This window comes from Homo sapiens, chromosome 11 (assembly GCF_000001405.40).
Source record: "Homo sapiens chromosome 11, GRCh38.p14 Primary Assembly".
NCBI lineage: Eukaryota > Metazoa > Chordata > Mammalia > Primates > Hominidae > Homo > Homo sapiens.
In genome coordinates this window covers 80,200,147-80,272,235 of record NC_000011.10, presented here as the reverse complement: position 1 = coordinate 80,272,235, position 72,089 = coordinate 80,200,147, and the positions used below count along the sequence as shown (strand labels likewise).

At 37.4% G+C, this 72,089-nt stretch overlaps 1 long non-coding RNA gene across 2 annotated transcripts; it reads right to left on the bottom strand.

The window, feature by feature from the left end:
• Positions 1-47,244: 47,244 nt before the first annotated feature.
• LOC105369408 (uncharacterized) lies at positions 47,245-70,829 on the bottom strand. Of its 2 annotated transcripts, XR_950354.3 has the most exons (5): positions 70,653-70,829; positions 68,841-69,050; positions 66,485-66,698; positions 48,326-48,477; positions 47,245-47,330 (listed from the first exon to the last, which is right to left on the bottom strand). It is a non-coding gene; the product is annotated as an uncharacterized LOC105369408 (long non-coding RNA). The 2 variants fall into 2 exon arrangements; XR_007062799.1 differs by lacking the exons at positions 47,245-47,330; positions 48,326-48,477; positions 70,653-70,829 and adding an exon at positions 65,265-65,345 and having other exon boundaries at positions 68,841-69,010.
• Positions 70,830-72,089: the final 1,260 nt, after the last annotated feature.

The following is a 72,089-nucleotide window of genomic DNA, read 5'->3' as shown; positions in this document are numbered from 1 at the left end:
GTATTTTTGGTTGGCATGTTTTCAGCAATTAAATATATCATCTCAATCTTTCCTACTCTACAAGGTTGCTTCTGAGAAATCTGCTGATAATTTTATTGAGATTCTCTTCTATGTTACAGGTCATTTTTATCTTGCTGCTTTCATCATTCTCTTCTTTGTTGACTTTTGACAATTTAATTATAAAATGTTTCAGTGCATGTCTCTTTAGATTCAATCTATTTGTGGTGTTTGGCTTCATGAACCGGAGTATCTATTTCCCTCTCCAGATTTGGGAAGTTTTCAGCAATTATTTCTTTAAATAAATTTTCTCCCACTTTATCTTCTCCCTCTTAAACTTTCATAATGCTTAAATTGGCTTGTTTGATAGTATCTCATAGGTCTCAGGCTTTGTTTAGTCTTTTTATTTTTATTCCTTTGTTTTCCTTTGACTGGATATTTTCAATTGACCTGTCACTGAGATTGCTGCTTCTTTCTTCTACTTGATCCAATCTACTGATGAAGCTTTCTATTAAATTTTTCTATTCAAATATTGCATTCTTCTGCTTCAGAACTTTGTTGCTTTTTTACGGTCTCTATATTTCTTTTGATTTCTCATTTGTTTCCTGTATTGTTTTCCTGAGTTCATGCATTTTTCTGTTTATGTTCCTTGATCTTTTAAAAAAATTTTGAATTATTTGTAAGGCAGTTCATAGGATCACTTACTACATTTCTTTAGGATCAGTTATTAGAACTTCATTTTTTTCCTTTGGTGGTATCATATTTTCCTGATTTTTTTTTTTTATCCTTGTGGCCTTGCATTATTGTCTGCATATTTGAAGAAGAAATGGCTTCTTCTTGTCTTTGGAGATTGCTTTTGGCAGGAAAAGCCCTCCATCAGTCAGCCTAGTCAAGGATTCTAGACAGGCCAGCTAGTAAGATACTTGGGTGGGTCTGCTGCTGGGGTCTGTGGGATTGCTGTTGAGATCTGTGTGCTGGTTGTTGAGAGCCCCTGTACCCTTTATTTTTGTTCTTAGCTACCTCTAGATGATGTAGCCATGCAGATTTATTCAGTGTTCTAGATGAAGTACAACAGACACAGGTCTCTCAGATAGTGCCCTGAAAAGTTAGGCAGTCAAATACTCATTTCATTCTCTTTATTCGCCATTAGATAATTCACAAACCAAGCGGATCTCTCTCAGCACTGTGCCATGCCAGCTTGGGGAAGGGGCGTTATAGGTAAAGTGTTCTTACTCTTTTCAACGTATCTTTTCTTTTTCTGTGCTTTACTGTTATGCTGTGACTTTCACGTGGATTCTGGAGCTCTCATAAAGTTATTTTTGTCTGTGGCTGGCTGTTAAATTGGTGTTTCTGTGGGGAGAAGAGGGCTTGAAGTTTTTTATTTTACCATCTTTCTTGTCATTTATTCTGCCCTATTCACTTTTTAACTCTGTGATCTAACTTCTGGAGTCATTAAGGCCCTATGCAAAATGGGGATACCTATCTCCTGAGTTTTATGAAGATTAGCATTTTTAATGTATATAAAATAAATACAGCAGTAATGAACATGTATTTAATAATATTGTTATTGTTATTTTTAACGATAAACACTACTGTAAGTTTATTGAAATTTCATTTGCCCATTTCAGCTGGAATTGCATTTATTCAATATCTAGTTAGATTTTCAGGTAAATGTCAGAAAATTATGCTTGCACAAGAATTGGAGCAGATTTTTGTTTGAGAAGATTTAGCCTGGCAATGATAGGGAAAATAATGATCAAATAAATTGGCATGTACTATCTGGAATGTAGTAGCTTCAATGAAAAGCTGAATTTGCATTCTCTAGAAATAGAATTAACCTGGAAAAGCAGCTTGCTATTTCGTAGTGGAAAAATATCCCTCTTCAGTGACATTTTAAAATAGAGTAGGTAGTCCTACTTAGCATGTATCACCTCCTTAATTAAGTCCCTCACCTCCAGTCACATCAAAATTACTATGTTCATCCAGTTCTCTAACATACACAAAAAATGTGTATAGAGGAAGCATTTTTTAGTGGAATAAGATGATACTTGGAATCAAAAAACATGGAGTTTAATGTGGGCTCAATGGTGACCTTGAAAAGTTTCTGAACCCCTTGGAGCCAACATTTTTGCCTATGAAATGGTGAAAAAATAAATAACCACTCATAGATTTTAATTTAAAAATAAGCCAGTGTCTCTCAAAATATACGTGAGTTTTTGAAAGTGTAGCTTCTAAAGTCAAACTGCTAGGGTTTGACTGTAAGCTTTACTGCAAACTGATTGACCTTGACCAAGCTATTGAACCTTCTTGTATTCAGTTTTCTCATGAAGAAAAATTGGGCAAATTTTATGGCCCATAGGATAATAAGACGATCATAAGATAATTAAATAAGAGCGTGCATATTAGACACAATTGTAGATAAAGTGAAAAGTAAAAATAAAAATTATTATAATACTTATATGTGTTAAACTATAAAGCATTAGATAAACTATAAAATGTCCTGTTTCATTATTCCCCTTTTCACATTGTGTTCAATGATGACTATCCTCCATTTCTGTCATCCTCCCTAAGATGCAAGTTCCCTGAGGACAGATGCCATGGCATATTCATCTTTGCCATGCCAGTACCCAACATGATACCTTACATAAAATAGAGGCTCAGAAATACCTGATAGAAAAATTAATGATTTTTGGATCACTTTAGAAAGAATTCAAAGGAAGTGAACTACACATTCATTGCGCTTTCACATTCAGTGTCGGTGTTCTATGGCACATGCTATGAGAAACAGAAATAATAAGTGCAACTCTGTTGTTGCCTTGAAAATTCTTATGAATAGATATTTAAAATGTGATAAAGTTTAATAACATCTGAAGTTACTTGTCATACCTATCATGGCCATTTAGGAGCTTGTATGTATATGGTCTCAAGTAACACATGTATTTCTTCATCCTTATAAAAGTAAACCAGGCAGGGAGTCAAAAGTCATGGCTTCTCATCTCTGCTGGCCATATATTTTCAGCATAATTTTTAGCAAAGTAATCAGCCTACCTGGGATTAAATTCTGTATCTGTAAAACAGTCTGTGACTTTACATCTTTAATGTCTCTAAACTTCATTCCTCCAGGTGAATCATCTTAAAAGTCTCAGAATAGTTTTTCAATATCCTTTGTTATGATTAATAGTTAAGAAATAAATGTTAGGTTCTGTACAGGTATTCTTAAAACCCTTCAATCATTTTGGGTACACTCAGAATAAAACTCAAGTCTATTTTGGCCTACAAATTATTGTGTGATCTAAACCTGACTACTACCACTCTTCCCTCTGCTCAATGTTCTCCAGCTACACTAGCCTCCTTATCATTCCCTTGAACCTCAAAAACTCTGCCTAATTCTTTCTGCCTGAAAGGCTCTGTTCCTTAGTATCCACTTGGCTCATTTTTCCCTTTAAAGTCTTTTTGCTCAAATAATACCTTAAAGTTTTCTTCTCTTACTACCTTATCTAAAATTGTTCCCTATTTAACCCCTTTACACTGACTTGTTTTTATTTATGAATCATTTCTCTTCTGATTTGATTTTTTCATGTAGGCACACACTTGAAAAATCTGTGTTGCTATTTTTCCACATCCTCTCCAGCACTTGTTGTTTCCTGACTTTTTAATGATTGCCATTCTAACTGGTGTGAGATGGTATCTCACTGTGGTTTTGATTTGCATTTCTCTGATGGCCAGTGATGGTGAGCATTTTTTCATGTGTTTTTTGGCTGCATAAATGTCTCCTTTTGAGAAGTGTCTCTTCATGTCCTTTGCCCACTTTTTGATGGGGTTGTTTGTTTTTTTCTTGTAAATCTGTTTGAGTTCATTGTAGATTCTGGATATTAGCCTTTTGTCAGATGAGTAGGTTGCAAAAATTTTCTCCCATTTTGTAGGTTGCCTGTTCACTCTGATGGTAGTTTCTTTTGCTGTGCAGAAGCTCTTTAGTTTAGTTAGATCCCATTTGTCAATTTTGGCCTTTGTTGCCATTGCTTTTGGTGTTTTAGACATGAAGTCCTTGCCCATGCCTGTGTCCTGAATGGTAATGCCTAGGTTTTCTTCTAGGGTTTTTATGGTTTTAGGTCTAACGTTTAAGTCCTTAATCCATCTTGAATTAATTTGTTCAACCCTTGTGGAAGTCAGTGTGGTGATTCCTCAGGGATCTAGAACTAGAAATGCCATTTGACCCAGCCATCCCATTACTGGGTATATACCCAAAGGACTATAAATCATGCTGCTATAAAGACACATGCACACATATGTTTATTGTGGCACTATTCACGATAGCAAAGACTTGGAACCAACCCAAATGTCCAACAATGATAGACTGGATTAAGAAAATGTGGCACATATACACCATGGAATACTATGCAGCCATAAAAAATGATGAGTTCATGTCCTTTGTAGGGACATGGACGAAATTGGAAATCATCATTCTCAGTAAACTATCGCAAGAACAAAAAACCAAACACCGCATGTTCTCACTCATAGGTGGGAAGTGAACAATGAGAACCCATGGACACAGGAAGGGGAGCATCACACTCTGGGGCCTGTTGTGGGGTGGGGGGAGGGGGGAGGGATAGCTTTAGGAGATATACCTAATGCTAAATGACGAGTTAATGGGTGCAGCACTCCAGCATGGCACATGTATACATATGTAACTAACCTGCACATTGTGCACATGTACCCTAAAACTTAAAGTATAATTATAATAAAAAAAAAGAAAAATCTGTGTTGAACTTCTAATTTGTGCCTTGTTTTAAGATGGGTCCTAAGGATGCAATGACAAATTTATCAGACACAGGATGTGCCCTCAAAGAACTGAGTCTAGTAGGGAACACAAAAGGAAAGGTAATTATGATTTAGAGATTTGAGTGCTATAACGAGGGTAGACAAGGAGTCCTATGGAAGCAATAAAGGAGCCACATAATCTGGTTGAAGGTTTGCAGAAGGCTTCCTGGAGATTGTTGAATAAATGGACTATCTGAGGTTGAGTAGCCATTACCTAGGTAAAGAAAGATGAGGAGAAAACTTCCCTAGACAGAGGGAAGTTTAAAGATTCAGATGAGGAAAGAAAACTTTGGCACTGTTGAAGAAGTGAAGGAAGCTCATTGTGTGCTCATGTTATGTTTTAAGGGAGAAGCTCACGTTGTGTTTTAAGGGAGAAGTAAGTAAGGTAAAGAAAGAAGTTTCAGATGGTTTGAGATGTAGGAAAAGGGTAGACCATGTAACATATTAGAAAATTTGACATTATTACAGGGACAGAGGAATCACTGAAGATTTCAAAGAAGGAAATTGAATTGATAAGATGTGCTTATTTTAAAATTAAGATCCTATTAGTTATAGGATGTCAAATGGACTGGAAGGGGTAATGTTCAATACACATTCTGCTGCAGTAGTACATGTGGGAAAAAATGAAGGCCAAGACAAGGAGCATGATGGCAAGAATAAAGAAAAGTAAATAAATCTGAGGGAGGTCTGAGCTCATGAAAACTGTTTAGAAAGATGGCAACAGAGAGGTGGGAATCGAGTATGGCATCAACATTTTTGGTTGGAGCCACAGGAATCATTTACTGAAGTATAGAACATAAGAGGACAGGTGAGTTTGGGTAGGAAAATAATAAGCTCTGTTTCATGACTCATGAAAGACCTCCAAAAGGGGATAGATTAAATATCTTCAGTTCCTTCTGCTAGTTATACATTTTTACAATTTTTTTATGTTGATGATGTAGTTGCCTTGTGTCTTGAATAAATCATCCTCTATGCATAAACTTGCATCATCAATGTATTGAGTTTTTGGTAATTTTCTTACTTGCTGGGATCTCTAGTAAGTATTTAGGCTATCTTGGAATTTAGAGTGTTATAATTTAAACAGATTCACACACATTACTCTAAAAGGACATTTAAGTTTTTTAGGCTATAGGGATCTAATGAAAAATAAAATAAAACAGAGTTAACTGGACTTGGAGCTAGAATGACTGTAGGATACATTTTAGTTATGTACTATCACTATAGTTAAAAGTAGTAGGTTATGTACCCAAAAACTGTTTTGCATTGAAATAACTTTGGTATCATCAAGTAATGTAAGGAGCTATCACCATTTCAAATATTCTACTCCACTTTCCCAATAAATACATTTATCTTCACCATTATCTCTATCATCATTATAACCAGCAATTACTGCGCAATTATGCCAGGCACTAAGCATCATCTCAGTAAATCCTCAGAACAATCTTATGAGTTAGGTTCTATATCATGTCCATCTTGCAGGTGAGAAATTTGAATCTTGGAATATTTAAATATATTGTATAAGGTCAGAAGATAATAAGAAGTGGCAACTTAGCTGGGTGCAGTCGCTCATGCCTATAATCTTGGCACTTTGGGAGGCCGAGGCAGGCAGATGACAAGGTCAGGAGTTCAAGACCAGGCTGGCCAACATAGTGAAACCCCGTCTCTACTAAAAATACAAAAAATTAGCTGGGCATGGTGGTGGGCACCTGTAATCCCAGCTACTTGGGAGGCTGAGGCAGGAGAATCACTTGAACCCGAGAGGCGGTGGTTGCAGTGAGTGGAGATTGTGCCACGGTGCTCCAGCCTAGGCGACAGAGTGAGACTCCATCTCAGAAAAACAAAAACAAACAAAAAGAAGTGGCACCTTACTTTAAAACCAGGTCTGTCTATGTGATTTTGTATAAAAATTGTGATAGTCCATGGAAATGTGATGGAAAGAAGCTGTTGTAACTAACAATATATAGGACTTCACTGGTAGTACAGTCTTTTCCATATATACTTAATCATTTAATTCTACCTGTGAGCCAAACATCTGTAAATTGGAGAGGAAACAGTGTCCATTCAGAGGGTCATTGTTAATAATATATGAGTTTTTGTGAGCATTGCCTAATAGAGTTAGTACCATGAGCATGCTAGTTGATATTTATCATCATCATCATTATTCCAAATTTTCATATGAAAAAAGAAGATGAGCAAAGTAACGCTAAAGATCACACAACCCATGATGATGAGAGAGTCAGGACATGAACCTGTCTCTAGCTAGTCATAGTGTTAAATGATCTTTAAACAGAGCTTCATCATAAAGAACTCAGTACTTGAGTGGTAAATAAATGGTACTAAAATCCAAGTTTTATTACTGTTGTGCTGTTTTATTGATGATGACCATATTATAGAGTTATAAAATTGTGTTAAATATATTTGAATATGTATATATTTTCCTATCGACTCCAACTAAGTGCTATGTAACTCTCTGGGTGATTTAAATAGACACTTAGCACATGCTCACACACTTAGTAAAAATGTCCATTTATGAATATGAAATGCAACTAACAGTGAAAGTTCACAAAGCTTTGAGCTTTGTAGAAAAGGGCAGGCATCTGTCTTATAATAATTGGAATTCAAAACACAGTATAGTACAGTTGTCATGCATCTGTTAAAGGGCAAAAATTTATTAGAGCAAATTAGAAATTATAGACATTCTCTTTGGTAAAGTAATCCCTCAATAATATGAAATATCACACGGAGAAAACTGTCAGATGAAGAACAATGATGGCAGACTACAGACAGTGAGAGATCTTTGTGCTCATGCAGTATTTAATATTGTTTGAGGATAATTTTATTACTTTGGTTTTTTCACTCACTAAATATTTCTTACTGCTTACTACATGTCAGGCAGTGTTCTACCTAATGATGATACCCAAACACTCAAAGCTCTTGTCTTTACGGAGTTTACATCTCAATGGTTACTAACTAGCTTTGTCACTTCACCTGTTGTCAACATCCCTAAAATGGGAATAGTACAATTTACCACATGGGTCCTTTGGATAGTAACTAAGAACAACCAGATGTAAAGGCTGCCTATATACTTGCAAAGTGTTGTGCAAGTGTAATATTTGTGTTTTCTTATCTGTAATATGTAGATAAATTTGTTTTCCAAGCTACCTCATAGTTTAGGTTGGAGTAAAAAATACGTGACAATATTACCACTAAATTCTTTACATTTAATATCTAATAAGTTGCAGATGTTATCCCAAATACTTTAGAATGTGTCTTTTACATCTTACAACCTACATAGCAGTAGGTGCTGTGACCACTTTCATTTATTGGGTGAGGAAACTACAGTTTAGAGGGTAAGTACTTGAGATTCGTGAGAGAACCAGGCTTTGAATTCAAGGCTGTCTAATTCCATCTTGTGCTCTTGACCACTAGATTATGCTGACTTATAAAAGAGCTAGAATCATTTCAGAATAAGGGATATTAACATAACTGCACAAAAGTGACATGGTACTTTTGGGTCTTAGTGGTGAGAATTCTTTAAGCTGAATGTGTATAAGGGATCGAGAACAAAACTACAGTTAGGTAGAAGAAATCTTACCTAGTGTTCTCCTAGTGTTCTGTAGCACAATAGGGTGACTATAATTAACTAGAGTTAATTTTATAATTCAAAACAACTAGAATAATGGAATCGGGATGTTCCTAACACAAAGAAATAATAAATGCTTAAGGTGATGAATATCCCAGTTACCATGATTTGATCATTACACATTGTATCCATGTATCAAAATTTCACATGTACCCCATAAACATGTACAACTATTATGTATCTATAAAAATTTAAAATATTTAAAAGCAGAATTAGTATGCTAATGAGACCACACTGCAAAATCAAAGGCTACTGGGCACCATGAACCTTAATTTCTAGCACTAATCACAGCTAAGTTCCTGAATAACTTGGTTATGTCATTTTGTGAAATAAGACTCCCCTCCCTAACCCCACCAACCTGGTTTCCTTTCTGCAAAATGAAAGGGTTTTACTTCCAGAACTGATAGTCTATGATTTTATCAAAAAATCCAACAATAATATAAATACATGGTTTGAAATAGTTGGTATAAAGATATCTACTACAGTGGGATGAGGTCTGTAGTCCCTTTGGCCCCTATCTACAGGAATTTTGGAGGAAGAACCAGGATCAAATGGAGAGCAAGCTGAAGTACTCCAGGGGAACTGTGATAGGGGCAGCAGGCCAAATGCCTGTGTGCAAAGGCTTATTAAACAGGGACTTGAGCTAGGTCAGTCCCCATCCCCAAGAAAACCCCATCTTGATCTTCAATATGGTAGAATCAGTTGGAAATACTGAGTAACCTCTGGAAACTCTGTGGCTGGGGGCTGGATCACAGGCAGTTATAGGGCGATGGTTCAGTTAATGGGGTTTAATCCATGGAGAGTAAAAGCTTCCCAAAGTGAGCTATTAATAATTATAAGGAGTTCCTATGAAGTGCCAGTACTAGTAGAATAACAGAAAAGCCAATTAGAAACAAAGATGTAAGGCTAATTTCTAGAAAAGCCAGCATAGCACTAGTTGGTGGAAGCCGTGGACAGCCCTGTATAGCTTATAAACACAAAGAAGCAAGCAATCTCAGCCCCCATGGGCTGGTATGAATGAAAACCTATCTATCCCCCTACATGGATGAGTACTGTTTTACAGTCTTAATTAGATTGGGACAATTAGCTTCACCTATGCTTTCAATTGAAATTCTAAATCCAGACTCTGGCACTGGATGGCCTGAGTTCAAATTTTGATTCTACCACTGAATAACTGTCTGACCATGGACAAGGTACTCACCCATTCTATACCTTGGTTTCCTCATCTGTAAGATGGGATTAGTAATAAAAATAAGGCAGGGGGATTTCTGCTTCTAGGAAGATGGCATAGATGTACTTTACCTGATTCTTCCCACTAACAACAATTGAAAGTCCTGGCCATTATACTTACAACAAACATAAGGAGGCTCTGAAAGGTGGAGAGAAGGCAGACTGCCAAGGGAACTTGGGACCTGAATAAAACACAATGGTGAATTCCCAGGATTTTATTTTTGCCTCATATAGCTAAGACTTAGAACTGAAAGAGTTGGCAACCTCGAAATGCCAACAAGTGCAGACAAAAAAAAATAAAAAAAAATGAAGAAGCAGAAGAAGCCGCTCTCTCTAGGCAAAGGACAAGGAGAGGGGCAGCCTAGAAAGATAGAATGCTTTTAGGCAATAACTGCTCTACTCCAACCAAATGCCACAGAATAAACAGTGGCCTTCTTTACTTGCCAATGCCAGAAAAGGCCAAGTAGGGACTCAGCATTTTCATCCTCATGAGGTTGTGATGAGGCACAGCAACACTGCCGCTGAGATGATGCCAGAGAAGATTGAATAGGGAGCTGGACCTTTCATCCCGGCTGGCAAGTAACAAGCCTCCACTATTCTACATAGTGTCAGTAGAGGCCCTGAGAGCAGACTGGACTTCCACTACAACCGACATAAACGAAGCATTCTTCTCCCTCTCTGCTGGGAGGAAGCAGAAGCAGAGGGGCCTATTGAAGAGTCAGATCTTTCACTATTTCCCCACGGTTACAAGGCCACCCCCATTCCACCATGGTCTCTGAAAACCACATGATAAGGTAGAAACCCACCCCTGCCTCAGGTGACAATAGAGGCCAAGTAGGGAATTTAGACTTTTTTTTTCCACCTAGAAGTATTGAAGAATTGCCTCCACCTTCATCTACTGTAGCAGTGTCAGAAAAAGCCAGGTACAGCAGAAGGTTTAAATAAGATCCAGGGTTCCAGAAAATATTACAAAAATATCCAAGTTCTCATCAAAAATCACTTGTCATATCAAGAATCAGCAATATCTCATAACTGAATTAAAAATGGCAATCTATAGATGCCAATACCAAGATAACAAATATGTTAGAATTATCAGAGATTTTAAAGCAGCCATAATTAAAATGCTTCAAAGAGTAATTATGAATGCACTTGAAACAAATGAAGAAAATAGAAAAGAAATAGAAATTGAACAAATAAATCAAAGACATTAAAAAGAACCCACTGGGAACTGTAGAACTTAAAAATATAATAACTAAAATAAAAACAACAGAATAGAGGAGACAGAAGAAAGAATAAGTGACCAGGAAGACAGAACAGGAGAAATTTTACAATCAAAACAGAGAACAAACAAACTGAAAGGAAGAAACAGAACTCCAGAGCATGAGACGAAGAAGAGATCTAACATTTGTGTTATCAGAGTGCAGGAAGGAGAGGAAAAAGAAGGCAGGTATGAAAAATACTTAATGAAATAATTGCTGAAAAATTCCCAAATTTGAACTAGACATTAACCTACAGTTAAAAAAAAAAAAAACTCAGTAAAAATGACACAGGCTAAACCCAAAGAAATCTATGCTATGACATATCATAATTACATTTCAGGAAACTAAAAACAAAGAAAAAATTTTTTAAAGCAGGCGGAGAAAAAGGATAACTTACATACTGGGGGCAGCGGTTCAAGTGATAGGGAATTTCTCATCAGAAATCAAAGAGGCAAGAAGAAAAAAGCATAATGTTTTTCAAGTACTGAAAGGAGAGAACCGTCAAGCCAGAATCCTGTGCCCTTCAAAAATATCTTCCAGGAATGAAAAGGAAATCAAAACATTTTCAGATGAAGAAAAACTAAGAGAATTTTTTAGTTTTTAAAATAGTTCCTTTAGGTATTACATAATAGATACATTGATAGATATGAGACAGGGAGAGGGAGAGAGAGAGAGAGAGAGAGAAAGAACAGATAGAGATGAATGGGCAGACACCACACTCATCTGGTATCATCATTTCAGCAATTCAACTGAAGTAGAGAAACCTTCTCTCTCTGTAAGACCTTTTGCCATTCCTCATTTATAATACAATTATCTTAAGTATTTCTACTACATACATGTGGAACCACATCAGACAGTGTTGCAACTTCTGTTTCAGCACTCAACTGTGATTTAGAAAACTCAAGAGAAAAAGGAAAGCATATTGTATTTGTTTATATTTTTGCTCTACACTGTCCTTTGTTCATTTTTGATGTTCCAAAGTTTTCTTTCTATTTAGAGAACATCAGCCTAAGTCTCATCTCACATACAAAAATTTATTCGAAATGTAAAAAATAAAACTATAAAAACTATTAGAAAACAAAAAAGCAGAAGAAAATCTCTGAGGCCTAGGGCTAGTCAAAGTAGGTTTTAGACTTACCACCAAAACATGATCCATAAAAGGAGAAATTGATACATTAGATGTTATCAACATTAAAAACTTTTGCCCTGGAAAATACCATGTTAAGAGAATAATAACAAGCTACATAGTAGGAGAAAATATTTGTAAAGGACAATCCAACATATAACTACTTTCTAAAACTAATATGAAGAACTTTTTTTTTTTTTTTCTTTTTTGAGATGGTGTCTTGCTCAGTAGCCCAGGCTGGAGTGCAGTGGCGCGATCTCAGCTCACTGCAAGTTCTGCCTCCCGGGTTCATGCCATTCTCCTGCCTCAACCACCCGAGTAGTTGGTACTACAGGCGCCTGCCACCACGCCCGGCTAATTTTTTGCATTTTTAGTAGAGACGGGGTTTCACCATGTTAGCCAGTATGGTATCGATCTCCTGACCTCGTGATCCGCCCGCCTTGGCCTCCCAAAGTGCTGGGATTACAGGCGTGAACCACCGTGCCTGGCCCTAAAGCTAGTATGAAGAACTCTTAAAACCCAATAGTTAAAAACTAAACAATGCAATTATAAAATGGGCAAAATACATTAAGCAACATTTCACGAAGGAGGATATACAGATGAAAAATAAGCACATAAGAGGGTGTTCAGCATCATTAGCCATTAGGGAAATGCAAATTAAACCATAATGAATATTACTACACACCTATCAGAATGGCTAATTTTGTTTTTAAAGTGACAACTCCAAATTCTGAAGAAGATGTGAAGAAACTGGATTACTGACACATTACTGGTAGAAATGGGAAATGCACCGTCACTCAGGAAAACTATTAAAAAAAGAAACTCAACATGCTTCTATAATTTAGCCCAGCAATTACACCCTGGAGGCTTATCTGAGAGAAATAAAAACTTAAATTCACACAAAAACCTGTACATATAGCAGCATTGTTCCTAATAGTCAAAAACTGGATGTCCTTCAATGGGTAAATGGTTAAACAGACCGTGGAACATCTGTACCATGACATAATACTCAGCTATTAAAAAGAACAGACTGTGAGAGAGACACACAACAATCTGCATGAACCTCTAGAGAATGTACTCACTGAAAATAGCCAAACACAAGGGGTCACACACTCTACGATTCCATTCACATCACATTCTTGAGATGAAAAACAACAGAAATGAAGGAAAAGTTAATATTAGTGTTTCCCAGTGGCTAGGAAGAGGTTAGCAGGAAGGAATTTGGTGCGGTTATAAAAGGACAACATGAGAGATCCTTGTGATGATGGAGATGTCCTATATTTTGGCTGTATCAATGTCAATATCCTGGTTAAGACATCGTATTACAGTTTTGCAAAATGCTACTGTGTCCGGAATTGGTGGGTTCTTGGTCTCACTGACTTCAAGAATGAAGCCGCGGACCCTCCTGGTGAGTGTTACAGTTCTTAAAGGCAGCGTGTGCGGAGTTTGTTCCTTCTGATGTTCAGATGTGTTCGGAGTTTCTTCCTTCTCATGGGTTCGTGGTCTTGCTGGCTCAGGAGTGAAGCCGCGGACCCTGGCGGTGAGTGTTAGAGCTCTTAAGGCGGCGCATCTGGAGTTGTTCGTTCCTCCCGGTGGGTTCGTGGTCTCGCTGGCTTCAGGAGTGAAGCTGCAGACCTTTGCCGTGAGTGTTACAGCTCATAAAGGCAGTGTGGACCCAAAGAGTGAGCAGCAGCAAGATTTATTGAAAAGAGCAAAAGAACAAAGCTTCCACAGTGTGGAAGGGGACCCCAGCGGGTTGCCACTGCTGGCTCTGGCTGCCTGCTTTTATTCTTTTATCTGGCCCCACCCACATCCTGCTGATTGGTCCATTTTACAGAGAGCAGAGGGGTCTGTTTTGACAGGGCGCTGATTGGTGCGTTTACAATCCCTGAGCTAGACACGAAAGTTCTCCACGTCCATACTAGATTAGCTAGATACAGAGTGTGGACACAAAGGTTTTCCAAGTCCCCACCAGAGTAGCTAGATACAGAGTGTGGATTGGTGCATTCACAAACCCTGAGCTAGACACAGGGTGCTGATTGGTGTGTTTACAAACCTTGAGCTAGATACAGAGTGCCCAGTGGTGTATTTACATTCCCTTAGCTAGACATAAAGGTACTCCAAGTCCCCACCAGACTCAGGAGCCCAGCTGGCTTCACCCAGTGGATCTGCACCAGGGCCGCAGGTGGAGCTGCCTGCCAGTCCCGCGCCATGCGCCTGCACTCCCCAGCCCTTGGGTGGTCGATGGGACTGGGCGCCCTTGAGCAGGGGTCGGCGCTCGTCGGGGAGGCTCGGGGCGCATGGGAGCCCACGGATGGGGGGAGGGTCAGGCATGGCGGGCTGCAGGTCCCGAGCCCTGCCCCGCGGGGAAGCAGCTAAGGCCCGGCGAGAAATCGAGCGCAGCGCCGGTGGGCCGGCACTGCTGGGGGACCCAGCACACCCTCCGCAGCCGCTGGCCCGGGTGCTAAGCCCCTCACTGCCAGGGGCTGGCGGGGCCGGCGGGCTGCTCCGAGTGGGGGGCCCGCTGAGCCCACGCCCACCCGGAACTCACGCTGGCCTGCAAGCACAGCTTGCAGCCCCAGTTCCCTCCGGTGCCTCTCCCTCCGCACCTCCCCGCAAGCTGAGGGAGCCGGCTTTGGTCTTGGCCAGCCCAGAAAAGGGCTCCCACAGTGCAGCGGCGGGCTGAAGGGCTCTTCAACCACGGCCAGAGTGGGTGCCCAGGCAGAGGAGGTGCCCAGAGCGAGCGAGGGCTGTTAGGGCTGCCAGCACGCTGTCACCTCTCACTACCATTGAAGAAAATTGAATGACAGGTACAGGAATCTCTTATTAGACTTATGTCTTACAACTGAATATGAATATGTAATTATTTAAAAATAAAGTTAAATTTAACAAAATTACCCACCTCAAGGTTATGATTGTAAAGATTAAATTAATTATTCTTGGAAAGTCACAGTACTGATTACATAGGTCTAAATAACTATAAGCTATTTTAATTTTCATATAGTTTACTATATCAGTAAATGGAAAAGTGGAATAAAGCTAAGAGTATCCAGAAATATTTTCTAGAAATGTTTTAGTAAGATAGGGGATATGTATCATAAGAGTTAGTAAATGCTGTTATAGAATTGAGTCAGTTTGTTTATATTTGTTTCTTTCCATTCTGCACCATTCCATCAATAAAGAGTCATTCACTGAGCAGCTATTATATGTTAGGCCATCTGTTACGATTTTATATAAGATAACAGTCTTACTATGGGGGAACTTATTTATTTATCAAAGTGTGTGTGCATGTGACTGTCAGGGGCCTGGGGAAGAAAGGTGTGTGTGTTCTCAGTACTTAAGCAACATCAGTGAACACGACAGACAGAAATCGCTGCCCTAGAGAAATTTTCATTCCGGTGCCCCTGTTCACAGATTAATGGGGAAAATATACAAGTAAAACATAAATTACATTATAGCCTAGCAACAGGTGCATATAGAAGGGAATATGAAGGAATGATTTACCACCTCTGATGTTGGAAACTGGCCGGGACAGCATAGGTTCCTGATAGTGTCTTTGAAGGATGTATAGAACTTTACTAGGTAGTCTAAAGAAGGGACAGACTTTTGGAGTAGAACAGGTAACATGTGCAAAGCCACAGTTACGTAAGGGTCAACACAAAGTCAGAGCAGACAATCAAAGACAAAAGCCAGGAGAGATGCCAACAGGAGAAACAGAGAGAGGGGAGAGAAAAGCAAAGTAATAAACCAAATATTGGAGAGCCTTGAAGGTCAACTCAAAAGAAGACATTTTAAATTGATTTAGAAGGCAATGTAGAGGCAATGGAGCAAGTGTGGCAGGAATTGGCCAGCCACTATCAAAAAAGCTATCAAAATGTTTGGGCATGATTTGTTCTTAATAAACCTGTGGTACTCTAAGCCTGGGATTCCATTGTCCTCGGAACGGTCATAGATTTTGTTGGTTGGTAATTTTCCATTAGCTCCCTAATTACTGATGCACTCCAGGAGACATTCTCTTAGACAGACACCCACCTGATTATGAGAGACTTCAGCTGATTTATGGTGTTTGTGAATGTCCTCTGCCTCTGTTTCTACCCTGATACATAGGGGACTTTTATTTATTTATTTATTTATTTATTTATTTATTTATTTTTGCAAATCATAGAAAAAAATATTAGAAAAGCTGGCATTTGGAATAGGTTCATTTTAGAAATATTTCTTATTTTTCCTTGCATGTTAGGCTTTGTATTCATTTCAGGCTGCAGTGTTCTGCTTTTGTGGATGCCTTTCAGCAAAGTTTTCTGAATGTTGGAAATCCTCACTGTGTGTGTGTGTACGTGTGTGTGCATGTGTGTGTGCATGTGTGCACGTGCACATTTTAAGTGAATTACTCCAAATTCTAACATTTTTTCATAAGCTGCCAAATTCATTTGTTCATTCCTCATTCACAAGCAGTTTTTAAGCACCTACTAAGTGTTGGATACTATGTTACATACTCACAATACCCTAGTAGAGGGTGAAGTTTCTATTTTCAAAAAGTGCACAGTCCTGTGAAAAGAAAGACCAGGAAATCTGATATGGTATGTGCTATAATAGATCTTAATTCAATATGTTTCATGAAGGTAGACCTGGATACTTTCTTAAAACGAGGGCATTAGAGCGATTGCTTTGGAGGAGGTAAAATCTCAATTTGCCAGGCGATGAGGAAGAGGACAGGCATTCTGGGTCTTCTTGGCATGCTGCTGCAAAGACAGAGAGGCCTAAGAGAGCTTGGTCATTCACAAATCCATGAGAAGGATCTGGCTGATATGGCTGAATGTGGGTGTGAGGGAGGAAGTGATGAAAATAAGCTTAAGAAGGAGGTAAGGATTAGGTCCCCAAGAAAAGTATATTCTTCTCTAAGGAGTTTGGACTTTATCCAAGGAAATGAATAATGACTCTGGCAGGGAGTCATTCTGGTTAGTTAGGTGTTAGGGCAATCACCCTGCACCTCCACCTTTCCTCTGATCAACCTGCATTCTCCTATGCACACCTCTCATCAGCAACCAAAGCTAGATCTCCCAGGTAACAAGGTATCAGTCTCTTTGTATTCCACCAAACTTCAGCTTCCCTCCCAGTGAGCAGCTTCTGAGCTCCTGCTGATTGTAGAGCCGGGAGATTCTGAGCTGCTGATTGATTTGATTTCATTCCACTATAGTGCATGTAATTTCATGCTTCCAAGTGAAAGAAATTTTCTGGAAATTATTCAATCTCCCTAAATTACTTAGCTTTATATATTTATTCCCAGCTTCACTGGACTCTAAATAACCCAGTTTGGGAGAAAATGCTTGGCATGTGAAGCTCTGGTCATCAAGATTCAACAATTACTTTGATTAGCTCTCTCAAACTGTTAGAAACTGCCCCAGTGGAAAGAAAAAAGAGTAAAGCTGGGGGTTTGTTATCAGACCAAAAAGTGCTGCTTGCGGGAGATGTTTCTACAGCCTTCTGCAAGGAAAGTAGGGGCTTATTCTTATTAATAAGAAAGAAAAATACATTTTAGGAGTAAAGTGGCAGGCTGCCCCAAGGACATGGCCCTTCTTTTCATAGATAGATAGATGATAGATAGATAGATAGATAGATAGATAGATAGATAGATAGATAGCTTTTAAATAAAATAATACATGTATTAATAACACTTAAAAATAATAACTGGCTGGTGTGGTGGCTCACACCTGTAATATCAGCATTAGGGGGAGGCTAAGGGGGGAGGATTGCTTGAGCCCAGGAGTTCGAGACCAGCCTGGGCAACAAAGTAAGACCTCATTTCTATAAAATAAAAATAAAAGTAAAAATAAAAACAGAACAGAGAAATCATTTAAGGAAACACTTTACCAATTCACATCATTGTTAATATTTTCAAGAACATCTTTTAAGATATCTATGTATGTATAAACAATGATAGAGAATTTTAGCAAGTAAAACCACTTTTACATGCTGTTTTTTTTAAAATAAAACTTTGTTATTTTATAATAGTTTTGTATTTACTGAATAGTACAGAGAGTTCCTATATATCCCACACCTAGTTCCCTCTATTTTTAAAATCTGATTTTTAGTATGGTACATTTGTCACAATTAATGAACCAATATTGATATATTATTATTAAATAAAGTCCGTACTTTATTCAGGTTAACTTAGTGTGAGAGTGAGTTTGTTTACTTAATGTCCTTTTTCTGTTCTAAAATTTCATCCAGGATACAGCACATTTACTCATCATATTTCCTTAGTTTCCTTTTGGCTAAGACAGTTTCTCAAACTTGGGAAATCTTGACAGTTTTGAGAAATTCTGGTCAGATGTTTTGTAGAATGTCCCTCAGTCAGCATTTGTCTGATGTTTTCTCATAATTAGATTGAGGTTATGGGTTTGGAGAATGAAGCACAGAGGCAAAGTGCTATTTTCACCATATTATGCCCAGAGTATATAATATTGACATGACTTATTACTGTTGATGCTAACCTTGATCACCCAGGTAAAATAGAATTTGTTAGGTTTCTCTATCATCAAGTTATTCTTCCCCACCCCTTTTCATATTATACTCATTGGAGGGAAATTATTTACACAGCCCACACTAGGGAATCGGAGGTTTATCTCCCCCTCCTTTAGGGTCTAACATTTGCATAAATTATGTGAAGTTCTACATCTGAGAGGCGTATTTCTTCTTCCTTATGAATCGCTTATTTATAGTGTTATAGGGTTATGGATATTTATTTTATACTCTGGATCATTATCCAACACGACTTTATATTTGTTTTGTTGCTCAGATTGTTCTCACTTTGGCCATTGAGAGACCTGTGAGTTGGCTCTTGTGTCCTTTGACATATCTCGCCAGTGCAGAGTGCAGGTGGTGTGTGCATGTGTGTGTGTGTGTGTGTGTGTGTGTCTGTGTGTCTGTGTTTGAGCACTTCCCTTCTGGTTCTACAAGATGCCCTAAGCTCATTTTGTATAATTCCAGCCACAGGCATAGAGTTGGTTATTTCTCCAAAGGGTCCTGATTCCTTTTATTGGAGAAATAGTTTTATAAACTGGGATCTGAGCACTTGGTATGCTTGTTGCTGAGATGTCATTGCTTCTAGACTTTTCCAGCTAACAGAGCAAATATATAAATATATGTGTGTCTATTAATCTATGTATCTGTAAATATTTCCATATGTAACTACTTATATTATCCATAGCAAAACATAAGTTTATACTGATGCCTCAAACTCTAATTCATTGCCACATATATCATTATAGCTCCTACTTTTGCTTATTTGTGGCCCCCCACTCTAACAGTGAGAAACCCAGCTCCCATTCTTTGCAATCCATTTACTTAAATGTTCAGTTCCAGTATACAGGCACAGTGATTTCAGAACTGTGGATCCCCCCAAGTGAAATAACTTTATTAACTAGAATATAGCACTTATGTATAATTCATTTTATCTGTTATTTCCTAAATAAAAATAAGTATGTTGAAGATATTCTTTTAAGATAATGAATAGAGATGGAGACCTATCGTATTGTTTCAATATTTATTTGTAGGCTCTGTTTGAGTAGATTGTGTTACGTCTTGTAGGTCATTGTCATGATTTTGGCATTTTTTTCCTTAATGAGTTGATGTGATGGTTCATTTTAGATATCCACTTGATTGGATTAAGGAATACCTAGATAATCAATGAAGTATTATTTTCTGGTGTATTAGTGAGCGTATTTCCAGAGGAGATTGCTATGAGAGTCTGAGTGGACTAAGTGGGAAAGGTCTGCCCTCCATATTGTCAAGGACCATCAGATGGGCTGGGGGGCTTGGATAGAACAGAGGAAAGGTGAATTGCTTTCTCTCTTCTGAAGTTGAAACATACTCTTCTCCTCCACCCTTGAATATTAGGATCCCAGGCTCTCCAGTCTTGAGACTCCAAGATTTATGTCAGCAACCCCTTTCCCCTGGGTTTTTAGGCCTTTGGCCTTGGACTGAGAATTATACACATTGGCTTCCCTGATTCGGAGGCTTTTGGATTTGGAGTGACTCACACTACTGACATCCCAATATTTCTCACTTGAAGACAACCTATCATGGGATTTTTCAGCCTCTATAATCACGTAAGTCAATTCCCCTAATAAATCCCTTCCTATCTGTCTGTCTGTCTGTCTGTCATCTATCTAGTCTCCTTTCCTGTTAATTATCTCAGAAGAACTCTAATACAGAGGCAAAAATACTGTAAAAAGTGAGTGTCCAGTAAAGATTTTAAGGTCAATCTGGCTGTTATATTTGAAACAGACTGAAATGAGGTAAGGAAGAAGCCAAAAGACCAGTAGAAGTCTATTGCCTCCTCCAGCCAAAAGATGATAGCAACTTAGGCCAGGGTAGTAACGGTAAATTATTGAGAAGTGGTCATATTTTAAAGATTAAGCCAACAAAATGTGATGATAGATTGACAAAGTGTATTAGAGGAATAGAAACATCAAGGAAGACCTTGACTTTACTCACCAGAAAGATAAGGGTATCAGTGCTTACATGGGGAAGCCAGGAGGGAAGGTAGGATGTGTTGTTTTATCTTGTTTTGTTTTGGTGGAAAGTGGTAATGATCAAGAAATAAGTTTTTGGCATGCTAATTTTGAGATATTATTTTATACACTCAAGAAGATATAATCATTAACCAGTGGATGGCCACAAGATAGATGAAGTGAGGCCACAAGTACTCAAATAATTTACTTTATTTACATTGACTAAGAATACATTAATGAGCCACTGAAAGAGTCTTAAGAGCTAGAATGTTCCTCATTTCATAGGCTCAGCAACTCAGTTCCTCTCCTCTTTATCATAACATCATTTTACCTTTGTGTAAAATTTATCCCAGTTCGTTTCCAGACTGTCCCTCAAGGTGTACATACTGAGACCACATGTCACCCAGAGGCTCATCTTGTGATAGTGTCATGATGAGGTGGAGTCCCGTAACTGAGGCATCTGGGAGTGCTGCTGATACAACTTAGCTTCATTTGGAGATATTTTTCCTTATAGTTGAATGGCTTGTCTGTTATTTGCTCATCTCATACTGTAAGATCCTTGGCCATTTTATTTTGTCTGTTTTTTTTCAGTGTCATTGATAAATACATTCTGCTTTCATTAACTAATATAATATTTTTCCTCCTCTAAAATAGATTTTGCTTCAGGTCTATTTTGCATAAACCATACCTGATATATGAGGATATAGGGTTTTTTTTTCAATGATCTATTTAATATTTAACACTTGTTAACTTTGGGCATACCATATGACCACTCTGGCCTCAGGATTCTCATGTGTTAGATAGTGTTGATGGCAGTACCCTGCCCAACTACAAGAGTACTAATGGCAATTCATATTTTATTTTGATATTTTCTGATGACTTATACATCTGTCATCTAATTTTTGCTCTAATTCTGTGTGATAGGTATAAATATCCTAGTTCAAAGTAAGAAAACCATGACTCTGAGAGAAACTTACACAAGGGCAATCAGTTATTCAGTCAACAAACATGTGTTCATGCACATTAATATGCCAGGAGCTGTTCAAGGTGCCAGTGATAAATAAATAATAGCAGAGGCTCACCCACTGCCATGTTTGCATATGGTAAAGAACCCAGGTACATATAGAACAAATTTAAATGCAATATGCAAAGCACCTAGCAGTCTATTTAACAAAAATTTTGTAAAGATTTGAGTAATATGAAAGGGTCCTTGTACCAATCAAGTAGAATATACTCAATAAATTTCAGCCAGTACAAGCAAGTGTCATTTAAGTAGTAGCATTTGAGGTAAGTATACTTATACCAATTATCATTTATAGAGTACCTACTAGGTTCTGTCAGTATTTTCAAATATTATTTTAGTTGGAATTCTTTAATTACAGCAATAGACACTGAGAAGTTGACTTATGCAGGGAAGGGAAGAATTCATTATAAAGGATACAGAGCTATCTTGTGAAATCAGCTCAAGGGCACCAGGCAGTCAAGCCTCACAAAACCGGCAGAATCAGGAGAGGGGAAAGTATATGGAATGCAGAGTCTTTTTTCCTCCAATTCTGTCTCATTTTCTCTCTGCACATCTGTGCCATTGCATTTATTTATTTATTTATTTATTTATTTATTGCATGTTAACTTTATCTGCTACTTGGTCCAAATTCTTACATTTGACCAAAGAGTAGAAAATATCCACTGTTTACCTCTCTAATTTTCGTTTAGGTTTCTGTTGATGCTATTGTTGTGTCTGTGTGGGTTTTTGTTTTGTTTTGTTTTGCTTTTAGTTTTGTTTGTTTTGTATATCCCTCCATTCAAAGATGAGTCCAGAATAAATTGACATATAACAGGCTCAATTCAAAACTCCTGATGAATGGCTCCTGAGTGGCCCAGTTTAAGGTCCACTCAGCTGTATTCTCAGTACACATAAGCTACGAAAACTTTACCTCCATGAAAAACTATTTCCTAAAGAGAAAGAGAAAACAATTTTAAAAGAAGGATGCATCATTATGAACTAAACACACATCTGCTGTTATGGTTTGGATGCGTCCCCACCCCAAATCTCATCTTGAATTGTAATCCCCATAATCCCCATGTATCAAGGGCAGGACCCGGTGAAGGTAATTGGATCCTGGGGGCAGATTCCCCCATGCTGTTGTGGTGACAGTGAGTGAGTGTCATGAGATCTGATAGTTTTATAAATGTCTGGCATTTTCCCTGCTTGCACTCACTCCTTCCTATCACCCTGGGAAGAAGATGCCCGCTTCTCCTTTGCCTTTCGCTGTGGTTGTAAGTTTCCTGAGGTCTCCCCGGCAATGCAGAACTGTGAATCAATTAAACCTCTTTCCTTTATAAATTACCCAGTCTAAGGGCAATCTTTATAGCAGCATGAGAACAGATTAATATGCATGCAAAGGGTATATAGTATCTCTAGGCCCTAGAAGACCCCTGCAAGGTAGAAATATAGGAAGCACTTCCATTTCACAGATACAGAAAATGAAAAGTCTTGAATTTATTCATTAAATAATTATTGAGTGCCAACGATATACAAGACAGAGGGCTATGTGATGAGAAATGACAGTTTTTACCTTACAAAGATTGCTTTCTATTAGAGATTACAGTCATCAGATAAATTATTACATAGCAAATATTTAATTTCACTTTTAATGAGTTCTACAAAGAAGGACAGAGTATTTGAGAACACATCACAAGGGAAATGGACCTATTCTAGAGGGATTGTAGGAGCATGAAAAAATATTACCCTTTGGAAGTGAATTTGAGTTGAGTTCTACATAAAAGTTGAGTAGCAATTAATTAAAGGCTGAGTAATGTGTCAGGAAGCTCTCCAGATAGAACAAATGGCATGAAAAGCTGGAAAAGCCACATGGCCAGTATGGACAGAGTCCTAAAATGGAGATAGAGAGAATGGTGTATAATTAACAGCTGAAGTAGGCAGGGACTAGATCTGATGGGATTATGAGTAGTTTAAAGAATTTGTTCTTTGTCTTAAGTGCAATGAATACCTATCTTTGAAGTCTTTAAATGAGAAGAGTAACATGGTCAATTTTTGTGTTTTAAAAATGTCACTTGGACTTTAGTGTAGGAAATGAATTAAAGGAAGACAAGAATTGATGTGGAGAAAATAATTCAGAGACTGTTTCAGTGGCCTAGAAAAAAAGAGAATGGGATCTAGAATGATGGAAATGAGTAATAAGGGGTCAGAATACCATAGATCCTCTTCTCTATTCCAGTTTGTCTTTGTGAAGATAGTTCATTATGATAGACCAAGCAAAAGCCACTCAGATACAAGAGCAATGATTGAGCTGAAACTTAAATCTAGTTTGCCTAAATCCAAATGTCACCCCATCTTATGTGGTCAGGACATGTTTGAGATAATATCTATTTTATTATTTATTTTTATAGGATGATGTGGACCTAGTGGAAAGGCAAATAATATAGCAGCACAATGTTTAATAATAGTGAATCAGGAAGGAAAGAAAAATTGTCTCCTGGGACAGAAAATGTTGAATTCAAATTTAAAAGACAAAGTATTTTGCATTGCTTCAATATTCTCTTCCTTGCTGCTTTCTTTACTTGGCCATGAAACATTATGTATACACACAGATTCTTTGTAAAAGAGATACCACTGTTTTTTCTACTCAAAGGGAACTTTCTCTTTAGCTTAAAAAAAAGGTGCAGATGAAACACTGAGAAAAAAAATTATTCACCAGCCTACAGAAAACCCAGGAGCAGGCAGATGCGGGAGCATGTGCTGTATCTTTTATTTTGTAGCAATAGCCAAGGTTTTCATCTCTGCAGGGGTCTGTTCAGAAAATCCCCTGATCTTTAATGAAAGCTATCCCACTCCTGAACCCACTATTAGAGGAAAGCTGGTAAAGATGAAACTGTAGCCCCAAGAGACCAAGAAATGGAAATCCTGAATACCCCAAATGCTTACTCTTCCCTTGGAAGGCAGTGACATATATTGGTTATGTGACCTTGAGCAAATTACTTAAGCTCTACATGCCTTAGTTTCCTCATCTATAGAATGGGGATAAAAATGATACTTTCCTTATAGGGTTATGTTAAAAATATAACAGGTACCAAATGAATAATTGTTGACATGGGGAGAATATTATTTTGAAACTGTTGATTATTTCATAGCTCAGGAAATGATGGAGGGAAATGTAATATCTTAGAGATGAGCTCCTGTCTCTTAGATGAATTCATGAGTCACACAGAATTCATAATCCATATAATTCACTACATAAAAAATACCATATCTCTAAGGAAAAAGATAATTAAGAAGTGGCCAAAAATCCCCCCTCTTCCCTTTCTCTCTTGACTCATTTCAATCAGATATCCATCTCCACCTTTCCATCAAAATAGTTCCTGCCAGCCTGCCAGTGTCACCAATAACTGCAATATTGATAAACTCCAAGGTCGTTCCTTGGTCCTCATCTTACTTTATCTATCAGCAGCAGGTGACACGGCCATTTCTCTCTCCTCCTTGAAACATTTCCTCCATTAGTCTTCTAGTTCATCCTTCTCTCTGTTCTTTTCTTCATTCGCTTTCTTCACTTGCTCATCATCATCCCCCAGACCTCTAAAAGTGGGGATGTTTTAGGACATACTTCTCACTTTTATTCCACTTTCCATCTGTGGTTTCCCCTAGCTGATGTCATTCCATTACATGGTCTTAAATAGGATTTATAACACTAAATGGCTTTATATCCCTAGGTGAAGTCTCTCATCTGCAGTCCAGACTTGTGCATTCAACTGCTTATTTGACATCACCACTTGTACAATTTGCTGTCTGATAGACTTCTCAAAATTAAGAGTCCCAGAATTGAACTTCCTATTTCTACCACCTCATAACCTGGCCTATGCTACTGTCTATCCACTCTTAGAAAATGACAACTTTATCCTTCCAGTAGTTCATGCAGATTCTTTGGAGTTATCCTCAATTCTTCTTTTTCTCTCTTATTCCATCCATCAGTTAATCCTGGTATTTCTTGCTATAAAATATATCTGCTTCTCATCAACTTTACCTCTGCTATTCTGGACCAAGCCAATGTAAATTTTTCCCTTGATCAGTTGAAGAGTCTCTTAACCTGTCTCCTTATTTCCACTTTGCCTCATTCTATCTTCAACACAACATAATAATCCCTTAAAATGTGAAGTCCTCTCCTCAGATTTCTCTAATACCCATTCATTTCACTTAGAGTGGATGTCTGAGGTGACTTCTGTGGTTCTCAGTTGTCCCAGACTGTAAAAGAAGTATAGCATCAGCATTTGCTTCTTTTGAGGCCTTATCAGAAGAGCACTCTGTGCTTCAGCACTTCTACTTCTCACCCCTCTGCATCTCCTCCTTATCCTTCCCTGCTCATCCTGCTCCAGCCATACTGGTCTCCTTCGCCTACCTATGCCTCAAGGCTCTGAGTTCTTTCTGCTTGAATTTTCCCTCAAGCCCTTCATATGACTTACTGTCAACTTGGCTGTAGATTCCTAAATCCCTAAGTATGGCCTGCTCTAACTACCCTAAATAAAATAATGCATTCTTCCTAACCTAGATGCCACTCCTGTATATATTTTTATACAGGATATTTTTAGCATTCCAGGTATTGAATAGACATTGATGTGTTTCTTCCATTACTAGGGTATTAGGTTCATGAGGGCTGAGACTTGGTTCACTACCTCTTCCTGTAGTCAGTAGGTCAATGCCTGATACATGGAAAGCACATAAACAAATATTTGTTAAACGAATGAATGAATGAATAATGCGATTCCTGCTCTTATAGACCTCACGGGTTTTGTTCAATAAGTTCAATCAATATTTGGGCACTTAATCCATGCCAGGTCTGGTTCTTGGAGCTGGGGATGTGTAAATGAAGGAAATGTGCCTTTTTCCCTCTGGGAACTGTCAGCTTGCTGGATGAGATGGATAATTGTGTTGGCCTAGGTGCTCATTCTTCCACTAACAGCACCAAAAATGTAGGGCCTGAGAAATGGCTTACACATAGCACTTATTTTATGACGTTACCCAGTGAAAAGGGGGTAGAGTACTGGGAAATGAAAGAAGGGGAAACAAAAGCTAATAGGAGTGTGTGGTGTTAAGCTGATTGCCCTGTGGGGAAATTGAGCTGAAGTCCACTCTGCCCTTCTGAGGAATGGTGTAGAAAGCATCTCAGAATGATGAACTGGGAAGCAAAGGAAGAGTGCTCATCATTCACCAGTTCCCCTTCTCTCACTGGTTGAAGGTTATTCCATGGCAGGTTAACTCCGTCATGCTTCCAGGGTGTACATGTGTATTAGTCCATTCCCATGCTGCTAATAAAAACACACCCAAGACTGGATGATTTATAAAGGAAAATGTTTCAATTGACTCACAGTTCCACAGGGCTGGGGAGTCATTTGGAAACTTACAATTATGGCAGAGGAGAAGCAAACACATCCTTTTTCACATGGCAGCAGCAAGGGGAAGTGCTGGGCAAAACAGGGGAAAGCCCCTAAAAAAACTATCAGATATCATGACAACTCACTCACTATCAGGAGACCACCATGAGGGTGACTGCCCCCATGATTAAATTACCTCCCATTGGGTCCCTCCCATGGCATGTGGTGATTATGGGAACTACAATTCAAGATGAGATTTGAGTAGGGACAGAATGTCCAACCATATCATTCTGCCCCAGCCCATCCCAAATCTCATATCCTTACATTTCTAAACCCAATCATGCCCTTCCAATAGTCCCTGAGTCTTAACTCATTCCAGCATTAACCCAAGGGTCTAAGTCCAAAGTCTCACCTGAGACAAGGCAAGTCCCTTCCATCTATGAGCCTGTAAAAGCAAAAGCAAGGTAGTTACTTCCGAGATACAATGGGGGTACAGGCATTGGGAAAATATGTCCATTCCAAATGAGAGAAATTGGCCAAAACAAAGGGACTGCAGGCCCCATGCAAGACCAAAATCCAATAGGGGAGTTATTAAACCTTAAAGTTCCAAAATGATCTCCTTTGACTCCATGTCTCACATCCAGGTCATGCTGATGCAAGAGTACTCCCACAGCCTTGGGCAGCTCCACCCCTGTGGCTTTGCAGGGTACAACCCCACTCCTGGCTGCTTTCACAGGCTGGTGTTGAATGTCTGCATCCTTTCCAGGCACATGTTGCATGCTGTTGGTGTATCTACTATTCTGGAGTCTGGAGGATGGTGGCCCTCTTCTCACAGCTTCACTAGACAGTGCCCCAGGAGGGACTCTGTGTGGGGGCTTTGACCCCACAATTTCCTTTCTTCACTGCCCTAGCAGAGGTTCTCCATGAGGGCTCCATCCGTGCATCAAACTTCTGTCTGGGCAACCAAATGTTTCCATACATCCTCTGAAATCTAGGTGGAGGTTCCCAAACCTCAGTTTTTGACTTATGTGTACCCGCAGGCTCAACACAATGTGTAAGCTGCCAAGGCTTGGGGCTTGTATTCTCTGAAGCAATGGGCTGAGCTGAATGTTGGCCCCTTTTAGCCATGGCTGGAGCTGAAGCAGATGGTACACAGGGCACCAAGTCCTGAGGCTGCAGGGGGACCCTGGGCCTGGTCCATGAAAGGATTTTTCCCTCTTAGGGAAAAATGGCCTGGAGACATTTTCCCCAATGCCTTGGTGGTTAACATTTGGGTCCTCATTACTTATGTAAATTTCTGTAGCCAGCTTGAATTTCTACTCAGTAAATGAGGTTTTCTTTTCTATCACATAGTCAGGCTGCAAATTTTCTAAACGTTTATGCTGTGCTTCTTCTTGAATGCTTTGCCACTTAGAAATTTCTTCCACCAGATGCCGTAAATCATCTCTCTCAAGCTGGGAGTTCCACAGATCTCTAGGGCAGTGGCAAAATGCCAGCAGTCTCTTTGCACAGCAAGAGTGACCTTTACTCCAGTTCCCAAAAAGCTCCTCATCTCTAAGATCGCCTCAGCCTGGACTTCCATTGTCCATCCATATCACTATCAGCACTTTGGTCAAAGCCATTCAACAAATCTCTAGGAAATTCCAAACTTTCCCACATCTTCCTATCTTCTTCTGAGCCCTCCAAATTGTTCCTACCTCTGCCTCTTACCCAGTTCCAAAGTCACTTCCACATTTTCAGATATTTTTACGGTAACACCCCACTACCTGGTACCAATTTACTGTATTAGTTTCTTCTCATGCTGCTAATAAAGACATACCGAGACTGGGTAATTTATAGAGGAAAGAAGTCTAATTGATTCACAGTTCCACAGGGCTGGGGAGGCCTTAGGAAACTTACAATCATGGCGGAAGGGAAAGCAAACACATCCTTCTTCACATGGAGGCAGCAAGGAGATGTGCCGAGCAAAACGGGGAAAAGCCCCTTATAAAACCATCAGATTTCATGAGAAGTCACTATCATAAGAACACTATGAAGGTAACTGCCCCCTTGATTAAATTACCTCCCACTGGGTTTGTCCCACAACGTGTGGGGATAATAGGGACTATAATTCAACATGAAATTTGAGTGGGGACACAAAGCCTAACCATATCAGCATGTGTGAGTGGCATGATGATGGATATTTGTCCCCTGTAAATCTGATGTTGAAATGTAATCCCCAATGTTGGATGTAGGGGGTAGGAGCGCTGATTTAAGTCATGGAGGCAATGGTTCCTTACCATTACCATATGGTAATTTGTTACATTAGCCCAAACTGACTAAAACAGACTTCGATGTGTGTAGCCATTATAAGCAAACTGAGTGGCTTATTTCTCATGGTTCTGAAAATTAGAAATTCTGATGTCAAGGTGACTGCCTAATTGGGTTCTTGATGAGGGCTCTCTTCCCAGTTATGCCCTCATATGCCTTTTCCCTGGTGCATGCATACCCAGAAAGCAACTTCCTATCTCTCTTTTCATAAAGGCATTAATCCCATCATGAGATCTCCACCCTCACAACATCATCTCACTCTAATTACTCCCCCAAAGCCCTACCACCAGGTACTATCATAGTCAGGATTAATTTCAACATATATATATTTGGTGGGGGTGGGGGCAGTGGTAGAAACATTCAGTCCATAGCAAAGCCTTTGCCAATCTCTTCCTTTTTTCTTTATCAGACTGCAAAGGTATAATGTAAACATAGGTAAAAGATGGTACTGGGTGTAGTAGCTACTCAAAACTGATTCTGAAGGTATTGGATTATAAGCCTAGCTTAGAAAGGAAAGACAAATTAAGGTTTGAGGACCAGAGAACACATCACATGAGTGCCTACGAGTTACAGAGACAGTGAGGGACACTAATGATGGAAACACGAATGACTTATGGTCCCTATCCTCAAGAAGTCTTACATGTGGAGGGAGCATCTTGCTAAATAATCAGTTGAGTAATATGATTGAGACATTGGAGAAAAGATAATGATGTATTTTAATTCCATAAAAACTTTTTTAAATTATTTGTCTTAAGTATTTAGCCTTATATTTTTGTAATAGATATAGTATTAAAGATCTGCTGAACCTTTGTACAAGTCTATCCTAAATTGGATTTGTAATACAAATAAGGGTTTTCCAGGTTATTATGTGTACCACTTTTCAAAATTCAGAATGTTTGTTTTGAGTACTACATTAATCATCATTGTGGATGAATGGATGCGTGGGTGGATAGATATTGTGAATTCCTCAACTTCACGATCGCTTTAGTCTAGTTATAGAAGAGAACTAAGTATACTGGTCTATGACTAACTCTCTTATTATGTAGTAGTTATCTGATAAGCATATGCAGAGAAATCTGAGGGTAAAGGAGGGAGGTAAAAGTTCTACTTTGAGCTGTGAGGAATGGATCTAGGAAGTCTTCAAAGAGAAATTGACTTTGGGGCTGTTTTTCAGTTGAAGAATTTCAATATGTGCAGATTGGGGAAGGACATTTCAGGAACAGGGACAGCTGAATCAAAGGACAATGATATTTTCAAGAACGCTTTGTAGGCAATGAAATGGCTACAGGTGGCTGCAGTATTAGGAACATGGCAGGGGTGGGTTGGAGGAGCCTGGCAATGCCAGCTGGGGTGAGATGGTGGCAATCTAACTTTCAGGCTAAGGAGCTTTATCTTCACATTGTTGGTTGTCAATTTCCCATTCTCACAAGGTGCTCTTCTACAACCAGTTACAAAGACAAATATGTCTGGTTTATTTTTTGGAGGTACACATTGCACATTGGCTTATTAAAGCTGCTAAAGAGTAAAGAAGCTGTTTAACTTAGTTTAAGTCCAACATTTTTCAAAAGTCTCTAAAACAGGAAAACATTTATTTTTTTCCTCTCAACATCTATTTGAATCCTATGGAATATCACTGCAGGGAATACCTTGGAATTGAAGAGTTTAAAGAAAGAACCAGTGTGATCATTTTACCTTTTTAAATGTCACCCTGGTTACAGTGTGTGCTATGGAGTGGAAACCATTAATTTGGAAACAAGGAGATGAAATAAGCTGTTGCTGCACTTTCTTCGGAGAGAGAGAGAAAGAGAAAGCGGATGCACGTGCAAGAGAGAAGATGAAATGGGAATTGGGTGCTGATGACAGAAATGGGTAAAGGGGAGAGGTATGAGCAAGCTTTTTTAAGGAGATGACTTGTTGAGGTCGGGTGACTTATGGGCTTTGGGGAACAAGAGAGGGATCTTGTGTACCATTTATTTTCTGCATTGTGGAACTGGGTGAATGGTGGGGCCACTCACAGAATGAGTGCCACACATGGGAAGGAAGATGTTGGTGGATGAAAAATTCACTTTGAGTTTACATACCTGTAGAAAAGACACATTAAGACACAGAGAACCCTCCATCTTTCTGATAAATCATTTCTTCTGTTTTCTTCTTCTGCCAGTCCCGGGAGTCTCAATCTGCTTTTTCTTCCTGTGAATTATTCTGCAACCCTCATTCTCCAGCTCTCCTTAGTTCATGACCATTCTCCAAATATGCCATGCACATTCACAGCTATGTGCATTGACTCCATTGTTCTGTCATTCCAGAATGACTTTCCTGACTGTATGTGTTAGAAATTATCTTTAGCTCGCAGCAACAGACATCCAACTATAATGGCTTAAATTTATAGTGTATCTCATATGAAAACAAAAAGTTTAGATAATAAACAGTCCAGAACTTGTTTTGACATCACACCAACTTTTCTACCTTTTGATCCACAGTTCTTAGCAGCAGCTTCTGTCCTCAGAGATATAAAATGACTCATGGAACTCCACCCATCACAATCACATTTCAAATAGAAGTATGAGAGAGCAGAAATAACCTACATATTATCTGTTTCCTCTTAAGAAGCCATTCCAATGTTTTACCTAACCATTCATGTTTACATATTATTGGCTATACCTAGATGTAAGGGGACTGGGAAATAAAATGTAGTCTTTTCCTGTAATATGTTGCTACTGAGGGAGGAAAAAAGTGAACGAGGGTGTTTTTTTTTTTTTTAATTTGGGTTTTTAATTTTTCAAGGAAGAAGAAGGAAATATATACAGAAGAGCAGTCTCTGCCACATTGACCTTCACCTTTTGCAACTCTGCTTAGGGTTGATCTAACTTTAAATCAACCACCATGTCCTTGAGAAGAACTTCTCTGAATTGTCCTCCTGCCAGAGCAGCTTTTTTCTTCTGAAGCAGGCGCATTACCTTCTGTTCAGCACTCATTTACTTTATGTTTTCCTTATCCTTTCTTGTACCTCTGGCTCCTTCCTGCAAGATTCCTGGGAGCAAGATCTATTTTTATATTAGTCCCAGTGTTCTCTTTTGATCTCTCTGAACCTCAGGACCTGATATCACCTCTGGCTCCTAATAGGAACTTAGAAGAAGTTGGGTCTAATTCATGGTTCTCAGACTCTAGAGTACATCAAAATCATCTGGAAGGCTTATTAAGCATAAAAATGGCTGGACCCTACTCTCAAAGATCTGGATTCACTAAGTCTTAGTCCCAGACTGAGACTATGCATTTCTGACAAGTTTGCAGGTGGTACTGGTGCTGCTGGTCCAGAGAGCACACCCTGAGAATCTTTTTTGTAGGGATTTCCTACAAAGGTTCTTCTCACATTACATCCCAGGGTACTTTCTTGGTCTCAGGATGGCTAGCTGTACATCTTTCTTTCTCCTCACAGGGCCCATTGTTTTCTCTTTTTTACTCTCACCTTTTTACAATCAATAAAAACATCTCAAACAAGTTCACAGTTTTTCAGCTGAGTAGGTCTTGCACAATAAGTGGGAAATGGGCCAATGACAGTCAAGGACATAGTCTGGACTCATCACAATACTCATAGTTTACATAGCCTTGCTTTTCTTTTTTTTTTTTTTCAGATTTTTTTTTCATCATGACCTTCACAGTGCTTCCCTCCTTCTCTCCCTCACCACCCAGTTTAGCAGTCCCATGCTACCAACTCCGCCACCAGCCCAGCTGAGTGTTAATTATCTTCTGGAAAGTCACGCTAGTCCTGATAAAGGCCCCTCATTGCTAGGAGAACCGCTAACCCCAACAAATCCTCCCAATGATGTTTATGAAATATTTCAGTTGAACTAAAAGATTTTCTCCAGGCCAGTAATTATTGTCATTAACATTTAGATAAGTTGGCTGTTTCCTGCTCTATATTACTGTGTGTTCCATTGCCTCATAATGGAGTAAGATAGGAAGGAGTGAGGAATTTCAAACAAAATGGTCTTTGCTAATAAAGTTCAATGCCTCCTTTAGGATGCTTTCGGTAGTCCATGAAGCTAGCATCTGCCATAGTCCCACCCCTCTCCTCTGCATTCCTCTGGTGGGGCCCATGGTGATCCTGAACCTTTTTGTTCCCATGTATCCCTAGCCAAAAGAGGACTCAGCCTTACTTCTTCTTGTGAGCCAGAACAGACTCATCTGGGGTTCCAAGCTTAAATGGTTTTCCCACATGGCTCCCTGGCTCTTATCCTAGCAATCAGGCCTAGAGTGAAGGACTGCCTTGCAACTTTTGAGCACTCTTTTAACTCTCAAAGCACAGGAAAGCTAAATTTCCTCCCAGATTTCTCAAACTCTAGTGGAAGTGCCTGAATCTGTATTCTCCACTTTAGAAAAATATATCAGACTTAAGTATAATTATAGCTATTACGTCCTTAATGGAAAGTCTAACCTGATGATGTACAATAGGCTTTGAGGAGTTAGATAAAAATGAGTTCCAATGTTTTATACGTTAGGTAGAGCAGGTTGAGAAAATGGAGAATTGGGTTCTAGCCTGCAGATGTGGAGATGGCCGTACATGACGCTTTAGCAGCCAGTTGGTGTTAAAGGGCAGGCAAGCTCCTAAAAAGTTAGTGTTCCTTGTGCAGCTCTTTTTGGGTCAGCGCTTTACAGAAGTGATGGGCACACAGGTTTACTAGGCTGTCATCATAAAGTGCAGTTTCATTAACTTCTAACCTTCTGCCTTCAAATGGTAGCACCCACTGACTTCACTGCCCAAACACAAGTAATTTTATCCCAATTATATTTTTAGTTGTTTACTTTTTGTTTTATATTTTGAAAGTATTTTAAAAAGTTGAAAAATAATACTTCATTAATTGTTAATCATTTTGACATGTTTGCTTTAAACATTTTTCTTTTATCTCTCTCTGTCTCTGACTCTTTCCCTCTCTTCACACCACACACACACACACACACACACACACACACACACACACACACACAGAGAGAGCGAGAATAGTAACATCTGTTACTATTTTTGTGAACTAAATTAATTAAATGTGAATTAAATTAATGTTTGAGGTGATGGATAAGCTAATTACTCCGATTTGATCATTACACAATGTATACATGTATCAAAACATCACACTGTACCACATAAATATGTACTATTATTATATCTCAATTAAAATTTCATAAAACTTAAAAAAAATTAAAATTTCCTGGTGTGGGTGGCAAATTATATGGTTGCCGTATTATCATTTCTGCAGACATGACTTGTGTGACTTCCTCTCGGCCTTTAGCAATGTTGTGGGAGTTCAGGCTGACCTAGAGGCACAGACCTCAAGCTCCAGAAAGCAGTTTCCAGCCACTCACCATGGGATGGGCAGTCTATTGGCCAGGAGAAAATTTTAATAATTGAATAAATTGAAATAAGTTTCAGGGCTCAGAAGCAGGTTAATCTCCGCAGAAGCCTTTACTCTGTACTGAAATAAACTGTTTGCTTCTGAAACAAAATTATTTTCACAACCTAATGTGAAAATTTTCTCCTGGCCAATAGACTGCCTACCCCACGGCGAGTGGCTGGAAATGGCTTTCTGGAGCTTGAGATCTGTGCCTCTAGGTCAGCCTGAACTCCCACAACATTGCTAAAGGCCTAGAGGAAGTCAAACAAGTCATGTGTGCAGAAATGATAGTAGGGCAACCATATAATTTGCCACCCACACCAGGGAATTTTATTTTTTTTAAGTTTTATTATATTTTAATTGAGATATAGTAATTGTACATATTTATGAGGTACAGTGTGATGTTTTGATACATGTATACATTGTGTAATGATCAAATCAGAGTAATCAGCATATCCATCACCTCAAACATTTATTCTTTGTGGAGAAAACCCAGAATCCTCTTTTCTAGCTGTTACTATTTTGAAATATACAATAATTATTAACTGTAGTCATGCTACAGTGCAATGGAAGACTTGGACTTGTTTTTCCTATGTAACTCTTCTAACTTTGTACTAATTGACCACCATCCCATAATCCCCTGATCCTTTCTACCCTCTCTAGCCTCTGATAACCCATTGTTCTATTCTCTTGTTTTTAACTTTTATTTTAATTTCAGGGGTATATGTGCAGGTTTCTTATATAGGTAAATCTGTCATGGGGGTTTGTTGTACAGACAATTTTGTCACTCAGCTATTAAGCCTTGTACCCACTAGTTATTTTTCCTGATCCTCTCTCTCATCCCAGATCCTCTCTCTGATAGGCCCCATTGTCTGCTGTTGCCCTCTATGTGTCCATGTGTTCTCATCACTTAGCTCCCAATTATAAGTGAGAACATGCAGTATTTGGTTTTTCTATTCATGAATTAGTTTGCTAAGGATAATGGCCTGCAGCTCCATCGGTGTCTTACAAGGGACATGATCTCATTCTTTTTTATGGCTGCATAGTATTCCAAAGTGTATATGTACCACATTTCCTTTATCCAGTCTACCATTGATGGGCATTTAGGTTGATTCTATGTCTTTGCTATTGTGAATAGCACTGCAATAAACATACACATGCATGTGTCTTTATGATAAAACTATTTATATTATTTGGGGTATACACCCAGTATGAGATTGCTGGGTCAAATGGTAGTTCTGTTTTTAGGCCTTTGAGGAGTCACCACACTGTTTTCCACAATGGTTAAACTAATTTACACTGCCAACAACAGCGTATAAGCATTCCTTTGTATCCACAGCCTTGCCAGCACCTGTTTTTTTTTTTTTTTAATAGCTGTTCTGACTGGTATGAGATATTTCATTGTGGTTTTGATTTGCATTTCTGTAATAATCAATGTGTCGAGCATTATTTCATATGCCTGTTGGTCACATGTATATCTTCTTTTGAAAGGTGTCTTCAGGTCCTTTACCCACTTTTTAATGGGATTGTTTGTTTGTTTTTTCTCATAAATTTAAGTTTCTTATAGATGCTGGATATTAGACTTTTGACAGATACATAGTTAGCAAATATTTTCTCCCATTCTGTAGGTTGTCTGTGTACTGCATTGATAGTTTCTTTTGCTGTGCAGACACTCTTTAGTTTAATTGGATTCCATTTGTCAATTTTTGCTTTTGTTGTGATTGCTTTTGGCATCTTTGTCATAAAAACTTTCCTTATTCCTATGTCCAGAATGGTATTGCCTAGGATGTCTTCCAGGGTTTTTATAGTTTGGGGTTTTACATGTAAGTCTTCAATTCATCTTAAGTTGATTTTTGTATATAGTGTAATGAAGTCCAGTTTCAATCTTCTTCATATAGCTAGCCAGTTATCCCAGCATCAGTTATTAAATAGGGAATCTTTTCCCCATTGCTTGTTTTTGTCAGGTTTGTCAAATATCAGATGGTTGCAGATGTGCAGCCTTATTTCTGTGCTCTTTGTTCTGTTCCATTAGTCTATGTCTGTTTTTGTACCAGTGCCATGCTGTTTTGGTTACTGTAGTCCTGCAGTATAGTTTGAAGTTGGGTAGCATGATGCCTCCAGCTTTGTTCTTTTTGCTTAGAATTGCCTTTGCTATTTTGGCTGGTTTTTGGTTCCACATGAATTTTAAAATAGTTTTTTTTTAGTTCTGTGAAGAATCTCAAAGGCAGTTTGATAAGAAAAGCATTGAATCTATAAATGGCTTTGGACAATATGGCCATTTTAGCAATATTGATTCTTCCTATCCATGAACAGGGAATGTTTTCCCATTTTTTGTGTGTGTCATCTCTGATTTCTTTGAGCAGTGTTTTGTAACTCTCTTTGTAGAGATATTTCAGCTCCCTAGTTAGCTGTATTGCTAGGTATTTTACTCTTTTGGTGGCAGTCGTGAATGGAATTGTGTTCCTGATTTGGCTCTTGACTTGATTATTGTTAGTGTATGGGAATGCTAATGATTTTTGTACATTAATTTTGAGACTTTGAAATTTTGATGAAGTTGTCTATCAGCTTAAGGAGCTTTGGGACCAAAATTATAGGGTTTTCTAGCTACAGAACCATGTCATTTGCAAACGGGGCTAGTTTGACTTCCTCTCTTCCTGTTTGGATGCTCTTTATTTCTTTCCCTTGCCTGATTGCTCTGGCTAGGACTTCCAATACTATGTTGAATAGGAGTGGTGAGAGATGACATCCTTGTTTTTTACCAGTTTTCAAGGGGAATGCTTCCAGATTTTTGCCATTCAGTATGATGTTGGCTGTGTGTTTGTCATAGTTGGCTGTTATTATTTTGACGTATGTTTCTTCAATACCTAATTGACTGAAAGTTTTTAACATGAAGGAGTGTTGAAATTTATTGAAAGCCTTTTCTGCATCTATTGAGACAATCATGTGGTTTTTGTATTTAGTTCTGTTTATGTGATGAATCACATTTATTGATTTGCATATATCAAACCTTGCTTCCGGGGAAAAAGCTTACTTGATAGTGGTGAATAAGCTTTATGATGTGCCACAGAATTTGGTTTGCCAATATACTGTCTAGGATTTTTGCATCAAAGTTCTTCAAGGATATTGGCCCAGTGTTTTATTTTTCTTTTTGCTGTATCTCTTCCAGGTTTTGGTATCAGGATGATGCTGGCCTAATAGACTGAGATACAAAGGAGTCCTTCCTCCTCCATTTTGTGGAATAATTTCAGTAGGAATGGTATGAGCTTTTTTTTGTATATCTGGTAGAATTCAGCTGTGAATCTGTCTAATCCTGGCCTTTTGTTGTTGTTGTCACTATTTCTGATTCAATTTCAGAGTCATTATTGGTCTATTTAGAGATTCGGTTTCTTCTTGGTCCAGTTTTGAGAGGGTAAATGTGTCCAGAAATTTATCCATTTCTTCTAGATTTTTTAGTTTATGTGCAGAGAGGTATTCATAATATTCTCTGATGGTTGTTTTTCTGTGGGGTCGGTAGTAACATCCTCATGTTGTTTCTGATTCTGTTTATTTGAATCTTCTCTATTTTTTCTTTATTAGTCTAGCTAGCCATCTATTTTATGAAATTTTTCAAAATACTAGCTTCTGTATTGGTTGATCTTTTAAATGGTTTCTTATGTCTCATTTTTTTTCAGTTCATCACTAATTTTTGTTATTTCTTGTCCTCTGCTAGCTTTGGAGTTAGTTTCCTCTTGATTCTCTAGTTCTTTTAGTTGTGATGTTAGATTATTAAATTGAAAATTTTCTAACTTTTTGATGTGAGCATCTGGTACTATAAATTTCCCTCTTAACACTGTCTTAGCTGTGTCCCAGAGGTTCTGGTATGTTGTGTCTTTGTTCTTATTAGTTTCATAAAACTTATTGATTTCAGCCTTCATCCATTATTTACCCAGAAGTCATTCAGGAGAAGGTTATTCAATTTCCACAAAATTACATGTTTTTGAGTGAATTTCTTAGTCTTGATTTCTAACTTGATTGTGCTATGGTCAGAGAGAGCGGTTGTTATGACTCTACTTTTTTTGGCATTTGCTGAGGAGTGTTTTGTCTCTGATTATGTGGTTGATTTTAAAATATGTGCCATATGGCAATAAAAAGAATGTATATTCTATTGTTTTTAGGTGGAGAGTTCTGTAGATGTCAATCAGGTCCATTTGATACAGTGCTGAGTTCAGGTCCTGGATATCTTTGTTAAGTTTTTGCCTTGATAATCTGCCTAATACTGTCAGTGGGGTGTCAAAGTCTCCAACTAATACTGTGTGGGAGTCAGCATCTCTTATTAGGTCTCTAAGAACTTGCTTTATTAGTCTAGGTGCTTCTGTGTTGGGTGCACATATATTTAGGATAGTTACATCTTCTTGTTGAATTGAGCAGGTTGCTCCTTGCCAGCATAACATACTCATTTTTCTGAGTCACTGGGGGCTAAGAATGAGTCCTACTGTGAGGTAGCCCCATGAAGGACTCCCAGCTTCCTTCCCCTTCAGCCCGGCTTCTGTGTCTTCCCTTCGTCTACTCCCAGTGCCTTCTCTTGGAATATCTGTTAGGAACACACCAGTTGTCCTTGTCCCTCCATAGCAGCTGTTCTACCTGGCTGTGTCTGGTCAGCTATCTTGCTGAGCTACATCCCTGTTCTATTCTCTAAGTCTATAAAATCAACTTTGTTAGATAACACAAATGTGTGAGATCATTAAGTATTTGTTCTTCCATGCTTGGCTTACTTCACTTAACATAATACCCTCTAGGCTTATCTGGTTGGTAGTGAATGACAGAATTTCATATTTTTTATGATGGAATAGTATTAAATTGTGTATATATACAAAATTTAAAAAATATATTTATTCTCTGATAGACACTTAGGTTCATTCCATACTTTGGCTCTTGTGAATAGTGCTACAAAAACATGGGATTGTAGATATCTTTCACATACTGATTTTATTTCCTTTGAATTGATTGTTTGACTATATGGTAGTTCTATTTTTGTTTTTTTTGAGAAAGATCCATACTGTTGTCCATGATGGCTGTACTTATTTACATTCTCAACAATAGTGTACAAATTCCCTGTTCTCCACATCCACACAAGCATTTCTTGTTTTTTATTCTTTTGATAAAATCCAATCTAATTGGCGTGAGCTAATATCATCCTGGTTTTGATTTACACTTCTCTGATGATTAGTAATGTTGAACATTTTTCCATATACCTGTTGGTCATTTGTATACCTTCATTTGAAAAATGTGTGTTCAGATATTTTGCCCATTTTTAATCAGATTTTTTAACTATGTTGAATTGTTTGAGTTCTTTGTGTATTCTACATATAAGCCTCTTGTAAGTTTGTAGCTATTTTCTTCCATTCTATAGGTTGTATCTTCACTCTGTTGATTGTTTCCTTTCTTTTGCATAAGCTTTTCAGTTTGATGCATTCCCATTTGGTTATTGTTGTTGTTGTTACCTGTGCTTTTGAGGTCTTATTCTGAAAAAAAGCATTTCCCCAACAAATCTTATAAAGTGTTTGTCCTGTTTTCTTCCAGTAATTTTATAACTTCAGTTCTTACATTCAAATTTGTAATTGATTTTGATTTGATTTTTGTATATAGTGATAGATAGAGGTCTAGTTTTATTTTTCTTCTTGTTGATATCCAGTTATCCCAGCACCATTTACTAGAGAGACTGTCATTTTTCCCAGTGTGTATCGTTGGCATCTTTATAGAAAATTTGTTTACTGTAAATGTGTAAATTTACTGCTGGGAACTCTATTCTGCTCCATTTGTCTATGTTTCTGTTTTTATGCCAGTAGCATGCTCTCTTGGTTATTATAGCTTTGTAATATATTTTGAAATCAGGAAGTATGATGCCTCCAGCTTTGTTCTTATTGCTCAAGATAATTACTTTGACTATTTAGGATCTTTTGTGATTCCATACAAATTTTAGGATGTTTTTTACTTTTATAAATAATAGCATTGGTATTTTCACAGGGATTATATTAAATCTATAGATTGCTTTTTGTTATATGTACATTTTAACAATATTAATTCTCCTAATCCATGAATATTTTTCTCTTTATTCGTGTCCTCTTTAATTTATTTTATCAATGTTTTATAATTTTATCATATAAATTTTTCACTTTTTTGGTTAAATTTATTCCTAAGAAATTTTTGGTAACGACTGCAAATGGGATTGTCTTCTTTATTTCATTCTAAGGTAGTTAACTGTTAGTATATAGAAATACTTTTCTGTGTTGATTTTGTATTTTGCAACTTTACTAAATTTGTTTATTAGTTGTAGTAGTTTTTGGTGTAGTCTTTAGTGTTTTCTAGGTATAAGATTATGTTATCTGAAAACAGGAATAATCTGACTTCCTCCTTTCAAATTTGGATGACCTTTTTTTCTTTCTCTTGACGAATTGCCCTGACTTGTACTTCCAGAACTATTTTGAATAGAAATTATGAAATTGGGCTTCCTTGCCTTCTTCCAGATCTCATAGGAAATGCGTTTTACTTGCCCTTACTTATGTGATGTTAGCTTTGGATGTGGTATATGGTATTAATTGTGTTGAGGTACATTCCTACCATACCTAATTTGTTGAGAGTTTTTAGCATAAAGGGATGTTGAATTTCTGTGTATAATAAAATAATCATAAGTTTTTTCTTCTTGATTGTATTAATATAATGTATGATGCACATTGATTTGCATATGTTCAATCACTCTTTCATCACTAGAATAAACCCCACTTGATCATGGTGGATGATCTTTTTAATGTGCTACTACAAAATTTGGTTTGTGAATATTTTGTTGAGAATTTTTGCATCTGTCTTCATCAGGAATATTGACCTGTGGTTTTCTGTTCTTGTTTGTTTCCTTTTCATTGTGTTCTTCTTTGCTTTTGGTATCCGGGTGTATTATTACGTTCTCATAGTGCTATGAAGAAATACCGGAGACTAGGTAATTTATAAAGAAAAAGAGGTTTAATGGACTCACAGTTTCACATGGCTGGGGAGACCTCACAATCATGGCGGAGGGTGAAGGAGGAACAAAATCAGTTCTTACATGGTGGCAGGCCAGAGAGCATGTGCAGGAAAACTGCCCTCTATAAAATCATCAGATCTTGTGACACTTATTTACTATCACTAGAATAGCACAGGAGAAAACCTGCCCCCATGATTCAATTACCTCGCACCAGGTCCCTCCCACAATACAAAGGGATTATGGGAACTACAATTCAAGATGAGATTTGGGTAGGGACACAGCCAAACCATATCACAGGGTAATGCTTGCCTTAGAGATTGAGTTTGGAATAATTGCCTTCCCTTCAATTTTTTGGAATAGTTTGAGAATAATTGGTATTAGTTCCTCTTTAAATGTTTGTTAGAATTCAGCAATGAAACTGTTGGATTTCTTTGATGAGAGCCTTTTTATTAATGATTCAATCTCATTACTCATTATTGGTCTCTTTGGGTTTTCTATTTCTCTATGATCCTCTCTTGTTAGGCTGTATATCTAAAAATTTATCAACTTTTTTATGATTTTTCAATTTGGGATGTATCTGTTCATAATTATTTGTATTTTTGTAGTATCAGTTCGTACTGACTCCTTTTTTACTTCTGATTTCTTTATTTAGATCTTCTCTTTTTCTTAGTCTTGTTAAAGTTTTGTTGATTTTGTATATCTTTTCAAAAAACCAACTCATTGATTTTTTAAAATTTATTATTGATCTTCTTTAGTTTCTATTTCTTATTTTTCTTTATTCATTCTTTTCCTCTATTGATTTTGGGGTTGTTTCATTTTTGCTTTTCTGCTTCCTTGAGATACACTATTAGATTGTTTATATGAAATTATTGTATTTTCTTGATGTCAGTGTTTATTACTGTAAACTTCCCTCTCAGCACTGCTTTAGGTGTATTCCGTAGGGTTCAAAATGTTGTATTTCCATTTTTATTTATCTCAAAAAAATTTTTAAACGTATTTTACATTTCTTATTGACCTATTTGTCATTCAGAAGCATATTGTTTGATTTCCATGTGTTTGTATAGTTTCCAAAATTACTCCTGTTATAAATTTCTAGTTTTATTGCAGTCAGAATGGATACTTGATATGATTTTGATTTTTAAAAAATTGTTAAGGCTTGTTTTTTGCCCTAACAGATGGTTTATTCTTGAGAATATTTTATATGCAATCCAGAAGAATGTATATTCTGCAGCTTTGGATAGAATTTTCTGTAAATATTTATTAGGTTTATTTGGTCTAGACTGCAGTTCAAGTCCAGTGTTTCTTTGATTTTCCATCTGGGTAATCTACTCACTGCTGAAAGTGAAGTGTTCCCTGCTATTATTATATCGAAGTCTGTATCTTCCTGTAGGTATATTAATATTTGTTTTCTATATTAAATTGTTCCCACATTAGGTGCACATATATTTACACTTGTTATATTCTCTTGCTGTATCGAGAACTTTATCACTATATAATGGGCTTTTTTACATCTTTTTACAGTTTTTGGCTTAAAGTCTATTTTACCTGATAAAAGTATTGCTACTTCGGCTCTTGTTTTGTTTCCATTTGTATTAAATATCTTTTTCACCCTTCACTTTATGTGTACCCTAACAGGTTAAGTGAGTCTCTTGTAGATAGAATATAGTTAGCTCTTTTTGCATTACCCATTTAGCCACACTGTGTTTTCTAATTAGAGAATTTATTCTATGTGCAATCAAAGTAATTATTAATAAGTAAGGGCTTACTACTGCTATTTCATTATTAGTTTTCTAGACCCTTTCTTTCTTACTTTCTTACTGTATTCTTTAATGGTTAAATAATTGTATTTTGTAGTATGTTTGAGTCTTTGCTTTTAATTTTTAGTATATCTATTGTACATTTTCATTTTTGGTTATGATGAGGCATATAAAGAAATCTTATAGTTTAGCAAGTTATAGTAGAATGATAACAACTTAACTTTAATTTCAATAAAAGGAAAATAAACAAAAAAACCTGTTCTCTTTAACTCCATTTTCCCTCCATATTTTGAATTACTGATATCAAATTTTATATCTTATATTGCTTATCTCAACAAATTATTGTAGTTATTTTTGTCTTTTGGTCTTCATACTGAAGATACAAGTGGTTTACACACCAGGATTACAGTATTAAAGCGTTCTGAATTTGTCTGTATGTTTACTTTTACTAGTGAGTTTTATACCATCAGATATTTTCTTATCATATGTTAGCACCCTTTGCTTTCACTTTGAAGAATTCTCTCTAGCATTTCTTGTAAGAAAGGTCTAGAGGTGATGAATTTCCTCAGCTTTTGTTTGTCTGAGAAAGTCCTTATTTTTCCTTCATTTCAGAAGGATACTTTTGCTGGGTACAGTATTCTTGGTTGGCAGCTTTTTTTTTTCTTCTTCAGAACTCTGAATATATCATTTCACTGCCTCTTGGCCTGCAAGATTTCTTCTGAGAAGCCTGTTGTCAGCTGTTTTGGAATTTTAAAAATATGTCATTTGCTTCTTTTGCTGCTTTCAGAAGCTACTCTTTGTGTCTGGCCTTTGAGAATTTGGTTATAATATGTCTTGGAGTAGGCTTATTTGGGTTGAATCTGAATGATGACCTTTAACTTTCCTCTACTGATTATTTATATCTTTTTCCAAGATTGAAAATTGTTCTCTCATTGTTTCTTTGAATAAATATCCTACTTATTTTTGTCTCTGCTCCCTCTTGAACTCCAATAACCCCAAAATTTGCTCTTTTGATGCTATTCCATTTGTCTCATATGCCTTCTTGAGTCCTTTTCATTCTTTTTTCTGTTTTTCCTTCTGACTGTGAATTTTCAACTAGCTTGTATTCAAGTTCACTGATTCTTTCTTCTGCCTGATAAACGCTTTATCTATTGCATTTTTTACTTCATTCAGTATATTTTTCAGCTCTAGAATTTCTGTTTGATTTCTTTATTATTATTTTAGTCTCTCTGTCAAATTTCTCTGATAATTTTTTAAATTGTTTCTTGATGTTTTCATGAAGCTCACTGAGCTTCCTTTACACAGCTATTTTGAATTCTTAGTGTAACTGATCATACATCTCCATCTCTTCAGAGCCTGTCACAGGAACCTTGTTGTGTCCTTTTAATTAGGTCCTAATTTTCTGATTGTTCTTGATGCTTGTGAATATATCTACACATTAAAGAATTAGTTATTTATTCCAGTCTTTGCAATCTAGCTTTGTTTTTTCTGTTCTACTACAATGGGTCTGTCTAGTAATGTAAGCAGACTAACTGTTGTCAGGGCTCATAACCACTGAAGCTATAAATAAAAAGGAAGGTGAGGTTCTACTGCAAGTCCACCAGGGGTTCTGTTTTGCCCTCCAGAAGTCCTCCTTTCACCCGAAGGCCGCAGAGGCTGCCAACAACAAGTGGAGATACACATTTCCTTGTTTAATTTAGTGTGTAAAGAAAGAGAGAGGAAACCTCTCCCTTAACCAAGGATTTTAGTCCTGTCCTTCAATCATATTGGGCCGGTCTAGCTGAACTATACATGTGTTGGCTGATAGTAGTTGCTAGGGGAGTATCATGCTCTTAAAAAGAGGATTTTGAGATAATGGAAGTTGAATTACTATGTTTACTCTAAACTTTCAGTGCTGCACAATAGAACTTTCTGCAAAAAGGAAATGCCGCATTCTGCACTGGCCAATGTAGTAGCCACTGGCCAGATATGGCTATTATACACTTTAAGGCTGCAGGAGCAACTGAGGAAATAAAAGTTTTATTTTACTTAATTGTAATGAATTTAACTTAAATAGTACTGTGGCTATTTATATTAACTACCATAGTGCTATTTAAATTAATTTAATTAAAATTAAATAAAATATTAGAGTAATAAAGTGACCAAGATTCAGGTTGGAGATGGACATAGGGTCCGACTCCATTGAGTCACATGGGCTGCAGTGAGGGAGAGAAGAGAACTCTGAGTAAAATTTAGGTCCTTTTTTGGAAGGAAGAGTTGAATATGTAGGTCTTCTGTATCCTTGCTGCTCAAAATTTGGTTCATAGACCACAAACATGGTTATCATGTGGCAACTCACTAGAAAAGCAGAACCTTAGGCCCTGTATCAGATAAGCTGAATCATAATTTGCAACTTAGCAGAATTTTCAGCTGTTTACCCCATGGTTTGGCTTAAAGACTTGCAATTTGAGAGACCTGGATTTCCAGTCTGGGTGTGCCACTAACCAACTCTAAGTGAATTATGCAACTTACTTCAGCTCTCTAAGTTTTCATTTTCCCACCTGATATGGCTTGGCTGTTTCCCCATCCAAATCTCATCTTGAATTGTAGCTCCCATAATCCCCACGTGTCATGGGAGGGACCCAGTGAGAGGTAATTGAATCATGGAGGTGGGTTTTTCCCATGCTGTTCTTGTGGCAATGAATAAGTCTCATGAGATCTGATGGCTTTATAAAGGGCAGTTTCCCTACACACACTCTCTTGCCTGCCACCATGTACGATGTGACTTTGCTCCTCCTTCACCTTCCACTATGATTGTGAGGCCTCCCCAGCCATGTGGAACTGTGAGTCCATTAAACCTCTTTTTCTTTATACATTACCCAGTCTCATTATCTTTATTATCCATGTGAAAACAGACTAATACACCATCTCTAAGAACATTACAATAAGCCTTGCCTAACAGAGTTATTACAATTTTCATATGAAATACTGTGCATAAAATTCTTAGCATAGTACAGAGCATCTAATATCTGCTCATTAAACTGTAGTTTTTCTAGCCTCCTCTCTAGGACAGAATATGTCTTATCCATGGAGAAATCCACACCCTGGCCACAGCTTTGCACATAACAGAAGTTCAATAATGTGGGTTGAAATAACAGACACAATAAATGACTGAGTGAATTCATGATTAGGTTGCCCAGTGCCTCATAAATTATAGATGGATCAATACATACAATGCATTATTTTAATGAATAAATGCAATTATTTTACATGTATAACCAGAGCAATATTTGATTTTTCTAATTTTATTTGAATAATTTCTTACCTGATTACCTTACCTAGAACTTCTTTCTTAAGGGAAAAAAGTTAAAAGGTACATACTTTTTGTATGGTCTTTCCTATTGTCAGGTTTAGTTTATAAGGTGTTGCAAATATCCTCTATGGGCATGTTCTTTAGCAGCATTTGTAAAAGAAAGAGAAACACTCATGTGTCCACACTGTACATTAGGATCTTAACTTAGTAACACTACTGGTGACAGCCCTCACAGGCAGCCTTAATGTCTTGTGAGGGAGCCCGCCTCCTTTCCCTCATAAGACAGGAGTCTTGAGCAGTTGCTTAAATTTTCAGACATTTTGTATCATTTTCCCAAGTAGACTGTCATCTTTCCAGCTTTCTGCAGCCAGACTTGAAACTCTTCCAGCACTTCCTTTGTTCTCATCTTGTGAGACACAGTAGCCCACTTTGCAGTTATGTTCCTTGTACATTATTGTTAAGCCCAGTAAGATGATAACTGCTGAGAATGTCTGTAGCCTAGTGTTGAGAAGTAGCAGATCCTAGCTCAAATGCTTGGAGTTGCTAACAGGCTTCACCAGTGATCTGGAATACGATCTTGGGTAACCAACAGTGTCTCTGACCCTCCATTTACTTATCTATAAAATAAACCAAAAACACACACATAAATAAACAAAAAGCCTATTTAACAATGTGTAAAATTTAAAGCTTTATGAAAGTGTAAGAAAGATATTACTTATTTCTATTCTTTATTATTATCTTTCATTTATTGATTCAAACATGCCTATTGTCCATCTGCTATGGGGATTATGCTATATAATGTGCCATAGTTAGAGAAATGACCAAATACAGAGTCCATGAACTCAATGACATAAAAGAGAAGACTATGAGCACCAAGAAGAGGCCAACTAGGGCAACTTGAAGTAGTCAGTAATAGGGCAACCTGAAGTAGTCAGTAAATACTTACTAAAAAAAGGGGGTATCTTTCTGGGCACAGTAGCTCTTGCCTAAAATCCCAGCACTTTGGCAGGCTGAGGCTGATCGATCGCTTGAGCTCAGGAATTTGAGACCAGCCTGGGCAATGTGGTGAAACGCTATCTCTCCCAAAAATACAAAAATTAGCTGGGCATGGTAGTGCACACCAGTAATCCCAACTTCTTAGGAGGCTGATGTGGGAGGGTAGCTTGAGCCCAATAGGTGGAAGTTGCAGTGAATCGAGATTGTGCCACTGCACTCCAGCCTGGGCAACAGAGCCAGACCTTGTCTCCGAAAAAAAAAAAAAAGGGCAGGGAGGGCGGTATCTGAGGTCACTCTCAAGAAATGGGCAGAAATTAAGCAGACAAATAAGGGTAGAATAATTCAAGACTAGAGGAAGAATGGTGGATTCAATACAAATAGTTTTTAAATGTTGCCTTGTTTAAAGAAATGCATAAAGCTTTTTACCTATTTTAAATAAAAAGCAGAAAGTATGACATTTTAATTCCAGGAGGCGTTTTTGTCCGTAGCGTGATCTACTTAATTCAGACAACTGATAGAAATTAAATTCAGAAAAGTGCCCTAGTATCCCCAAGGCCACATGGATTGTTAGTAGCAAAACTAGTTTACTAATGCTTAATCCAGCTGTTTTCCTTACATAATGCTACCTCCTCAATCCAGAGGCCAGATGATAACTTAATATTCTTAGTAGCGTAGACTCTTCTGTCAGCACCAAACACAAATGTACAACCAGTGCTCCTCAGCTGGATACAGGTCACTTTTCAGCAGTATCTGTGTCATGGATGTTTGCTAAGAAGAAGAATTTTTAAAATTAGATCTGGGAGTATTTGGCATATTTCCACCTGGCACCGACACTCACTTAGATTACCAGAAATCTTAGGCTTAAGGAAAGCTTAATTAAAACCAAGTCAATGGAGCACTTTCTGAGGAACTAACAGGATTACACAAATAAACTGGGCATTTTCTCTTCTCTTTTTGCTGTTCTGTTACTCTCAACCGAAACTTTGATTGATCTACACCATATATATTTATTTAATCACCAAGTTTTCTTTATTGATTGTGTATAGGCAAACTAAGATTTTTTTTGAAAAGCTTACTATTTTGTATAACTATTATGTATGCTATGATTATTAGAGGAAGATAGGGTAGATTAACTGCTGGATTTGAAATTCAAAACCTGTGTCTGATTCTTTGTGATAGAGATAACATATTGTTTGTGGTAATGAGGTGAAAGTACCCATTATGATTTTGGGCCCATGGCAGTGGATCTATATCTGCTAATTTTCTATATTCATTGCTAATATTTCTCTCTTAGCCTCACCTTCATCATCAATAAAATGGAGATAATGTCTATTTCTTTCTTTTTTTTTTTTTTTTTTTTTTGAGATGGAGTCTCATTCTGTCACCCAGGCTAGAGTGCAGTGGTGTTATCTCAGCTCACTGCAAACTTCGCCTTCTGGGTTCAAGCGATTCTCCTGCCTCAGCCTCCTCAGTGGCTGGGATTATAGGCGCCTGCCACCATGCCCGGCTAATTTTTATATTTTTAGTAGAGATGGGGTTTCACCATGTTGATCAGGCTGGTCTCAAACTCCTGACCTCATGATCTGCCCGCCTCGACCTCCCAAAGTGCTGGGATTACAGGCATCAGCCACCGCCCCCGGCCATAATGTCTTTTTCTTCTACTTACCAAGAGATTATATAAAACTCATGATCTAGTGTGTTTGGAAATATGGTCTCAAAACTCAGAAGCCAATGGCATTATTGGCCACTTGAATTGGGACAGGAGTGTGGCAGAGTATCATGAACTACTTTGGATTGTGTGCCCAGAAAGACCTTTCCAAGGAGGTCATGTTTGAGCAGAATTCTGAATAGGAGAAGAAGCCAGCCATGTAAAGGATTGAGCATAGATATTCTAAGCAAGGGAAACAGCCAGTACAAAGGCCCCAAGCCACTTATGAGCAAGGCATAAATGAAAAATTAAATCCACTCGATTGGCATAATCAGAGCAAAGTGTGCAAGGAAGAAAGAATTTGGAGATTATATCACCAAGGTGTGTAGGCCATTCATGAAAAATGATGGTAGGGAGTTAGAAATGTTCTCTAGGGCAATGGAAAACCATTGGGGTGGGGGTGTTGAACCCAACTCTGTACCTGACTATGTAAATTTGACTAAGTTACTTCAGCTCTCCAAGTTTGCTTCTTATTCTACAAAGTGGACATGATACCCACCTTGAAAAATTATTCTGATAATTACATTTACTATTCTATGTAATATATTTAGTACCTGATGGCTGACAGATATGCTACTTGTTACTGATTGTGTTGTTGTTGCTGTTGTTGTTGACACTGTCATTGTCATTATTATCATCCCATCTAAGTTAAGACAGGAATGACTACGGGGAAGAAGAAGGAACAGCAGAAGAGACAGGCAGATATGGCACAAAAGCAGATCCAGTACCACAAAATATTATTCTATTTCCAGATGCCAAATAAGCCTTATCATTCTTTGTCCACACATTTCTTTTTACTTCTAATAATGGGACACCATGGCCTCTGACCTTATAAGGTACTGACCCATGAATCCAAGAGTCAGGCAGGGAGCCTTCATGTCAGAGTATGTGGCAACCACCCAGATCACAATCCAGGAGGTCAGACAGCCCTTCTGGAAGCTGCCAAGGCTGATAACTTAGTCTTGGATGTGGATAACAGGTATTTTAACTAATCTGTCTTGAAAATAACAGTAATAGAACAAAACATACTCTTACTATGTTTTGTGCAGAAAATGCCCAGCAAGGCTTGGCTAAGTAGGAACCGAAGAGAAGTAAGCTGGGAGTGTTCCAGGTAGGATGATTTCTCAAATGTACTTTTTAGAGGCCATATTTGCCTTCATCTTACTCTGAGGACAAATGCTTAAGCATCTGAAAATGTGGACATAGCAATCTTGACACTGACCTTGTGGTTAATAATCTTACCATCCTCCTGTCTTTCCTTTTCTCTACTTTCCTTTTTCTCTTCCTTCATTTCTGACTAACCTTCCCTTCCTTTCTCGCTCCTTTCTTTTCCATTACTTTCTATATTTTTATTTTTAGTTGACAAATAATAATTGTACATATTTATGGAAGACAGAGTAAAATTTTGATACATAGATAGTGTTAAATAATCAAATAAGGGTAATTAGTATATCCTTCGCCTCAAACATTTATCATTTCTTTGCTTTGTGACTATTCAAAATATTCTCCTCTGGCTTGTGAACGTATACACAAAATTATTGTTAATGATATTCACCTTACAGTGCTACAGAACATTGGAACTTAGTCTTTCCTTCTAGCTACAACTTTGCACCCATTAAACAACTTCTCCTCCCTTCTCCTCACCCTTCCCAGCCTCTAGAAATCACAATTCTACTATCTCTGTGAGCTCAATTTCTTTTGATCCTACATATGAATGAGAACATGTGGTATCTTTATCTTTCTGTGGCTGATTCATTTCACTTAACTTAATGTCCTTCAAGCTCATTGATGCTGCCTCCAATTACAGGATTCCATTGCTTTTTTACAGCTGAATAGTATTCCATCATGAATATATACCACATTTTCTTTATCTGTTTATCTGTCGATGGACATTTAGGTTGATCCCGTATCTTGACTATTGTGAATAGTGCTGCAACAAACATGGGAGTACAGCTATTTCTTCAATACTCTTTCCTTTTCTTTGGATAAATACCCAATAGTGAGATTGCTCAATTATATGGTACTCCTATTTTCAGTTTTTTGAGAAAATACCATATTATTTTCCACAAAGCTGTACTAACTTACATTCCAACCAACAGTTTGTAAGAGTTTAATTTTTTCCACCTCCTTGCCAGCATTTGTTATTTTTTGTGTTTTTGATGATAGCCATTTTAATTTGGATGAGATGATATCTCATGGTGGTTATTTGCCATTTCCTTGATAATTAATGATGTTGAGCAGTTTTGCATGTACTTATTGGCCCTTTGCATCTCCTTTTTTGAGAAATGTTTATTCAGATCCTTTGCTTATTTCTAAATTAGATTATTTGATTTTTGAAGTTGAGTTGTTTTAGCTCCTTTTATAATGTGGATATTAGTCCCTTGTTGGATAGTTTGCAAATATTTTTCTCCCATTTTACAGATTGTGTCTTCACTGAGTTTCCTTTGCTATGCAGAATCTGTTTCATTTACTGTAATCTCATTTGTCTATTTCTCTTTTTATTGCCTGTGGTTTTGAAGTCTTACTATAGAATATTTGCCTAGATCAAAGTCCTGAAGTGTTTCCCCCATATTTTCTTCTAGTAATGTTGTAGTTTTGGGTTGTAGGTTTAAGTCTCTAATCTACTTTGAGTTGATTTATTTTTTATATGGTGAAAGATAGGAGCCTCGTTTCAGTCTTCTGCATGGATGTTCAGTTTTCCCAGCACCATTTATTGAAGATGTCTTTTCCCCAGTATATGTTCTTGCAACCTTAGTTAAAAATCAGTTGACCATAAATACGTAAATATATTTCTGTGTTCTCTGTACCACTGGTCTATGTGTCTGCTTTTATGCCAGTACCATCCTGTTTTACTTACTAGATGTTTGAAGTGTTTATTTTATTTTTTTTTTTCCGAGTCTCACTCTGTTGCCAAAGCTGGAGTGCAGGGGTGCAATCTTGGCTCACTAAAACCTCTGCCTCCTGGGTACAAGCGATTCTCCTGCCTCAGCCTCCCGAGTAGCTGGGATTACAGGCACATGCCACCATGCTTGGCTAATTCCTTTTTGTGTTTTTAGTAGAGATGGGGTTTCACCATGATGGCCAGGCTGGTCTCAAACTCTTGAACTCAGGTGATCCACCTGCCTCAGCCTCCCAAAGTGCTGGGATTACAGGTGTGAGCCATAGTGCCTGGCTGTTTGTAGTATTTTTGAAGTCAGGTAGTGTGATGCCTCTAGCTTTTTTCTCTGTAATCAGGATTGTTTTAACTATTTGAGATCTTTTGTGGTTCCATGAAAATTTTAGAATTGTTCTTTTTCTATTTATGTGAAGAATGCCATTGGTATTTTTATGAAATTTGTGTTAAATCTGTAGATCATCTTACATAGTATGATCATTTTAACAATATGAATTCTTCCGATACATGAGCATGAGATATCTTTTCACTTTTTGTGTTCCTTCAATTTCTTTCACCAGTGTTTTATAATTTCATTGTAGATATATTTACCTCCTTGGTTAAATTTATTCTTAGATATTTTAAACATTTTTTATCTATTGTAAAATGGGATTGCTTTCTTGATTTCTTTTTCAGCTAAGTCATTATTGGTGTATGGAAATGTTACTGATTTTTGTATGTCAATTTTGTATCCTGCAAATTCACTTAATTTGTTTATCAGCTTAAGGGTTTGTAGAGAAGCCACTAGGGTTTTCTCTATATAAAAGCATGTCATTTGCAGAAAGGGAAAATTTGACTTCCTGTTTTCGAATTTCAATGTCCTATATATCTTTATCTTGTCTAATTTCTCTGGCGAGGACTTCCAGTATTCTGTTGAATAAGAGTGGTAAAAGTAGACATCCTTGTCTTGTTCTAGTTCTTAGAGGAAAGGTTTTCAGCATTTTCCCATTCAGTATGATATTAGCTGTGTGTTTTCCTATATGGCTTTTATTGTATTGAGGTATGTTTCTTATATACAAAATTTGTTGAAAGGTTTTTTGTAAATGAATGGATGATTAATTTTATCCAGTCTACTTTCTTTTGCATTTATTGAAATGAACTTGTAGTTTTTCACCTTCATTGTGTTGATGTGATGTATCACATTTATTTATTTGTGTATGTTGATTATTCTTACATTCTTGGGATAAATCCCACTTGATCATGATTTATTATCTTTTTGATGTGCTGTTGGATTCAGTTTGCTAATGTTTTTCTAGGATTTTTGCATCCTTGTTCTTCAGTGATATTGGCCTGTATTTTTTTTTTTTTTTGTCATGTCCCTGTCCGGTTTTGCTATCAGAGTAAGGCTGGACTTGTAGAATGGGTTAAGAATTTCCATCTCTTCAATTTTTTGAAATAGTTTGAGAAGAATTCATGTTCTTTTTTGGAAGTTCCATAGAATTCAGCAGTAAAGTCAACTGATCCTGAGCTTTTCTTTATTGGGAGACTTTTTATTGCTGATTCAAACTTGTTATTTGTTTTTAATCTGTTCAGGTTTTCTATTTCTTCGAAGTTCAATATTAGAAGGTTACTCATGTCTAGGAATTTATCAATTTCTTCTAAGTTTTCTAATTTGTTGACATATAGTTGTTCATAATAGTTTCTAATTATCCCTTGTATTTCTGTGCTATCAGTTGTAATGTCTCATCTTTCATTTCCAATATTTTTGATTGAGTTTTCTGTCATTTTTCTTAGCCTAGATAACCATTTGTCGATTTTGCTTATTCTTTCAAGAGAATAAATTTTTATTTCATTGATCATTTTTAATTTTGTGTCTATTTTGTTTAATTATGTTCTGATTTTATTATTTATTTTCTACAGTTAATTTAGTTTGGTTTGTTCTTGCTTTGCTAGTTCCATGTGGTAGCCATTGTTAGGTTCTTTATTTAAAATCTTTCTACTTTTATGATGTAAGCATTTATTGCTGTAAACGTTCCTTTTGATATCGATTTTGCTGTATCCCATAGGGTTTGGTATGTTATGTTTCCATTTTTATTTGTCTCAAGAAATTTTTAACTTTTTATTTTAAATTTTATATTGGTCTGTTGGTTATTCAGGAGCATATTGTTCAGTTTCTATGTGTTTGTAGTTTCCAAAATTACTCTTGTTATTAATTTCTAGGTTTACTTTATTGTAGTCAGAATGGATACTTGATATGATTTAGATTCTTAAAAATTTGTTAAGACTTGTTTTGTACTCTAATCTGTGGTCTATTCTGGAGAATGTTTTATACGCAGTTAAGAAGAATGTGTATTCTGCAGCTTTGAACGGAATGCTCTGTAAATGTCTGTTAGGTCCTTCTGGTCTAGAGTGCAGTTTAACTCCAATGTTCCTTTGCTGATTTTGTCTACATGATCTATCCAATGCTGAAATATAGGTGTTGAAGTCATGACTATTATTATATTGGAATCCTTCACTCTCTTTATTTCTAATAATATTTGCTTTGTATACATAGATATTCTGGTGTTGAGTGCATATATAATTGTTATATTCCCTTGGTGAACTGATACCTCTATCATTATATAATGATGTTCTTTTTCTCTTTTAATTATTCTTTGGCTGAAAATCTATTTTTCCTGACATAAGTATTGCCATTCCTATATACTTTTCATGTGTACAAAATGTCTTTTTCCAACCTTTCACTTTGGGTCTATGTGTGTCATTACAGGTGAACTGAGTTTCTTTTGAGTAGCATATATTTGGATCTAGGTTTGTTTAATCCATTCAACCAGTCTGTATCTTTTAATTTGGGAATTTAAACCATTTACATTCTGATTGTTACAGACAGATGAAGACTTGCTGCTGTCATTTGTTAATTGGTTTCTGACTGTTTTGTATATCCTTGGTTCCCTTCCTCCTCTTTTTAATCTTTGAGATTTGTTAATTTTCTGTAGTGATAATATTAGATTTTTTTTCCTTTCTCTTTTGTATACCCACTCTACCAGTGAATTTTATACTTTTGTGTTTTTGCATGATGATAGATACTGTCCTTTGGATTCCAGATGTAGAACTTTCTTATAGATTTCATGTTGGACCAGTCCAGTGGTGATGAATTTCCTCCATTTTTGCTTGCCTGGAAAATACTATTTCTCCTTCATTTCTGAGGGATAGTTTACCTGGGTCTAGTATTCTTCACTGACATTTTTTTTTCTCTCCCTCTCTTTCTGTCAGTACTTTAAATATATCATCCCATTCTCTCCTGGCCTGGAAGGTTTCTGCTGAGAAATCTGCTGTAAGTCTAATAGTGGTTACCTTATATGTGACTTGACAGATTTTTTTGCTGTTTGTAGAATTCTCTCTTTAGCTTTTGACAGTTTGACTATAATATACCTCAGAGAGGGTTTTTTTGGGGGGTGGAATCTGTTTGGAAATGTTAAGTTTCATGTATCTGGAGGACTATATTTCTTTCAAGACTTGGGGAGTTTTCAGCTATTATTTTATTAAATATGTTTTCTAGGTCCTTTTCCATTTCTTTTCCTTCTGGAATGCCATAATTTAAATAATTGTTCGTTTGATGGCATCCATATGTCACATAGGCTTTCTTCATTCTTTTTCTTTCTTCTTTTTTTTTTTTTTTGTATGACTGGCTTATTACAAAAGATCTATCTTCAAATGCACAGATTCTTTCTTCTACTTTATCTAGTCTACTGTTAAAGCTCTGGATTATATTTTTATCATTTATTAAATTTTCCACTTCCTAGATTCATGTTCTGTTCTTTTTTTTTTTTTTTTTTTTTTTCTTACAGATTCTCACTCTATTGCTCAGGCTGGAGTGCAGTGTAGTCTTGGCTCACTGCAACCTCCGCCTCCCAGGTTGAAGTGATTCTCATGCCTCAGCCGCCCAAGTAGCTGGGATTACAGGCATGCGCCACCCCGCCGGGCTAATTTTTGTATTTTTAGTAGAGGGGGGCCATGTTGGCCAGGCTGGTCTTGAATTCCTGACCTTAAGTAATCCACCTGCCTCAGCCTCCCAAAGTGCTGGAAGTACAGGCATGAGCCACTGTGCCCAGCCATGTTCTGTTCTTTTTTTTTTTTTTTTTTTTTTTTCCGACAGAGTCTCGTTCTGTCACCCAGGCTGGAGTGCAGTGGCACGATCTCGGCTCACTGCAAGCTTCACCTCCTGGGTTCACGCTATTCTCCCGCCTCAGCCTCCCGAGCAGCTGGGACTACAGGCGCCCGCCACCATGCCCGGCTAATTTTTTGTATTTTTAGTAGAGACAGGGTTTCACCGTGTTAGCCAGGATGGTCTCGATCTCCTGAGCTTGTGATCCGCCCGCCTCAGCCTCCCAAAGTGCTGGGATTACAGGCATGAGTCACCGTGCTTGGCCTCTTTATTTATAGTAACTATCTCTTTGTTAGGTTCTCATTAGATCATGAATTGTTTTCTTGATTTTTTTGTATTGTCTGTGTTCTCTTGTATCTTACTGAGTTCCCTAAGATCATTATTTTGAATTCCTTTTCAAGCATGTTATAATTTTTTTTCCTTTGGAGTCTTGTTTTTTTGTTTTTTTTTTTTTTGAGACAGAGTCTCGCTCTGTCGCCCAGGCTGGAGTGCAGTGGCACGATCTCGGCTCACTGCAAGCTTCATTTGGAGTCTTTTATTGGAGAATCATTGTATTCCTTTGCCGGTGCTATGTTTTCATGCTTTTTCATGTTTCTTGTGTTCTTACATGGACATATGCACATCTTGTGCAACAGTTGCTTCTTCCAATTTTATGGGGTAGCTTTTATAAGGAAAGACTTTTTTCTGTAGATGAATCTATAGTGTCAGTTGATCAGAGAACTTTGGCTTTGTTTCTGGGTGGGTATCAGAGTCTTCATATGATTTCTTAAGCTGTAATTAATCTCAATGGTATGTATGAGTTCCTCAGTGACTCTGGCTGCCATTACTTGTGAAGGCTGTATTGATGCTTTTCTGGGAAGTAGGTTGCCAGGAAGGCCAGGTCTTAGGCCCCTGAGTGCCATGTATGGGCACCAGCTGCAGCAGACCCTTGTGAGAATGTTCTTTGAATCCCATGGAAGTGTGTGAGATTACTGGTGGTGACAGCCTTGGCAGGCTGGTCCTCAGGCCTCCAGATGACATACACAGGCATTAGCAATGGCAGCAGCAGTCTCGGGCTGGCTGGTCTCCTTGCATCCCTGGGCAGTGTGTACTAGCACCTGGAGTGGCATTAGCAGCCTAAATGGGCCAAGTTTTGGTTCCCTAGGCAGAACAATCAGGTGTGTGGCAATCCCAATGCTGGAGGGGACTGAGTCACTGTTAATGGCAGAGGCCTTGGGTGAGTGGCTCTCAGGCTTCATGGAGCAAATATTTTGGCTCCCTGTATTCCAAAAGTAGCCTCCCTGATGTGCTGACTACCTGTTGCTCAAGTTATAAGGTGCTTCCTGGGCTCAGGTACTAGGGACATAGCTGATACACCGAGTGAAGCTGATGTCTCAATGCTGCAGGCCTGTGAGTAGATATGAGGGATGTTGGTAGCAGCCCAGGGATTTGAAAATTCAAGGGTTATTGAGACCCAGGAAAAGAGGTAGTATGATATTGGCTCAGCTCTCAAAATAGCACTTTCTTACAGCAGCTTGTGATCCGGGAGTGGGTGAGACCCAGCATGAATTTCCTTTCTGGGACAATGTAGTCATGCGGACTCTAGGCAGATCCCTGTACTAAGCTCAGGAACTATAAGGGCCAAGGGGCTCTCTCGTAGTCGGTATTGCAGACATCTGTAGTTTGAATGTGGAGCATTGAGGATCTCTCTTTTACCTTTTCCTGCAATGGGGAGCCCCTGCTAGCTCTGAGCTGATCCTGGCCAGTTGTTTTTATTTCCTTTTTATGCTCTATATTTTCTTACTTTTATTTTCCTCTTTATTTCTCTTTCAACATGGCTTTGAATACTTATTAGGTGCTTACTAAGAAGCAGAGAGTTTTCTGGGCATAAGATATACTAACACTAATATCCCTGGATAACTAGATGCACGTAAGGAAGAAAGCATCCTATCGTATATGACTTTGTAGAAGCACAAAGGAAAATGGGTTGATCTTATTTGGGGCATTAGAAAATCTTTACTCTTCGGTTAATTTTGGCAAGTAAATAAACTGACAGAGACAGGTAAATAAGTAAAATATGTTTAAAGCCAAGAAAAGAGCAGAGCAAAGGCATAGAAGTGTGAAATACCACAAAGCATAGAAATAAGACTGCAAATAGGCAAATCAAGGAGCTTTTCAAATCATGCTAAGGAGGCTGGACTTTCTTAAGGAAGAAATGGAGAACCACTAAAGAATTTTAAGTGAGGATATGATGTATTAATTCCTGCTCACATTGCTATAAAGAAATACTTGAGACTGGGCAATTTATAAAGAAAAGAGGTTTAATTGGCTCATGATTCTGCAGGGTGTACAGGAAGCATGGCAACATCTGCTTCTGGGAAAGCTACAGGGAACTTTTACTCATGGTAGAAGGCAAACGGAGCAAGTATATTACATAGCAGGAGTGGGACCAAGACAGCAAGGGTGAAGGTGCTATATACTTTTAAACAACCAGATCTCATAAGAACTCACTCACTATACAGTACCAAGAGGGATGGTACTAAACCATTCATGAGAACTCTGTGATCCAATTACTTCCCACCAGGCCCCACCTCCAACCGTGGGGATTACATTTTGACATGAGATTTGGGTAAAGACATAGATTCAAACCATATCATATGACCTGATCAAATCTATGTTTTAGAAATAATACAGGGAATATGAAATAGAACAGGCCATTTAGGATTCTATTGCATTGTGGAAGTGAGCAGTGATAAATGTCTGTGTCTAGCCAGTCACAGAGTAGATGGAGAAAACAGGACAAAAAAGAAGAATATTTTAAGGTGGCAGAAATTTAAAATCTTTGTATTTGCTTAGATAAGAGAATGGCTTAAAGAAAGTGATATAGCATGATGACAAACTTTCTGACCCTAGAGTATGTTTCGATGTTAGCGACATTCACTGTAATGGGAGATGAGGAATGAGGAGCCTCTATACAGAGATAAGCAGCCATTTTGGGTTTGGAGTACTTGTGGGACATCAGTAAATACATAACTACATAAACCTGAGATTTTGGCAGTCTCCATTTTTAGATTTATAATAGAGGATTTAGTTCTTGTGAGTTATTGATTTTGAAAATGTGTGTGAATCTTCTAGCGGTGTCTAGCACATCAACTCTTCTAAAATATTAATTATCTCTTTCTTCTCCTTCGTGTGTGTGTGTGTGTGTGTATGTGTTCTGTTGTTTTTAAATATATATTTATCTTTAGAGACTATCTGTATCCCTAAGAATTTTGACAAAAGAGAGATTGCCTCCTGGGAGTAAATCCCTAAGATCAACCATACACACATAAAAGGTCAGAGAAAAGATAAACAATAGTACTATCTTAGCTCCTTGACTGGCCTAAAGGTGATAGTATCTAAAGAGTACCCCCTTATGTATTTTATCAGTAAGCAGGCTTTCCACAAATACCTTCTGCCATTTAAAAAAAAAAAAAAAAAAAGGCAAAGGACTGAGGCCACAAGGGAGAAGAAACGGAAGCTAGACAGAAAGACGAGTTGAGAGAACTTTCAGTTCTAGGTGTGAGGCCAGAAGAAGAAAGATGTAAAAGGGATTCAGTTAAGTTAAGAATACTGCCTGAGTCCCTCAAACGGCCCTGCCCAGAGGAGACACTGGGGTGAGGAGATAGCAGAGGAGCCCCAGAGAGGCTGGAAAAATAGAAAAAGATGCAGGCTGCTGTTCATAGTCCTTGCTTCATTGGAATGACCTAGGAGGTGAAGATCAGTAAGGAGAGATGTATTGAAAGATGAATCTGTAAAAAATGCAGACAACCCAGTGTTCACACTTGATCTGGGGCAGGGAGCACCAAAATGAAACACCCGCATATACATTTTTTGTTTTAAATTTTAAATTAGAAAGAAAAATATGTGCACAGCAACCAGGCCAACCACACTTGCTAGAAACTAGTAAGGGCACAGGGCCCCAGCTAGACTCCTTTTCTTACTGACATGAGATTACACGAACTTCCTTCTTTATCAAGAAGGGCTGGGAGTGGTGGCTCACTCCTGTAATCACTTTGGGAGGCTGAGGCAAGTGGATCACGAGGTCAGGAGTTGGAAACCAGCTTGACCAACATAGTGAAACCCTGTCTCTACTAAACATACAAAAAAAATTAGCCAGGCATGGTGGCAGGCACCTGTATTCCCAACTACTTGGGAGACTGAGGCAGGAGAATCACTTGAACCTGGGAGGTGGAGGTTGCAGTGAGCCGAGATCATGCCACTGCACTCCAGCCTGAGTGACAGTGCAAGGCTCAAAAAAAGAAAAAGCCATATTTGGGAGAAGGAGGAGAAAAGGAGATGCTTTAGAGGAGAGAAACAATACCGTTAGACTATTTCAGTCTTGAATTTGATCATGCAGTCTGTGATGGTCTGAATATTTGCATCCTCCCAAAATATGTATGTTGAATGTAATCTCCAATGCAATAATATTCAGAAGTGGGGCCTTCAGGAGGTGATCAGGTCATGAGGGCCACCAAATGGATTTGTGCCATTAGAGAAGAGGCTCGAGGATGCCTGTTTCTTTATTTCATCATGTGAGGATACAGTAAGAAGCCACCATATATGAGGATTAGGCCTTGACCACACACTGTATCTGTTGCGCCTTGATTTTAGGCTTCCCAGCTAAAACTCTAGAACTGAGAGCGATACATTTCTGTCATTTATTGATTACCTAATCCAAGATATTTTGATGTAATAGCTCAAACAAAGTAAGACACAGTCTCTCCAAAGAGAAAGATATGAGAAATAACCCAAAATAATTTGAAGAGAAAAGTGGTTAATTGTTAATCTCCCCTTTTGACCCCCTCTACCTCTGGAAAGAAAGGCTTGTGAGAATATTTTGATCATTTGTAGAAAAAATAGTAGCTATATTCTTTTATATACCTTGGCAATAATGGGCAAATTTTAATCCCCACTAGACAATTATATAATAATAAATGAACTATAAAAACAGAAGTTTGCTAGTCCCAGGAATGTAGCAAAAAAACGTTTTAGAAGCAAACAGAGCAGGGGTAGCCAGCAGGGACTGAGGAGGAGGAATATCAGTGTCCAGGCAGCAGCATTGCCCATCTCAACGGTGAAATGATTCCTGGAGGAAGAGGCACAGAAGTATGGCCACTGCACTTCAAGTATTTCTGACCTTGCTGGCCAGACCATTCTTACTGTGAGAATGCTGAATCTGGCTATGTTCCCTAGTGCTAGTCAGCATCCGAGTCAGTTAGCTCCCTTATTCAAATTCTATGCCCACAAAGCCACCCTCTTGATTATCTCTCGGCTCATCAGATTTGCCTTCAAGAAATGGTGTTCGGGTTACAAACATTTTAGATCCTATCAAAGTAATCATTTGTGGTAAACTTGGACATGGTCTCTGGTTTTGATTTTGTTTTCCATGTAGCTTCAGTCCAGGGAGATAATTTGTGGATTTCCCAAGCACAAACTTCCTAATCTCAAGTAAGTTCCATTTCTCAAGCTTCTCTTCATCTCCGCTGCTATCACACTCGTCCACACCACTTGTCTGCCATCACCTAGGTGGCTGCAGCAGCCTGCTGACGGGTGACCCTGCTTAGTAGGATTTGGACCTGGGACTTCTTGTTTATCTTTTTCTTTTTCTTTCTTTTCTTTTTTTTTTTTTTTTTTGTAAGTGCATTTTGTTTTACCACTGCAGCTGTGTAGGAAAAAAAAAGCTGATTTTATTCATTTATTTACCCCTTTATTCAGTGAACAGAATGTCCCTTTTTTGGTTGAAAAGATATTCTAAGAAAAAAAAAACACAGTGATATTATCTCTCTACATGCTAGAAACTATTCTTCATCTTTCCCCTTTCAAACTGCCCCCCTCCCTGATCTCTCAGCCTATGTCATCTTTTAATATCTCACTGGAAAATATCTTTTTCTTCATATTCAATATTTCTTTCTGCCGTTGTGAGCTCTAACTAGAGGCCACAGTCTGTGTAAATGATTCTATATCAAATAAAGCTGGTTACATTGTATTCTCTGGAGCAAAAGCTGAACTTTGGTGTCTTTTCATCAAATCATATTTATTAAGATCTTGTGTTCCCATCGGTATGCTATTCTTAACAAATACTTCAAATATAAAGATTTCACAACCTCATATTGTGAGAGGCTTAAAGGAAATACAAGAAAAAGAAATGAAAACAACTGTTGTGTTATAGTGATGACCAAGTAGATCATTTTATTTATTTTAAAATGCCCTCCATGTAGCTAATATATTATTTGATTAATAAATTGGGGAAAATTAAATTATGTATTTCTGCATCTCCTTCCAAGTTCTGACACCTTAAAAAGAATAAAACTAGCCAAGTTTTTAAATGTTTAATCATTCTAAGTTTTCTCTAAGCTTAACTTATCAAGTAATCCTTATTTACTAATGGTTACTTAAGAAGGTCACTGGGAAGAATAATCTCTTAAAAAAGAAAAATATAGATGCAAAAAATTGGTCGATATTCTTTCATTAGGTTTTTGTCAAATAATTTCTAAAATCTAACATTGTATTAATTAAGCTCCATGTAAGTCTTGATTTTCATAAAAATAGTTATCTCTATCTTACGTCTTGGCAAGGAATTGCAAACAGTTATCTATGTCCTTGGAAGCTGCTGTTTGCCTGTCTCTTTGCCCTCTGGTGTATAGGAAACAATACAACTTTGGGGATCATGGAGCTTTGACTTCTAATCCTCAATACACCACTGACTTAACTGAGTTGCCTTGGGTATGTTACTTAATTGTCCAAAACCTAACTTTCCTCATTTGGAAGATGACAAATTCTTTACCTTGTCAGGTTTCTTTTAAGATTAAAGATTTGGAAGCACTGAATTCATAGAAGATAATCAATAAATGGTAGAGTTCTTTTTAATATTGCATGCATTAAATTTTACATAAAAATGTAAATGCCTTCGTACTTCCTAGAAGACCTTGTTTGCAGTAAAACACAGTTATAAAGTACAGCTAATATAAGAGAAGTGGAAGATAATATCTATGAAAGAGAAGGAAAATATTTTAATAAGGAGATCTAAGTGTTAACCTAGCTCTTAGTTTCTGAGTGCGCCAGGCAAATAAGCAATTCTTAGGAACTAACAGGAGAATGTAAGAATAAAGAGAGAAAAAATGATTCCTTGCTAAAATATTATAGAACAAATTTAGCACATGGTATCATAAACAGAAAATAAGCACACAAAACTTGGGAATAAATGCCTGAATCACAGCTTTAAAATGAATTAAGAAGCATTCTTAGAACACTTGATTTTTCCCATTTAATAAACAGAAGAACTTCATGCCCAAGATGAAGCTCTAGTTAGCATCCACACTAGGATTTGAACCTGGGACTTTTTGTTTATTTTGTTGTAAGTGCATTTTGTTTTGTTTTACCTCTGCAGCTGCATAAAGAAAAAAATAATAATTTATGAACTTTGTTCTGAGGGAACTAGGTTCTAGAGAGTAAAGCTTGGTGTAGGTTTACCATTTCTCAGGACCCAATGTTTTGAAATATGCTGTCTTGTACCACCAATAGAATGTTTTATAAAGATCTAAACACTAACTTTCAATTTGAGACTGGCCACATTTTTTGAAAAAATTAGATATGGCATGTGATCCTTTTCAGGTTGCTTAGTGCATTTTCTGAAATGTGTGATTTAGAAAATTCACCATGTACAAAGTTTAGCTCTGCAAAAATAGTTCAGTGTACCAGGATGTGGCCATGAATATGAGTCATTTAGATAAGTATAGGTTTTATTCATTCATGTAACACATATTTATTGGGTGCCTATTAGATTTAATTTACTGTTATAAACTCGGAGGGCGACGCAGTGATGAGGATAGCGTAGTTGATATAGTTGGGCTGTGTCCTAACCCAAATCTCATCTTGAATTGTAACTCCCGTAATTCCCATGTGTTGTGGGAGAAACCCGGTGGGAGATAATTGAATTGTGGAGACAGTCTCCTTCATACTGTTCTCGTGGTAGTGCATAAGTCTCACGAGATCTGATGGTTTTATCAGGGTAAACTCCTTTTGCTTGGCTCTCATTGTCTCTTGGCTTCTGCCATGTAAGACATGCCTTTTACTTTCCACCATGATTGTGAGGTCTTCCCAGCCATGTGGAACTGTGAGTTCATTAAACCTCTTTTTCTTTATAAATTACCCAGTCTTGGGTATGTGTTTATTAGCAGCGTGAAAACAGACTAATACAATAGTGAACACTTTTCATGACCTCACAGCTTAGCTAGAAAGGAGGAAGGATAAACAAATGTGTACAAAATATTGTGATCAGTGTCAAATATAGTTTAAACCATAAGATATGTGTATTGGTAGCTTAACAAAATACCTAGATATAAATGATCCATAGTTAGTTCAGCAGCCCAAAACAGCCATCAAGGACTGGTGCAGGTTGGGTTCCCCAAGAATCAGACTCTAAAATTGTTTTTAGCCTGCGAAAGGTTTACTGCAGAGTACTTTGGGGATCAACATTGTGGAAGGAAAGAAAAAGAGGCAGCATTTGCACAGGGAGAAGTCCAATTGTTATAAAGGCCCAGGGAAAACAGCTGACCTTCAATGAGGAGTTCTGGAGACTAGATGACCTTTCAGAGCTCTCTTCCATTAGGAGGAAAAGGCTGCCATCTTAGAGATCCTGAGCCCATTAGTTATGGGATTTAGGACCTTAGGAAGGGACGCTCTGTGCTGCTGATACAATCCCTGAAGGGATCGACAGTTGAGGGCAGCAGCACTTCGAAGGGTGGGAGTAATTATCTTTCCTTCCTGCAGTGAGATCTGGACAGCATATCACAGGATCCCACACAGACACTTGAAATCTTCACATTTATTTCTCCCACCATCCTCAGCATGTTGGCTTTTGTCTTCAAAGATCTCTATTAACAGATGACATGAGAGCTACTCAGCTCTGAATATGACATTCTCCAAGAGCATACAAAACCAAAGCAAGCAAGAAAGACTGAAGGGGACCATCATCTCACATGCTTCTCTTATCAGAGGAATATCTTTCCCAGTAGGTCACCAGAACCCTTGTGCCTGTATGTCCCGGTCAGAACTACTGCCAGAACAAAATCAAGGTTTGCTATCAAGGAAGACAGGAGCATGGCCATTGATTGGGTATACTGGGTTGGAACTGGCCCTGGCACAATGGCCCACATGCAGTGGGGACTCGAAGGAGGGTCCCATATGAAGGGCAGAAAAGGGTGTTCATATGGGATCCATTTAAGACTTCTGTGTTCAGGTTTCTTCACAGGGTCATGATTCTGAGGCAAATTTGTAAAGGTTAACATTCTTTTTTTTTTTTTTTTTAATTTTTTTTTTTAATTATACTTTAAGTTTTAGGGTACATGTGCACATTGTGCAGGTTAGTTACATATGTATACATATGCCACGCTGGTGCGCTGCACCCACTAACGTGTCATCTAGCATTAGGTATATCTCCCAATGCTATCCCTCCCCCCTCCCCCGACCCCACCACAGTCCCTAACATTCTTAAGCCTCGGTTTCTTTATCTAAAGATTGGAATAATAAAGAAGTCAGAATAGATGGAAGATAAAGAGTGGAAAGCATGGCATGCTGTAAACTTAAAAAAAAATAGTAGTTGTTGTTAGTTGTGATAAGTAGTGTTAGTAATACTCCCTACTGAAATGCATTAGTGGAAATCCCAAAAATGAGGATTTAATACAAATGTTTCCCTAAAACATATCGTTAATTCAAAGACGTGATAAAAATATTTCTTGATATGTTTTATATAATGATCTTTGCCAAGAAAATTTTCTCTGGTCATTGTCCTAGTTAAATGTTTTCAAAGAACCTCCATGCCTCCTTGATAAATGTCAAACTCCTCACTTTAGCATACAACGTGAATTCACGTCCACCTTTTGTCTTTCTAATTCATGTCTCCTACACGCTCTCATATAAACACCAGCCCCCAAATCCTGTAACTTCTCAAATGCATCATGGATTTTCTCACATGTTGTTTTTCTGCTTCAAATGCCACTCCACGTCTACTTACCTTAACACTGCCGAAGAATCTCTTTCTTTCATAAGCTTCCTTTGACCTTCCCTCGTGCCTTGAGCTTGCCCTGCTCATATCACTATTAGCACATTCCACACATAGTCATTTTCATTTTTGTATCTTCATCATGAAACTCAGATCTCCTTGACGGCGGGAGCTATGTCTGATTCCTCTCTACCCACTAGGAGCATGTACCGTATTCTCAATAAATCTGTGTGGATTGAAAGAAGAGACTGTATGACACATCTCAAAAGATTTATGTATATCCACTGTTACTTAGAACAAAGAATCATGGCATCAGGCTGCCTAAGGCTGATCCTGGTTTTACCGTTTTCAAGTCATATGACTTTTGGCAAAGAGTTAAACTTCCTGTGTAATGAAAACTAAATAAAAACTAAAAAAAAAATTATAAAGGACATCTAAAAGAGTGTTAGGCAAAGAACAAACATTTAATAAATTTAGTCATTATTATCCTTTGAGGAAGAAATCCCATGGATAGGAATATTCTGTGTTAACTACTGAACATCAAATATTACTCTGACTTATTATTTGACTTCAAGAATGTGTACACAATTCCTTGTGTCAGACTTGTAATAGGATATCAATAACTATTGATTAATAATAATAGCTAATATCTATGTAGCACTTACTATGTGCTAAGCAATGTTTTAAATGATTTCACATACATTAACTGATTAATTACTATCAATACCTTGAAATAGCTGCTATTATTTTTCTCATTTTTCTAAATAAACAGACTGAAGTGCTGGGCTCAGTTCACAGCTGTAATCCCAGCACTTTGGGAGGCCGAGGCAGGTGGATCATGAGGTCAGGAGTTCGAGACCAGTCTGGCCAACATGGTGAAACCCCGCCTCTACCAAAAGTACAAAAATTAGCTGGGCATGGTGATGCATGCCTGTAGTCCCAGTTGCTGGGGAGGCTGAGGCAGAAGAATCGCTTGAACCTGGGAGATGGAGCTTGCAGTGAGCTGAGATCATGCTACTGCTGTACTCCAGCCTGGGCAACAGAGCAAGACTCCATCTCAAAAAAAATAAAGAAAGAAAGAAAAGAAAAAGAAACTGAAGCACATAGAGTTTAAATGACTTACCTTGTTGGCAAGTAGCAGAGCTCTGATATAAACTTAAGCAGACAAGCTAGAGAATCTGTTTCCTTTGCCATTATCCTTATAGTATTATAGAATCATGAATGACTAAGTGAATGAATAAACCTCATCAGTTAAACACATTCAGAAAATGGATCTATAATCTGTTCTCTAATCCAGTGATATTTTAAATTATCAATATCCCTCTATATTTTTCTCTCTTTTTGAGCAACCTTTTGGTTGCTTCTACTTTCACTTTCCCCACAAATACACCATGAAGTGGAAATGAATTATGTGGAATGTGATGGTAGGACTGAAAAGGGTAATGTGTTTTTACCTCTCTGAGTTTAACAATTAAGAATATACAGATTGACTTATTAGATCAGACTGCTTTTGTGGCCTAGAACTCATGCTATTGCCAAGAAAAACCACCACTTCTGAGGTCCTGTATGACTCTGGGCCAGAATGATGTAGTGAAATGTTTAACTTTGTCAGCCAACAACAGCAAAGTCAAAGAGCAAATGTGAAACATGGTAGGGATCAAAAGGCAAAGAATAAGTTGATAAAGTCATGAAAAGAAGGATAAACTGTAACCATTTCTAGAAAAATGAGTCAGGCATTTGAATCATAAAGATCCATAGTAGACTGCGAAATAAACAGAAGCAGGTAAGAATTAGTGGTACCGTTGAGCCTATTGTGATTTTTCTGTGATGTCTGCTTAAGACATTGGGGAAGTTTCCAAGAATGCTAGTTTTGCCTAATAACCTCTTATACATTTGTCTTCAATGAATTCATTGAAATTATATTTTAAAATATTAACAAATTTAGACAGAAACAGAATGTCAAAAGGAAAGAGACCTTAGAAATCACCTATCTATCCCTTTCATTTTGAAATAAGTCAACCCGGACTGGAAAAGTTATGTAACTTGATCCACAGTCACTCAAGTAAAGTAATAAACTTTATGGCTGCTACAGAAAGCAAAATTTCCTTCTTTTCATCCTAAATTTATGATTTTTAATTTTCAAAGATGTCCCCCCACCCTACTTTGGGAATACTATGCTTGAGTAGTAAGTCAGACTTCCCATATAAATACCAGCCTTGTATGTAAAAATCCTTAACTTATAAAAAATAATTTTTCACCATCATGAACAGAAACTGTTTCATGAAGGAGCCATCCATTCATGAATGAATGATTGAATGAACATAATTTCAGTTACATAAATGAAGAATAGAATCATCAATATACCTACCTTCTGATTTCTGTATGGCTGCAAAATGTTTATTCCAAGCACAGGCAGCACAGCAAATTGGGGCAAAATTTGATTCTTTAGAATTCCAATTTCAGCCAGACACAGTGGCTCATGCCTGTAATCCCACACTTTGGGAGGCCAAGGCAGGAGGATCACTTAAGGCCAGAAGTTCAAGACCAGCCTGGACAACATACTAAGACTTCATTTTGACTAAAAAAAAAAAAAAAAAAAAAAAAAGTTAAATACATTAGCTAGGCATGGTGGCACAAACTAGAAGTTCCAGCAACTTGGGAGGCTGAGGCAGGGGGATCACTTGAGTGCAGGAGTTCAAGCTTGCAGTGAGCTATGATTGCACCACTGCACTGTAGCCTGGGTGACAGAGCAAGAATCTGCCCCGCCTCCCCCCCAAAAAAGTTCATTCTCTTCCTTATAGATAAAGAGATCAAACAAGTTGATGCCATGAACTTCCAATGTGATGCAATGAGGAGAAAATATCACCTATGTAATGTTCAGAAATGAAAATTAAAAAAACAATGAGAAAGCAAGCAAGTCAAATTGTGGGATATTATGCAAAATAAATCACGTGGACTCTTCAAAACTATCAATGTCTTAAGAGTTAAAAAAAAAGGGCTTGGTTGACTTTTCTGAATTAAAGAGATATGATGACTAACTGCAATGTACTTCTTGATTAGATCTAGGACTAGGAAAAAAGCTTTAATATTATTGAGACAACTGGGTAAATTTGAATATTGAAAGTACATTAGATAACAAAATGTCATTGATGATTAATTTCCTAAATGTGATCATTTTATTGTGGTTATGTAGTCCCTTATTGTTCTAAGAAAATATGTGCAGAAGTATTTAGAGGTAGAGTGTGTCCATACTTGTAACTAACTATAAAATGGCTCAGCCAAAAAAGAAATGTTTGTATATACATCTATATGCATGTATGTACACAGAGGGAGAGAGAGAAAACAAATGCAGTGAAATGTTAGATTGATCTAGATGAAAAGAATATGTACTATTTTTGTAACATTTGCTTACATTTGAAATTATTTAAAATAAATAGGGGAAAAAAGAGAATAAGTCTTAATACTCTAAACTGGTGTGGAAAACCTATGAAATCTGGTGCATAATAGGAAGTTTAGTAACATGTGGAATGAATGAATGAATAAACATTTCAGCCATATTCCTCATACCCACCTTCATATTTCTTCTTCACAATCTTTTAGGAGTCATAAATTCCATCATTAAAAACATATTTCTTTGGATTAATATCTTATATTTCCTGAGATCCCTAGTTAAGGTGTATATATTATTGGAAGAATCAATAATATTTTAATACTTTCAACCTCCAGTTAAATTGAATCATTTTCTTTTCCTTAGAAAAATTATTTAATATCTCTGAACTTCAAATTTCTAACCTTTAAGATGGAACAATAACTTACTTACTGTTGTGAGTTAATCAAATAATTGTTTTGGGGATTAAATATGATAGTGTATTAACATGCTCACACTTAATTAACACTTAGTAAATGGTAGATATTACCATTATTATATATGTACAAATTCTATTTGCCTTCAAGCTGAATTCAAAGGCTATTATTACCTGGTCATGCTTTCCATATTAATTCCAGTATAATCAAAATATAATAATTATGGCTAAGAAGTAGTAGGAACTCTTGTATTCAGCAGTGTCGTAAATGCTTCACATTCATAACATGATTTAATCACTGCAGCAGTCCTGCAAGTTATAACTATTATGATTTTCTTGATAAGGAAACTAAGATTTAAAGAAGATAATAAACTTACTCAAGTTGATAGTTGGTGGACGAGTCAAGATTTAATCCCAGTCCATCTGACTCCACAACCAGCGGCCCTTAACTAGTCCAGCATCCTGGCTCCAGATCTATACTCTTTCTAGCAAGAAAAGACTCTCTTCCAAACCTCTCTTAATGTACATGTTCATTATGTCATTAACAGTCACTCTGTTCAAGTCATATTCCCATAATAGATTGTGATATAGAGAACAGATGATCTAGGAGAAAATAGATAGATTATGTCAGAGGAAGGACCACGCTTGAGAAAAAGAAGTTCCAAATGCAAGTTTCAACTCCAGCCCTTTCAATTATGTAATTTTGAGAGTCAACTGTATTTTCCAAGCTCTAGTTTCTTATCTATTAAGTACAGCAAAAATAATCTTAATTACTGCCTAATGCATGTGTGTGAGGATGGGGGAGGGTATGGAGAAAATCATGCAAGGTAATGGGTAGAAACAACTTCGGTACACTATAAAATAATAACAAAATAATATTTTGCAAAGATAATAAAATTTATAAAAACCGAGAGAATATGTCATATGATATATGTATAATAAAAATGTGTCATATCCATACACAAACATACACATATGTAGATATATCTTAGAGATATGATAGGTTTTATTAAAGACTATTGTAATAAAGTGAATATTGCAATAAGTAGAATCATACAAATTTTTTGTTTCCCAGTGCATATACAATTTATGTTTACACTACACTATAGTCTATTAAGTGTGCAATAGCTTTATGTTAAAAAATAGATATACCTTAATTTTAAAATATTTCTAAAAATACTAACAATCACCTGAGCCTTCAGCGAGTCATAATCATTTTGCTGGTGGAGGGTCTTGCCTCGCTGTTGATGGCAGCTGACCCATCAAGATGGTGGTTGCTGAAGGTTGAGGTGGCTATGGCAATTTTTAAAAATAAGACAATGAAATTTGCCACATCAAGTGACTCCTTTCACTAAAGATTTCTCTGTAGAATGCAATGCTGTTTGATAGCATTTTATCTATGATAGAACTTTCAAAATCAGAGTCAATCCTCCCCAGCCCTACTGTGGCTTTAGCAACTAAGTTATGTAATAGTCTACTTTGTTGTCATTTCAACAGTGTTCACAGCATCCTCACCAACAGTAAAGTCTATCTCAAGAAGCCACTTTCTGTGCTCACCCATATAAAGCAACTCCTTATTCTTTAAAGTTTTATTATGCGATTTCAGCAATTCAGTTCCATTCTCAGCCTTCACTTCTAATTCTAGTTATCTTGCTATTTCTACCACATCTGGAGTTACTTCCTCCACTGACATCTTGAACCCCTTACACCCATCCATGAAGGTTGGAATCAACTTCTTCCAAACTTCTATCAATGTTGATATTTTGACTTTCTCCTGTGAATCACCAATGTTCTTAATGGCATCTAAAATGGTA